The sequence below is a fragment of the Eschrichtius robustus genome, chromosome 1 (assembly GCF_028021215.1).
Source record: "Eschrichtius robustus isolate mEscRob2 chromosome 1, mEscRob2.pri, whole genome shotgun sequence".
NCBI classification, from domain to species: domain Eukaryota; kingdom Metazoa; phylum Chordata; class Mammalia; order Artiodactyla; family Eschrichtiidae; genus Eschrichtius; species Eschrichtius robustus.
In genome coordinates this window covers 114,817,982-114,890,070 of record NC_090824.1, presented here as the reverse complement: position 1 = coordinate 114,890,070, position 72,089 = coordinate 114,817,982, and the positions used below count along the sequence as shown (strand labels likewise).

The 72,089-nt window shown below is 45.5% G+C and overlaps 1 protein-coding gene across 1 annotated transcript; it reads left to right on the top strand.

Annotated features, from left to right (window-relative positions):
* Positions 1 to 32,833: 32,833 nt before the first annotated feature.
* On the top strand, positions 32,834 to 64,878 carry ONECUT1 (one cut homeobox 1). The gene is made up of 2 exons (XM_068536242.1): positions 32,834 to 33,938; positions 64,586 to 64,878. Exons 1-2 carry the CDS (start codon positions 32,834 to 32,836, stop codon positions 64,876 to 64,878), a joined length of 1,398 nt encoding a protein of 465 aa, XP_068392343.1.
* The last annotated feature ends 7,211 nt before the right edge of the window (positions 64,879 to 72,089 follow it).

The window sequence follows — 72,089 nt, the reverse complement described above, 5'->3', positions numbered from 1 at the left end:
GTAACTGTACATTTTACATTCCTTTTAATATTTATTTATTTATTTATTTATTGGCTGCATTGGGTCTTAGTGCCGCACACCGGATCTTTCATTGCAGTGGGCTCTTCGTTGCAGTGCGCAGGCTTCTCTCTAGCTGTGATGCATGGGCTCCAGAGCGCGTGAGCTCTATAGCTGAGGCTCACGGGCTCTCTTGTTGAGGCACACAGGCTCTCTTTTTGTGGTGCACGGGCCCAGTAGCCCCGTGGTGTGTGGGATCCTAGATCCCCGACCAGGGATCAAACCAGCATCCCCTGCGTTGCAAGATGGATTCTTAACCACTGGACAACCAGGGAAGTCCCTTGCGTTCCCTTTAGCAAGGAATGAGAGTTGTTGCTCCACACCGTCACCAGCATTTGGTTTTGTCAGTGTTCCAGACTATAACCATTCTAATAAGTGTGTAGTGGTATCTCTTTGTTTTAATTTGCATTTCCCTGATGACATATGATGTAGAATATATTTTCATATGCTTATTTGCCATCTATATACCTTCTTTGGCGAGGTGCCTGTTAAGATCTTTGGCCCATTTTTTAATCAAGTTGGGTTTTATTTATCCTTACTCTCTGTATATTTTGGATAACAGACCTTTATCAGATGTGCCTTTTGCAAATATATTCTCCCAGTGTGCATCTTATCTTTTCATTCTCTTGACACTGTCTTTTGCAAAGCAGTTTTTAATTTTAATCAAGTCCAGCTTACCAATTCTCTCTTTCATGGCTTGTGCCTCTTGTGCTGTATCTAAAAACACATCACCATACCCAAAGGCATTTAGGTTTTCTCCTATGTTGTCTTCTAGGAGTTCTACAGTTTTGTAGTTTATATTTAGGTCTGTGATCCATTTCAAGTTAATTTTTTGTGCTTGATGTAAGGTCTGTGTCTAGATTCATTTTTTTCATGCAGACATCCAGTTATTCCAGTACCATTTGGTGAAAAGACTATCTTTGCTCCATTGTATTATTTTGTTCCTTTACCAAACACCACTGACTGTTTTATGGGGGTATATTTCTGGACTCTCTATTCTGTTCCATTGATATATGTGTTATTTTTTCACCAATACCACACTGTCTTTATAAAAGTCTTGAAGTCAGGTAGTGTCAGTCTTCCAACTTTCTTCTTCTCCTTCAATATTGTGTTGGCTATTCTCAGTCTTTTACCTCTTCATATAAACTTTAGAATCATTTTGTCATTAACCACAAAATAACTTGCTGGAATTTTGAGTGGGATTGAATTGAATCTATAGACTAAGTTGAGAAGAACTGACATCTTGACAATATGGAGTCTTTCTATCCATGAACATCTTCATCCTTTTACTGTTAATTGTAGTTGTAATAGCTCTTATGAAATTTTTTATTGTTTTTTAACCTATGTACTGGCTTATTTAAGTGATCCTCAAACCTTTTACCTATTTACCTTTCCTAATGTGACTTTCCCTTTTCAATAGGTTCTTGCTTATTTTCTATTTAGAGAAGATGCTTCAATATTTCTTTTAGGGTTTAGTATACCTGACTTCTTTTAGTTTTTGCTTGTCTGAGAAATTCTTTATCTCTTTTTCTATTCTAAACAACAATCTTGCTGGGTAGAGTATCCTAGGTTGCAGGTTTTTCCCTTTTGGGACTTTGAATATATCATGCCACTCCTTCTTGGCCTGCAAAGTTTATGCAGAGAAATCAGCTGATAGCCTTATGGGGGTTCCCTTGTAACTGACTTTTGCTGCCTTTAGAATCCTCTCTATCTTTCACTTTTGCCGTTTTAACTATGATATGTTTTGGTGTGGATCTGTTTGGGTTCATCTTGTTCAGGACCCTCTGTGCTTCCTGTAACTGGATATGTTTCTTTCTTTAGGTTGGGGAAGTTTTCAGCCATAATTTCTTCAAATACATTTTCTATCCCCTTCCCTCTCTCTCCCTCCTCTGGAACCCCTGTTATGTGTAGGTTGGCACGCTTTATATCATCCCATAGATCTCGTATGCTGCTTTCATTATTTTTATTTGTCTTTCTGTCCACTGCTCTGATTAGGTGATTTCCATTATTCTATCTTCCTGGTCACTTATTCATTTTTCTGTGTCATTTAGTCTGCTATTCATTGCTTCTAGGTTGTTTTTATCTTGGCAAATGAATTGTCTAATTTTTGATTGGTTCATCTTTATAGTTTCTAGTTCCTTGTTACAGTGATCTGCATTTCTATCAATAATCTACCTTAATTCAGTTAGCATTTTTATTACTTCCTTTGTGAACACAAGTTCTAGTAGACTGGTGAGGTCTCTTTCATTATTTGTTCTTTCAGGGGATTTCTCTTTTTCTTTTGTTTTATTTTTTTAAATATTTATTTATATATTTATTTATTTACTTGGCTGCACCGGGTCTTAGTTGCGGCTTGCGGGATCTTCGTTGCGACATGCGGGCTCCGGGCCCCCTGCGTTGGGAGCATGGAGTCTTAACCACTGGACCACCAGGGAAGTCCCCCTCTCTTGTTCTTTTCATTGGGAGTAGTTCCTCTGCTTTTCCATTTTACTTAACGTTCTCTGTCTCTATGAATTTAGGAGAAAGTTATCTATTGTGATCTTGAAAGTATGTTTTTATATGGGAGAGTTCCTGTGTAGACTGTGTGTCCAGTATTTTTGGTGTGAGGGCTGGTTTTGGTATGGATGTCAGCCACGTCTTTCCTCAAAGTGTGCTGGCTGTTATCCCCTTGATAGGGGGTGTGATTGGAGTGTATAGAGCCTGTGCTGAATGTGAGGCTGTGCTCCCCCTTTTCTCTATGGCTATCACTGCCCTTTTGGGGTGGGGTTAGCTCCCCAGTCGTTGGAGTAGAAGCCCTGAGGGGTGGGTTAAATCAGGCTCCATTGCCCTTGAGTGTGTGCCCTGCCTCAAAGGAGGTAATTGCTGAAACAAGCGAGGCCCATGCAGTCACAGACATCCTATGCACTACCTGCGTAGGCATCCACAGTTCATCTCAGAAGCAGCCCAAGGTTGCATCCCTTTCTCTGTTCTGTTTGTCCCAGATCTAGTGCAAGGCTGTCGTGTGGATTAGGCTGTGGCTGGGGATCAGAGCATTGTGGCTGCAGGAATTGAGGTGGCTGTGCTACCACATGGAATCTGGGCTGCTTCTGTGGCAGACCTCTCCCAGGACCTGTCTGCCCCAGATCCGGCACTAAGCTGCAGTATAGAATGGGAGGGACCGGTGCACTCTCACTATGTACTGAGATTCAGCACTTAGTCGCCGTGCATTCATGTGGCATCGCCCACTGTGCATGCTGACCGTGTCTGCCCCGCTCAACCTGCCAACCCCGTGCATGTGCTGACAGTGGTCTCAGCAGTTCTGCCCAGATCACACCCCAGGCACCCGGGTCTGTCTCTGTGTAGCTAGACAAAATCTTTGCCCTGATCTTGACCCAGTTTTTTGGAAGAGTTTGAGAAGGACTGGGTTTCAAAAGTTCCATTTTTCTGTCTCTCCACAGCAGCCACCTTAGTCCAAACCATCATTTCTCACCTGAAACTGCAATAGCCCCCTAATCACCACATCCACTCTTGAGCCTCTACTATTCATTCCTCTTAGAGCAGCCAGAGGAATCTTTTAAAACACAGATTAGATCATGTCACTCTGTTAAAAATCCTTCAGTGGCTTCCCACTGCCTTTGGAATACAATGCAGATGTCTTTATCATGGCCCACAAGGCCCTGTGTGGTCCAGTCCCTACCCAAGTCTCCAACCTTATGCCACTGTAGCACTCAACTGCTATTCTTTATCAAATTAGTCTATCTTAACAGACACATTTATTGATTTGAGAAAATATATGTCAACTTTGTTGGAGTCAGCAGAAGGAAGGTGGCATACCACCTACATCACCAACCAAAATAAATGATTATCCTTTTTTTAAAATCTAACATTTGCATAGCTTTATTTGTGCTTCTTGAATAAAATTCAGAACAAGTAGGCAGACACCATTGCTCTCCTTTGACAATAGGAAAACTGAACCATGCAGAAAAAGTCATGATACATGAAATAGCCATATCTACCTCAACTTAAATGTAAATTAAATCTTAATGGAACTTCAGACTACAATTCAGCCTTCAGAGTAACATTAAGTCGGCATCAAATATTTGCCCTATATTGCAAAAAGTCTTAAGAACTGTAATGTTATATCGCTTACATTCATTTTTAAAGAACCATGTTTTAAACATCTGCATCATTCTCTCTCTGAAAATTGTGTTATTATTACAATTTGGATTATCTCCACAGAGCAAAATTGCATTTGTATTGTCATTATAGGAAAAGAAAGTCTCAAAACATATAAACTACCCATGTTAATAAGGGACTATCATTAATTTTCTAAAGTCAAAAATCTAGTTAAGGATCTTTGACATTTCAAAACACAGTAAAAACTCAGAAAAACAAGTGGGATATTTTTATCAATATAGGTTAAGATCTATTCTTATTTGAGTGCTAAAATTAATTTTAGAAGAGAATTTTTTATTGTATTTGTTCATTTGTTACTAACTACTAAGAATGAGAACTAAATTACCCAGAGGTGCTAAAAATACTGATTATGTATGCCTACTTGAGGTTAACAAAAACTACTAAACAATGCTTTCTCATTGCTTTTGGAGATAAATTCTTTACCCAAACTAATTCATACCCAAAATATTTTATAAAATGGAGCTACTCTAGTTTGAGTGGGGATAAAAACCCAGAGCTCCACCAATAGAGACACCCCCACACCCCGGTTTCCCTAAGAAGAACCTAGGGTTTGTTAGATTCCTGCTTTATAATCCACAGAAGTTGCTGAAATTTTACTTTTGGTACAAATGAAAATGATGGATTCTATAACACAAATTTAAGAAGCATCATAACTTAGTTTCCTTTTTTTACTTAAAGTATTATTTCTTTTCTAATCCTATTTCAAATTGCCTATTGCTCTCTTTTCTCTTATATGATTCACTCTATTTTTATTCTGTTTCCAGATACTACATTTTCAGTGACTATAAGCTTTGAATTTCTAAAACACCAAGAGGAAGAAACATACATTTTAAGGAATAGATTCAACATTTTCATGTATTAATATTTTGTTTTAGAAGCTTTAGATCCAGTGAGCCATAAGACACTGGCCATTGTAATGTGCAACTGGGCACCATGTTCAGAAATAACAACAAAAATCAGTAGTTTGAAGCCAAATACTCCAGCGCTGAAATAAAAACAATAACAGAAAAATGCATGTGAACACAGATCTCTATAGATTGGGGGAATTTGCTATTTGCATCAATAAATACAAATAGAACAGGGTATACCCGAAGAGAAAAAATAATAATAATAATGCTATAAGTTGCAAAGGAGGCAGGAATAGGTAAATCAAACTCAAACACAAGAGAAACCCTTAATTGCATGCCTTGTGGACAAAGTCATTTAGGGAAGCCCCTCACTAACCAATGTTTCATTCTTTTCAGTAGATGCATAATAGTCTCCATCACTTTAAGCACCATGTGGATGCAGGCCTGCCTCAGGGATAGCCCATGTCAACCAGGGTAAACAGGCATTTTGTGTAGCCTGGGTCTGGGTCTCCCTGTTGCTCAATCCAATCAGACCCAATACCCCCTTTATTAAGAAATATTTTGGTATGTCTCCTTTACTATCCTAAAGCAAAATTAATCAATAATATAACCTACTAATGCACATATTTCATAAGGCTCCAATAATGATGTAAAGAAGAAATAAAGCAACTTATCATTTAAGAGTAAATATTTCAAAATGTAAATGTTCAGACATCACTGAAGAACAAATAAAGTAATTGGAAGCTTACAGCTATCAATAATGAGTAAATTTGGTTTAAGAAATATAAGAAAATATTATAAAAATCTTAAACCCAAGTGATTTTATATGAGAAACAGAGATAAATAAAAGGGGGCATACGAAAGAAAGGACATAGAATAAAATCTAGTGTTAGGAGAATTAACAAGAAACCAAAATGTACAATACTGGTATGCAACAAGAGAAAGGAAATAACCAATATTTCATGATAAGTTACCGACTGTCGAAGTAAATTAGGAAATATGATATTCTTTTGATTGATTAATAATGTCAATATACCCCTGCCAGGACTGCCAGATTTTAGAATCTACTTTCAAAGTCTGTGAAGGTGGTATCACTTAGAAATACATTCAGCTGCTAGTAACACATCTGAAATAACCTTGACTTAAATATGATAAAGGTCTATTTCTCTCTTGTAAGAAAAATCCAGGGCTGGAATGATCATCAGAAACCAGGCTTCTGTATTTCTGCCACGCCACCTTTAACACATAGCTTTTATGCTCAAAATTGCCTCACAGTTACAAGATGATCACTGCAGAGCCAACCATCAAGTCTATGATCCAGGCATCAGGAAAAAGAAAAGGGCAAGGACCAAAGGTCACACATCCTGGCTGATTCAGCCTCCTTTAAAGTACTTTCCTGGAAGTTTCACCATAAGACAGCTGCTTACCTCTCATGGACCACTGTCCTTTACTGCAAGAGAGAATGGGAGATACAGTTGCACATATGGGCACATTGCTACACCCAACAATATAGGAATTTCATTACTTGGAAAAAGGGGAAAAATCTGGGGGGAAGAATAAAGACATATCTAAAGATGAACTTTAGGAAGTTTTGTGTGTGGAGAGCTACATACGAAAGGGAAATGCAGATTTTAAGACACTTACAAGAAGACAGATAGCGAAGACCCACTTTATTTTTCAAGGCTTTCTGGGTTGCTTTATGTTTCGTTTTAATATGACCACCTCACACTTCCACTGAAGACAAGCTTCCTGTCCAGGGGAAATGGCTGTCCACCCAAAACATACAAATCAAATTCAATCGAGAACAGTAAGATTCAAAGGCAAAAAAGCTATGGGGTACTTATTGTAAAAGAAGGGGAAATTAACCAAAAGTAATAGTAAATAGAAAAAAATTTCTCCTCAGATAAATTTGATACTGTGATTTCTCTGTGGTTAAATCAGAAAAAATGGAGATTCGGAAAATTATTTAATGAATTAGGGTTTTATATACACCAAGAGTATGGGTACCCGTTTTGGTTTAGTTTTCCGTTTTGTCATTTTCATACTGGCCTTCCTATCCCCAGTCTCCTCATTCTGCCACAAGTTAGTTTCCTAAACAATAAATCTGGTCATCTTACTTGCATGATTAAAAACTTCTGTTGGGAGCCACATCGAACATGGTGGAGTAGAAGGACGTGTGTTCACTCCCTCTTGCGAGAGCACTGGAACCACAACTAACTGCTGAACAATCATGGACAGGAAGACACTGGAACTCACCAAAAAAGATACCCCACATCCAAAGACAATGGAGAAGTCTCAATGAGATGGCAGGAGGGGTGCAATCACAATAAAATCAAATCCCATAATCCCATCCCACTGGGTTGGTGACTCACAAATTGGAGAAAAATTACATCACAGAACTCCACCCACTGGAGCAAAGAAAGGTTCTGAGTCCCATGTCAGGCTTCCCACCCTGGGGGTCCAGCAACGGGAGGAGGAATTCCCAGAGAATCAGGCTTTGAAGTTTAGCGAGGTTTGATTGCAGGACTTCAACAGGAGTGGGGGAAACAGAGACTCCACTCTTAAGGGTACACACAAAGTAGTGTGTGCATCAGGACCCAGCGGGAAGGAGCAGTGACCCCATAAGAGACTGAACCAGAACTACTGGCTAATGTTGGAGGGTCTCATGCAGAGGCAGGGGGCAGCTGTGGCTCACCACGGGGACAAGGACACTGGCAGCAGAAGTTCTGGGAAGTACTCCTTGGCGTGAGCCCTGTCAAAGTCCACCATTAGCTCCACCAAAGAACTGTAGGCTCCAATGCTGGGTCACCTCAGGCCAACCAACCAACAGGGAGGGAACTCAGCCCCACCCATCAGCAGACAAGTAGATTAAAGTTTTACTGAGCTCTGCGCACCAGAGCAACAGCCAGCTCTACCTACCACCAGTCCCTCCCATCAGGAAGCTTGCACAAGCCTCTTAGATAGCCTCATCCCCAGAGAGCAGACAGCAGAAGCAAAAAGAACTACAATCCTGCAGCCTGTGGGACAAAAACCACATTCACAGAAACATAGACAAAATGAAAAGGCAGAGGACTATGTTCCAGATGAAGGAACAAGATAAAACCCAAAAAACAACTAAATGAAGTGGGGATAGGCAAGCTTCCAGAAAAAGAATTCAGAATAATGATAGTGAAGATGATCCAGGACCTCAGAAAAAGAATGAAGGCAAAGATTGAGAAGATGCAAGAAATGTTTAACAAAGACCTGGAAGAATTAAAGAACAAACAGCTAGAAGAATTAAAGAACAAACAAACAGAGATGAACAATACAATAACTGAAATGAAAAACACACTAGAAGGAATCAATAGCAGAATAACTCAGGCAGAAGAACAGATAAGTGACCTAGAAGACAGAATGGTAGAATTCACTGCCACAGACAGAATAAAGAAAAAGGAATGAAAAGAAATGAAGACTGCCTAAGAGGCCTCTGGGACAACATTGAACACACCAGCATTTGCATTATAGGGGTCCCAGAAGGAGAAGAGAGAGAGAAAGGACCCAAGAAAATGTTTGAAGAGATTATAGTACAAGAATTCCCTAACATGGGAAAGGAAATAGCCACCCAAGACCACGAAGCACAGAGTCCCAGGCAGGAAAAATCCAAGGAGAAATACACCGAGACACATAGTAATCAAACTGACAAAAATTAAAGACAAAGAAAAATAATTAAAAGTAACAAGGGAAAAAAAGGCAAATAACATACAAGAGAACTCTCACAAGGTTAACAGCTGATTTCTCAGCAGAAACTCTACAAGCCAGAAGGCAGTGGCATGATATACTTAAAGTGATGAAAGGGAAGAACCTACAACCAAGATTACTCTACCCAGCAAAGATCTCATTCAGATTCGACGGAGAAATCAAAAGCTTTACAGACAAGCAAAAGCTAAGAGAATTCAGCACCACCAAACCAGCTCTACAACGAATGCTAAAAGAACTGCTTTAAGTGGGACAAACAAGAGAAGAGAAGGACCTACAAAAACTAACCCAAAACAATTAAGAAAATGGTAATAGGAACATACATATTGATAATTACCTTCAATGTGAATGGATTAAATGCTCCAACCAAAAGACCTAGGCTTGCTGAATGGATACAAAAACAAGACCCATCTATATGCTGTCTACAAGGTACCCACTTCAGACCTAGAGACACATGCAGACTGAAAGTGAGGGGATGGAAAAAGATATTCCATGCAAATGGAAATCAAAAGAAAGCTGGAGTAGCAATACTCATATCAGATAAAATAGACTTTAAAATAAAGAATGTTACAAGAGACAAGGAGGGACACAATATAATGATCAAGGGATCAATCCAAAAGAAGATATAACAATTATAAATATATATATATATTTATACTGAGGTGCTCCTCAATGTATATGTATTGAGGAGCACCTCAATATATAAGGCAAATGTTAAACAGCTATAAAAGAGGAAATCGACAGTAACACAATAATAGTGGGGACTTTAACACCTCACTTACACCAATGGACAGGTCATCCAGACAGAAAATTAATAAGGAAACACAAGATTTAAATGACAAAATAGACCAGATAGATTTAATTGATATAGGACATTCCATCCGAAAACAGCAGATTACACTTTTTTCTCAAGTGTACCTGGAACGTTCTCCAGGATAGATCTCATCTTGGGTCACAAATCAAGTCCCAGTAAATTTAAGAAAATTGAAATCATATCAAGCATCTTTTCCGACCACAATGCTATGAGATTAGAAGTCAATTACAGGGAAAAAAACAGGAAAAGCACAAACACATGGAGGCTAAATAATATGTAACTAAATAACCAAGAGATCACTGAAGAATTCAAAGAGGAAATCAAAAAATACCTAAAGACAAATGACAATGAAAACACGACGATCCAAAACATATGGGACGCAACAAAAGCAGCTCTAAGAGGGAAGTTTATAGCAATACAAGCCTACCTCAAGAAACAAGAAAATTCTCAAATAAACAATCTAACCTTACACCTAAAGGAACTAGAGAAAGAAGAACAGACAAAACCCAAAGTTAGTAGAAGGAAAGAAATCATAAAGATCAGAGCAGAAATAAATGAAACAGAAACAAAGAAAACAATAGCAAAGATCAATAAAACCAAAAGCTGGTTCTTTGAGCTTTAGCTCAATATTGATAAACCTTTAGCCAGACTCATCAAGAAAAAGAGGGAGAGGACTCAAATCAATAAAATTAGAAATGAAAAAGGAGAAGTTACAGCGGACACTGCAGAAATACGAAGCATCATAAGAGACTACTACAAGCAACTCTATGCCAATAAAATGGACAACCTGGAAGAAATGGACAAATTCTTAGAAAGGTATAACCTTCTAAGACTGAACCAGGAAGAAATAGAAAATATGAACAGACCAATCACAAGTAATGAAATTGAAACTGTGATTAAAAATCTTCCAACAAACAAAAGCCCAGGACCAGATGGCTTCACAGGTGAATTTTATCAAATATTTAGAGAAGGGCTAACACCCATCCTTCTCAAACTCTTCCAAAAAATTGCAGAGGAAGGAACACTCCCAAACTCATTCTATGAGGCCCCCATCACCCTGATACCAAAACCAAACAAAGATACTGCAAAAAAAAAGAAAATTACAGACCGATATCACTGATGAATATAGATGCAAAAATCCTCAACAAAATACTAGCAAACAGAATCCAACAACACATTAATAGGGTCATACACCATGATCAAGTGGGGTTTATCCAACGGATGCAAAGATTCTTCAATATATGCAAATCAATCAATGTGATACACCATATTCACAAATTAAAAAATAAAAACCATGTGATCATCTCAATAGATGCAGAAAAAGCTTTTGAAAAACTTCAACACCAATTTATGATAAAATCTCTCCAGAAAGTGGGCATAAAGGGAACCTACCTCAACATAATAAAGGCCATATATGACAAACCCACAGCAAACATCATTCTCAATGGTGAAAAACTGAAAGCATTTCCTCTAACATCAGGAACAAGACAAGGATGTCCACTCCCGCCACTATTATTCAACATAGTTTTGGAAATCCTAGCCATGGCAATCAGAGAAGAAAAAGAAATAAAAGGAATACAAATTGGAAAAGAAGAAGTAAAACTGTCAGTGTTTGCAGATGACATGATACTATATATAAAGAATCCTTAAAATGCCACCAGAAAAGTACTAGAGCTAATCAATGAATTTGGTAAAGTTGCAGGATACAAAATTAATGCACAGAAATCTCTTGCATTCCTATACACTAACAATGAAAGATCAGAAGGAGAAATTAAGGAAACAATCCCATTCACCATTGCAACAAAAAGAATAAAATACCTAGGAATAAAACTACCTAAGGAAGTAAAAGACCTGTACTCAGAAAACTACAAGACACTGATGAAAGAAATCAAAGATGCCACAGATGGAGAGAAATACCATGTTCTTGGATTGGAACAATCAATATTGTGGAAATGACTATACTACCCAAAGCAATCTACAGACTCAATGCAATCCCTATCAAATTACCAATGGCATTTTTTACAGAAGTAGAACAAAAAATCTTAAAATTTGTATGGAGACACAAAAGACAATAGCCAAAGCAATCTTGAGGGAAAAAAATGGAGCTGGAGGAATCAGACTCCCTAAATTCAGACTATACTACAAAGCTACAGTAACCAAGACAATATGTTACACTGGCACTAAAACAGAAATAAAGATCAATGGAACAGGATAGAAAGCCCAGAGATAACCCCATGCACCTATGGTCAACTAATCTATGAGGAAGGAGGCAAGGATAAACAAAGGAGAAAAGACAGCCTCTTCAATAAGTGGTGCTGGGAAAACTGGACAGCTACATGTAAAAGGATGAAATTAGAACACTCCCTAACACCATACACAAAAATAAACTCAAAATGGATCAAAAACCTAAATGTAAGACTGGACACTATAAAACTCTTAGAGGAAAACATAGGAAGAACACTCTGACATAAATCACAGCAAGATCTTTTTTGACCCACCTCCTAGAATAATGGAAATAAAAACAAAAATAAACAAATGGGACCTAATGAAACTTAAAAGCTTTTGCACAGCAAAGGAAACTATAAACAAGACGAAAAGACAACCCTCAGAATGGGAGAAAATAATTGAAAATGAATCAACAGACAAAGGATTAATCTCCAAATATATAAACAGCTCATGCAGCTCAATATTAAAAAAAACAAACAACCCAATCAAAAAATGGGCAGAAGGTACAGATGAACCGGTTTGCAAGGCAGAAATAGAGACACAGATGTAGAGAACAAACGTATGGACACCAAGGGGGCAAAGGGGGGGTGGGATGAATTGGTAGATTGGGATTGACATGTATATATAACATGTATACACTAATATGTATAAAATAGATAACTAATAAGAACCTTCTGTATAAAAAAAATAAAATTAAAAAAATTTTTTTAAATAAATTAAAAAACTTCTGTTGGTTCCCTGTTGATTAAATGATAAAACCCCAACCGAACTTGGCAACAGGGCCCTTCACATGTCCTAGCTGACTTTCTTCTTGAGTTGTACACTCTCACAATGGCTAGGTTGAACACTCAGACCTTAGTGCCCTTACACATATTATTCATTCTCTTTATCTCTATGTCCTTCCCCCATCCTCATCTTCACTTGCCCAACTCCATCTCTTCTCCTGAGTTTGAGGGGTTGCTTCCTTGAGAAAGCCATCAGTGATAAACTCCCTACCCAGACAGCTACCCATCCTCTCTACTCTTACAGCTTTCTTCAGATCTCTGAAGTAGCACCTAAATATCTGTCGGTTCCCTCGGATCAGGAACAAGGACCACTTCTGGCTTTCTCTTAACCCCTGTGCAACAGGCATTGGATGGCTAAGCAAACATGAAGTTTTCCATACTGCAAATCACTTTCCACTCTGTTCCTAAGAGCATCAGGGCAACTTCCCGTATTTTAACTACAAGAGGCCCATCGCCCTCAGGAGGCCCAAGAAGTAGGTAATGAGAGTTCTGTAAGCCCATTCCTATAGAATTCCTATAGGAATTTCTATAGAATGAATGGTGTCCTCAGAAAGTATACTCTGGGACACTCCTGGGAGCCACTTGTCAAAAACATTCCTCATGGGTATCTCAAAACAAAATGTTGGGGGGGAGGGGACAATAAAAAATATTCCCCTTTCTACTTAATGCAGTGATCCGTGACCTGTTAGGAACCAGGCCACACAGCAGGCGTTGAGTGGTGGGTGAGCAAGTGAAGCTTCATCTACCGCTCCCCATCGCTCCCATTACTGCTTGAATTACCGCCTGAACCATCCCCACCCCCCTTCCATGGAAGAATTGTCTTCCACGAAACTGGTCCCTGGTGCCAAAAAGGTTGGGGACTGCTGATTTAATGCATCATCACAGAGCATAACGAGAAAGTGAGAGAAAAAAGAGCAGGAGAGAGGAAGAGCAGTGCAAGGAAGAAAGAATGAGCTGTTCAATGTCAGACTCTGCTGTCTGTCTGCCTATACCTCCTACTACTGTCTTTTCCTTGAGAAATCATCCCAGCCAATGCCTTGCCCCTTTCCCATTGATCTTTCTATCTGGGTTTTTCCACTGCTGACCAAAAATAAAAAGGAAAATTTGTGTTGTACCAAAAATCCAAATTATGTGATTTTACTAGGATATTTACTCTATCTAGATAAATATCTATCTTATCAATATAAGTGCCTATATTACATTAAGTAGTATTTATTTTGTTCTGGCAAATAAGAATAATGCAGGGTTTCTCTTGTCTCTGTAACCAGCAACATCCAACAAGTCAGTTTGGTTTTTCCTCAGATTCTTTGAGAAATATTCTCACAATAAGATGGCTTATCTTTCTAATGTTTTAAATGTAGATTGTCTGAAGCTGCTTTTCCTTTCTTCAGCTGTTTACTCTAATGTTTGGCATCTGCGGATTTTAGTCCCGGAGTTAGATCAGCCTGGAGAGTTTCTAATTTCTTGATCTCTCAGTTTTGGCCTGATTCCTGCCCCCTGGGAAATATAATGCTGCTTCTGGAATCTTTCTAAACCACACAAGGACTGTTGTATAACGACATATCAGTGATCAGAGTTTATGACTCAGAGCTTTTGAAAGTCTAAATTCTAGTATCTGTTCTTACACTGTCTCCTGGTCAGGGTTTAGGCCTCCCAGTTTTTCCCCACTTCACATTATAGAAACTAGATCCAAGAATTGATGAGACAAACCACATTTGCAAAGATAATGTTAGATTATGATAAGGGAATAGTTTAGAGAAGACAAGAATAGACATAAGAGGAGAGAAAGGTTAATGAATATTTGGCAGTCATTTAGAAATTAACCCAATATTGAGTATCTACTATGTGGCAAGTAATTTCACATATATTCTCCCATTTAATCATTAAAGTAACCCTGTGGCATAGGCATTAGTTGTCTCATTAAAAGAGAAAACTGAAGCGCAGAGGGGTTAAATGCCTTGCCCAAGGGTCCCACTGCTAGTGAGTGTCACAGGATTCTGTACCAGGAGTCAAAGGAACTTAGGTCCTTTGACTCCTGGTACAGAATTATTTTCACTGCACCACTCTGTTGAAAAGACTAGTACATTTCACAGTTGGCAATTTGTCATCCTTTGCCTATGATTCACTTTTTAATGTAAGCTTTACTAAAATAAATTCATTTTTATTCTAGTACAACCTCAAAAGGTAACCTTGTCTAGAAAAGTGAAACTGAGAGGTTGTCCCTATTCTTAGAATAGTCTAAGCAAGAACTGGGAAAGGTGGAATTTGTAGAGAGTTGATACCATTCCCTGGATCCTTTACAAACAAGAATAAACCCCTGTCTAATGCAGACTACTCAGTGCTGCCTCCTTTTAGACTAAGTGGGGCTCTTTTACCGAGGAAGCTGCTAATATGGCATCAGGCTATTAATGGGAAAAGCATTTACTTTAGATTAAGAACAGTGTAAAGTAGAGCGGAGCCCTCTATGACTGGCTATTAGGGATGTTAATTAAATATTTATAATGTCTAAATTAGCATAGTGAAAGCTCAATTCATCAATTTGTTCTGGTCTGTTTGTAAGGGGGAAAAAAATAACTCCAAATGCCCCTGAAGAAAGATGCTATGTGAGTCAATAGGAAGATGACTGAACAATTTATTATGATTGTGGTAAACTTTTTACTTTGATTTTATTTAAAGGTACTTGTTGCAGCACCTTACCTTAAAGACCATTTACCACAGTCAATATACTGGAGGGCCATGTATTATTCATTGTTATCCAATGAAAAATTTGCTAAGGTGCTTCAATGCTGAATGTCTGATTGATTAATTGATTTCTTGATAGTTACTTCCAAAAAGTAAAGACTAGGTTTAATATTGAGAAGTGGGGCTGGAAGCCAGAAGCCCCAGTTCCTTCCTCTATTACTAACTAGCCTGCTGAAGGACCTAGTTTTCCAAGCCTTGAAATGATATCTTGCTAATAGAGTTGTTTTCAGGCTTCATGGTTAATAATTGAGAGGAATAGTTGGATCTTCTGCTGAAAACTGCTAAGTATGTGGCTGCTTCTCCTTCTGTCTAGTGTAGGGAAGCCAGGAGTATTAACACCTAAATGCCCGCAGCCTGTGAATGCTTAATGAATGCATTTTACGAATTCCTTTCATTAAAATTATTTTTAACCTCATTTTATTATCAGAAAGTCCCAACCGTCCAATGTATTTTCAACTGTAGATGAGGCTGGCTGCAGTGGAGACTTCGTCACCAATATTTTAAAGGAAGTTGTCTGTAGCTGGCTTAAGACTACAGGTTGTCTGTAGCGGCTCATCACCACTCACACACGTTTGGGTAAATACACTTAATTATGGGTGGAGTTCGGAATTTTTTACAAATCCATTCTCCCCACACTGGCCCAGTAGTTCCCTGATCATATTTAATGAATGTACTTCTCCCCCAAAGCTAAAAATTAAAAAATAAAACTATTAAGATCTTATAGTTTGTTTTGGCTATAATGAACTGTTTTCCTTCTACCTTGTAGGTTTTCTTCTCCAATGAAGAAGTGACCCGAAATACAATTTGACCCCTCTTTATATGGGTGCATCTAAGCGCCCTCTTTCTTTCCTCCATCAGACAAGCTGGCCTTCCCTAGAGGGCGGGCTGCCGTGAAAGGGTTAAAGGTTCTCTGGTCAAAATGACCCAACAGAAGGAGCCCGGCCCAGAGCTGAAATCTAAGTGCTAATGACCGCTGCCCTTCACCCCGCTGCTGTCCACCGGCCGAACCTGAGGCCGGGTGGGGGCCGGGACTGGGAGAGGGCACAATGTTCTGCATTTAACATTTGAACTTCTCCTATCCGAGGCAGCAGGCCGTTTTGTCCTGAGGTCGCTGACCCTGGCTCCCCCATCAGCTGCCCTGAAACCTTAATTGAATGACAGATGGTCATCTTCTGGGGCGCCAGAAGCTGCGGGCTGCCAGCCGCGCGGGGGCTGCGGCCCCAGGCCCCAGCGGTCCCGCCCCGGCCCTGCCAGCAAGGGGCGGGCCGGCAGAGGCAGCAGGCGGCCCGCCAGCGCGGCGGGGACGGTGGGCTTAGGCCAAACGCGCGGCCCCGCGCCCCCTAGTAAACAAGTGCCTAAGTGGCCGCGCAGGCGAAAAATCGCTGGATCCTATAGGCCCTTTCCCGCCCTCCCAGGCAAAGCGCCCGACACAGGGCAGGGCCAAGCTAGGCCTCGGGCCCTGGAAGGCGGCCGAAAAGGGACAAAACTTCTCGCCGTCTGTGCCGGAAGGCCCGTATTTCAGCAACCGGGGGCCCCGAGCGTCGAGGTCTGGGATCCGTGCGGCCTGAGGCCAACAGGCCAGCGTCCAAGCCCAAGATGCCCACCCACAGGCTTGCCCACCCGCCTGGGCCGGCGATCAGGCCCGGAAAAGGCCGGATTCCACGCCGTGCGCCCTGCCATACGCGTCCTGCCCTGAGCCACCACGAGCGCCTTCGGGCGAGCGCCATTCCCTGCCGGAGGCCACGCGAGCCACGCTGATGTCCGCACGCTGGGGTCCCGAAACCACCCCATTGCGAGGAGCTTTCAGGGCTCTAGGGTAAAAGATGGGCGCCCGGAGGCACCAAGGTCCAGCAGCGCTATCTCAGCCGCCCGCCCGCGCCCTAGTGTCCTATTTCTTTAAAATAAAAGCTGCGAGCCCTACAATTACTGGGATTACAGTGAGCGGGTATTGATCCGCAGCCGGCATTGTAGGATCAAGCAGGCGGGCGGAGGCAGACGTCGCCGCCCCCACCCCTCGCCGCCGCCTAGTCCTGCAAAGCGCTAGAAAACCGTTTTCAAATGTTTGATTTCAAACGCACCATCAACACCTGCTGCAAAAGAACGACCACCCCCCTCCTCCTCTCTTGCCCGCACCTCCTCCCCTCCGCCCGTGGGCCTCCCGGGCCCGAGTCAGCTACACAGCCACCTTAAGCCCTTTCTTCCCTTTCTTTCCTTCCTTCTATTCTTTCTTTCTTTCTTTCTTTCTTTCTTTCTTTCTTTCTTTCTTTCTTTCTTTCTTTCTTTTCTTTCTTTCTTTCTTTCTTTCTTTCTTTCTTTCTTTCCTCTCTCTTTCTCTCTCCTTTCTTTCTTTCTTTTTTTAAATTACTGAGGGAAATACACACGCAAAAAAAAAAAAAAAATGCCTCCCCGGCAGGCGCGAGCGGGGGTGTTGAGGAGGCTGGCGAAGGCGGTAATGCAATCCTAATGCATAGATAGCTGACATCAACTTCCGTCAGGCAGCTCCTGGAGATCGAACCTTTCGATTGTAACTGGGACAATTTGCATAGTGATTCCCTTTCAGTGCTTTCCCGGGTCCATAACAAGCCCAGGCAGCTATTCAAATGCAAGTTGCAACCCCAAATGCAAGACTGGCCCGACCAAAAAGAGCCATCCGCCGCCCGGGAGAAGCGAGACCCTTGCTCTGGATCTCATCCTTCTCTCTTCTTCTTTCTTCTCTCTTTCTCTTCTCGGGTTCTTGATTTAGCTGGGAGCTGTTTATTTATGGCTGCAAATGTGTGCGTGCGAGAGAAAGGGAGAATTGATCTTTGCCTGGACTTAAAGATGGAGCCGAAGACGCTGGAGGGAATTTGGGTTTGTGCGCCTAGCTCAGACCCCGGGCGCCGAAGGGGGCCGTTTGGCACGAAGCCCGAGGTCTCTCTTTTCCGCACCCCTCACCTTGCGACCTTGCAGCAATCTGCGGGCCCTGGAGCTGCCTGGTTGACCCACCTGCCCGGGGCCGAGCTGCCGAGAAAGGCTTCATGGAGGGAGCCATCCCGTCCCTGTCTTTAAAATGAGAGCAATAAAAGGTATCACCGGCGACGTGTGCGGATCACTTTTTCTTACTGTGCGTTGGCTGAGGGGGGCGGGGAGGGGGGTGGTTTATAGGATCCGTGGGAGGAGGAAATTAGGGGACTAGAAATTGGGCTCCCCCGCTTCGTTTCCCGGTTTCTTTCTCATTTGAAATTACGCAGATTGACTCTCTCTTCCCTCCCTCCTAGGGGTCAAATCCTTAAACGCGAACCTGATCACTTGTCACAGAAGCAACTTGCCATGAAATCCGCTAATGCGCCGCGACTCGCCCACAAGGGTAAGCCAGTCTCACAGGCGCGTGCGGGGGTGGGGATGGGGGGTAGGCCGGGGCAGGGGCTCCAGGGGCCCGGCGTCGCTGGTCCTGCTGAGCCTGTAGCCACGCAAACAGGGTGGGAGCCGAGGGAGGAGGGCAGAAGCCGCGTCACGGCCAGCGAGCCGAACGAGGGCGCCCCCCTCCCAGCCTGCCCTCACGGCCTCGGCCGCTAACAGGTCCTCCTGGCAAATTTAAAGTAGCAAATGAGGGCGGGGAGGAGGCCTCCCAAACAGGGTGTAAATAATCCGGGCGTGCCCAGCGTGGTGGCGGGTATGCGAGCGCGCGTCTGCGGTTTGTGCGCGGTTCTCCCGCGAAGCCGCATGAGGCGGCAGAACCGCACCTGCTGTCGTGCGCGTCGTAGAAGTGCAGCTAGCCAGATTAACTGACCCAAGGAAATCCCCAAATTAGAACTTGTCTACACTTCCCTAGGCTGGTTGCCGCTTTCTAAATCTCCCAGGTTGTTTGGCTGTCTCTCCAAATCCAGACCAAACCTGCTAAGGATGATCACAGGCCACTGTCCTTGCAGCACTGACCGTTATCCCGATGGCAGAACCAGCTCCTCTGGTCAGACAGCTTAAAGCAGCAACTAAATTCGTGTCCTTTTTTTTTTTTTTTTTTTCCTTTAATGGCGAAAAGAAGCACAGATTTCCCAATGTTCTTTGTTTATATCGGTTCGGGTGCTGGAAGCTGTCTGACCATGAGCTTTTTCGTTGCGCCTGTTTCATGCAGAGCACTCGGGATGTTTTTTAGTCTTGTATCTTAAAAATATATATATAGAGAGAGAATGCTTTCCCGATCGTCTTGCAATAGGTTTCTTAAGAACCAGATGTGTAGGGAAGCTTTGGGGATTGGATGGTGAGAAAAGCAGACTGGAATGTACAAATAAACCCAATGCAAACTGAAAACAAATTGAACAGAGGAAATGATTATGAAAGAAGATGAGGGAATTAACTGGTCTGGAAAGAGCAATTTTAAGGTCTGAATTTTTCAGATTTAATGGCCACACATAACAAATTGAAAGGAATTAAATCTATTCTTTTACCTATGTTTTTTTTTATTCACAACCAAAGAACACAGGCCCTCCTGGGTTTGTCGGTCAAGTGCACATTCTGAGGCATTTCAAAGGACAAGTCAGCTTTGGGGTGCTTTCCTACTTTTTCCATAAACTACAACCAGTTTAATTCTGATGGAAAACAATTTAAAATTTACTTCTGGTTGTAGAAAAAAAGAAAAATTTTAAAATCCTGACAGTTAAACTATTACCAGATTCTAAGGGGTTAATTTGATGTAAATAACCTACTTGCCTGTGAGCACAGAATCTGGAAGTTAGAGGTCCTGGTGGCAAAAAGACTCTGTCTGGTGGTGACAGAGCTTTGTGGGTCTGAGGGGGTCTGGAGAGGCTCTGAGCCTAGCTTTGGGTTTGTTGCATCCCTCTCACTCTCTTAAAACAGTAACTCAAGATGTAAGTAAAAGTGTTTTCATTTTTTATTGATCCCACTAACATCTTTCATTATCCAGCATGTAGCCACAGCAAATTATTGCTCATTTGATACCGAGAATTCTATTGACCATCGCTTTCGTTGGAGAGAGAATTCTAACTACTCGGCTTCTCTGTAGTCAGAGCTGAGGCTGAGGACATTCCTCGGCTAAAACCCAAGTAAATTGAGCCCTCCGCCTCCAGGAATTGATGGAGATGTGTTCATTACATTGAGCCACATGAACATGCACAGAGACCTGCTTTTTACTCTGCCTGCCTTGCCCCCACTCATGCAAAATGTCGGCCCTTTGGAACAGATCTGCCTTCTTAGAAGGCTGGGCATTCAGTTTCCCTCTCCTGGATCCCTTCTGGCAACTTCTTTCTAGCTCTGGCCAGGGTTAAGGCAAGGGAAATGACACAATGAAAGCCTGCTGTTGTGATCAGTCCTGTGCTCAAAACCACCCCAATGTGGACACCTATGGAAATTATTACCCCCGCCAAAAAAAAAAAACTCCTAAAATATCCAGATGAGTGACTTTATGGTCTCGATATAATTTTCTAAATTAAACTGCCATCCCCTTCAAGACCCCGTGTCATCAAAGAGGGCTAAGTACGGGAGGAGGGAGCTCTGAGTTCAGCGTCTGTTCTCTCTTTAGTTGGCAATGGGCGTCCAGCCCCGAATGATAGCCAGGGCGACTCCCGTACTTGGCCAGTGCCTGAACGAGGAGGTCCCCCCTCCCACCCCGGCCCGGTGAAGGCCTGACCTTTGACCCTAGGGCTAGCAGCTCCAGGGCACTCAAGGCTGAAGAGGGACGAAGGTAGGAAAAAGAGGCTGGAGAAATGGTCTGGGAGAGGAAAGGAGAGGCCAGGTTTGTTCCCCAAGAAGCTAGTGGCTGAATCTGGCTTCACGCCGAAAGGAACCGAAGCTGCCCTACAGCAGGGGCCACCCGACGTCTCAACCCTCGGGCTGCCTTCCGCCTCCCCAGGGTGGCTTCCTCGGACCTGCGTGTCTGGACCCATGCGCCCTCGCGGCCTCCCTTTGGGCGTCTCCATGAAAAGTGCCCCGACTCGAGGGTGCGCTGACCTGACACTACCGGGGCGAAGAGGGAGACGTCGAGCCTGGCAGCAGGTGGGGCTCAACCACTGCTAGCCCGCCGTCGGCGCCCAGCCGGGCCTGTCACATTTCCCAATAATACGTAATCCACGGCTGCTACCCCATAAGCCCTCGCCCCCAAGAGAAGGCAAGGACGACCTTGGAGAAGCCATGCCCGTGGGGACTCAGTGGAGGAGATGGTTTGGTTGGGTTTCATTTCCACAACCACCAGGAGATAAGTGCCCTCGGTTCCAGAACAAAAGGAGAACCAATTAACGACTTTAACAAATGAGTCGGCGCGTGCAGCCCGCCAAACAGCTCCAACTCCAAAGGTGAAGGCACAGCTGGGGCTCTAAGGGATCCGCCTTGGCAGTTATTTTCCTAACGGTGCTAAGTGTGCGTGAAACTGTTCGCACTCTCTCGAGGGCCGCGCTCCATGAACCCTCACGCGTTTGGGAGCTACTTTGTTCTAGAACAAGGTGGTAACGGGGTGGCAGCATGCTCTGTGCACGCTGGACTCTCACCCAAGAGCAGCGGCCTAGAGATGAGAGTAGATTCTAACTCGGCTTTTGGGGATGGGGGGATAGGGGAGGGGTATTTACGCTGAGATTCACACAGTGGATTTTTAGTTGCTGTTGTTTTTCTTTTTGTTTTTAACGTAGATAGATAACCCCGGCGTTGGTGTAACCAGCGCGCACGCCCAATGCAGTCGTGTTCCTTGAATGCGCGCCCCACCGGCCACACTTGGAGAATCCAGCCCACAGTGGTTTCGGAAACCCCATTTTCCTGATTGCAGCCCAGGCTCTGGAACCCCGCGAGGCTTCCAGGGGAGGGAGCCCCATCCGGGCCAAGTAGTGGGTCAGACACACACACACACACACACACACACACACACACACAGACGGAGGCAGTGCTTCGTAGGATCGAAGATCCAGGGTGGCTGGATGGGGATCTGGGAGGCTACGGCTGAGGGAGGCCCTGGCACTGCCGGAGTTGTGCAACCACTAAAGCAGCGCAATCCTGATAATTATTTTGGGAAAAAAGACCTGGGACCTAGGTTTGAGCTAAAGAGGGTAGGGGCAAGTGACAGATGACTGAACATTTCTTTGGAATGAGGGAGAACTGAGAACTACCCAGCTGGCCCGGCGTTGCCGCAATCTGGACATTAGGAAATATATTCTCCTCGCACACACAGCAGCACACATCTCCTCCGATGGCAAGCTCACCCCTGCCCAGGGAGCCTCTGGCTCGGCCACTGCACCTCCCAACTGCTTTTTCAGCCTCCTTCAGGTTTTAGCAGGCAAATGAAACAAGAAGAACTCGATAGTAAATTATTTTATTCTGACTTCTGTCTTTTTATGAAAATAAAAGGCAACACTTTGTCATTTTTAATCATATAAGCAGACAATAAACCTAATTTCGATATTGATTTTTTCCAGAATCAAGTGATTTTGTGCACTGTCTGTTGTATTTCCTTTCTGAGGAAGGGCCATTTGCTGGTAGATTGTGTGGCTCTAAGACTTCACTACATGTAGCTGATTGTGGACTTTGAAGCCAGGTAGCTGAGAGGGGGCTCTTCCTGGGTGGCAGGAAGTTTGGTTTTTGTCTAATTATCTAGATAATGGTTTCAACTTGGCCTCGCCTGGTGCCCTAGGACAGATTTAAGGCTCAACTGGTGCTTTTAGGAGTTATGGCCTCAGAAATTCACTTTAATTTTTTTCAAAATCAAAATCAAATAAACAAAAATAAAAACAACAACCCCAAAAATCTTGATGATGTCAGGGGCTTAGACAACACCATGAGGAGCATTAGCAAGGGGAGTGCGCTCTCCCAGCAGCCCCAAGTTCAGGAAGGGGCATGACCCTGAGCTGGCCAATCTTGGACTGCTGCAAAGGCCCAGCGGAGAAGTGTCAGGGGATGCCAGTTACTGCCAAAGGGTTCAGAGGCATGGATGATTTCTCTGAATTATGGTGCTCTCTTTCTTTTTTCAAAAACAAGACTATATTTGATGTTGATGCCAAATGGAGTTGGCACCTCTCTTGTGAAAGTCTCGAGGTGCAGAGAGATGGGCCAGGCCTCCACCTAGCTGTAGAAGGAAGAGAAGGAGGGAGGGAATGAGGGGGGAAAGCTGCAGAGAAGAAAAGAGTGAGGTGGAGAGAGGAAGGAAAGAAGAAAGATGAAATCAAGAAAAGGAAGAGGAGGTGGAGAGGAAAGAAAAACGGAAGGAAGAGGGGGAAGATAGAAATAAAAGGGAAAAGGAGAAGTGAAAAGGACGGTGAAGGAGAGGAAGAAAGGAAAAGAAAAAGGAAAAATAGATTTAAAAAGACTAATAAAAAATAAAATTACCCCATCCTTAAGAGGGAAACTGTTTGCTCTGTGGACTACCTGGGACTTTTCCCGCAGCTCCGGGTGGTTTCTCCTCCCTCCTGGAACACAGAACAAATGACAGTCCCGAGCATAAATTCAAAGACCCTCAACTCCTACTCCAATCCAAAAGGCTGGACTCCGGGCACACGGACCGCTGAGACCCACCTACTAACCCAGCGTCCGCCGACGCCCCCCACACCCCCGGCGGTGAATGGCAAAGGTCACCCTCTCCCCCCTACCCACCCCCCGCCCCCCGCCGCTGCTTCCAAGGGCCTAGGACCCTGGCTGGGGGGGGGGGGGGAGGGGACCTGGCGGTTCTATGCCCGGCAGAGGGGGATGGAACCTCGGGCCTTCGAGTGACCCTAGGGCTCTGACCTTTTCCGCCGTCCTCCAGGGTCAGTAGTTAATCTTTCGCTCCCCGCCCCCGCCACTCAGTGGTCCTCGGCTAGGGAGAGTGGGTCAATATCTGGGACCAGCATAGGAGGGGGCGGAGCCCAGGCCGAATTGCAAGAGGATGGGGCCCAAACCACCGCGCTCATTCTGCTCCCCACGCCCAGAAAACCCAGCCTCAAGGATCCCTCGCTTGCCTGGCGCTGGATGCCAAGGCCCAGTTAAACCCCGTACCTGGTAAAGAACCCGCTGAGGCACGTAGGAAGAGAGTGGACTTCTTTCCCATTTTTCCTGCCCTGTTTAGAGCAGTTTCTCTTCTTTCAAAGTGTCACCCACCCCTCAGACACCAGCCACCCGTTTGCATTTTGGGGATCTGAAGAGCTTCGGTCAGGTGGGAGGCAGTGCAGAGTCAGACTTGTGCCCCCCTCAAGCCCGAAGCATTTAACTCCTCTGTGGGAATAGGTGCCAAGAGAACCAGTGAAGAAATCGAACCAAAGTCCGTGCTGCAGGGCCCAGCTGATTGCCTCACTATCCCTGCCGGGACAGCAGGAACCAGCCTAGCGCCTGCCCCGTTCCACTAACTTCCGAAAGCGCCTGCGACCGGCGCCCCAGAGGGCTCTCCCGGCGGGGACCGGGGGAAGGTGGGCGGCAAACCGGAGGCTGCAGAGGCTGGCGGAGCACCCCCCGCCCCCAGCTCCCCGCGGCTTGGGGTTTTCGCGGTCTCCCCAGCTGGAGCCGGGGCCGCCAGGAGCCGAGAGAGTTAGGTTCAAATGCATCAAGGCTCTGAAGTCATTCATCCGGTTTCATAAATAATTTTCTTATTACACTTAAGCCCGATTCCTGCCCCCTTCCCGTTTTTATTGCGGGGTTTCAGCGGCTAAAAAGTTTCTAAGTCGGGTGGGCCGTTGTTTTCCTTTTTCCATCATTAACATCTTTAATATAAGCTATCAATAACCCTGTCGTTCGGAGCCGAGTTTCACGGTATTGATCCACGCGGCTATTCATCTCTGCCATGCAAGACACGGAATAATTTTCGCATTACAGTAGCTTGGATTTGCTTTTAATTCATATTTAAAGCTGCAACCGGCTCGGTGGAGCGCTCTGCGAAAGACTAGAGGCGCCTAATTAATAATAAGTTAGAAACGAAGGAAGGCACCGGCGAATAAATAATTAATACAGACATCTATGTCTCTTTGAATATTGCTCCTTTAAAAATTTAGACTTACCAGGACCATACTGTAAGTCTGCAATTTATATTGCAGGGATGATTTAAGAAAGCTATTTTTTTCCCTTGAAATACAACACTAAATTATTTACAGTGTTTTTGCAAACCTAAGTTCCTTCATTAGCCAGCCCCTCCGGTTTGTTCCTTCCAGGTGGAAAACACTAATTTTAAAAAATAATCCTAATAAGAATCATAATAAACTCCCAGGAACCACTGTCTGCAATTAGCTAAAGGTGGCAAGGGTGGGGGCTGATTGGCTGGAAGAGAGGAGTATGGGGTCTTCAGCCCTCCGAGGGGCTGAGAGCCGCCCCGTGGTGGTGGGCGGGGGCGGGGGGTTGTTTGGAAGAGAAAACAACAAAATCCAAAATCATTGGGCAGTGACTTTGGGCATTCGATGGTTGCGGAAGAAACAAAGTTTTAGGTAAACTCAGAGTCCTCAAGGGGACTCCAAGAGGGAGGAGGCTATGATTGGGAGGGTCCCAAGTCCTTCCCCCTACTCCCCATGGGGGGAAAAACAGAGAATTTTTAGAGAAAAGCTATTGAAAGCCAGGTCTGGATTCCACGCTATCCAGGAGCTGCCAGTGGGCCAGAAGAGATAACAAAATTCAAGTGGGTCAGAGTGACTGAAGATGGACGAGGTTTTGTGTGAGAGAGACTCGGATTTGTTTGCCATATTGTTAGCAATATTGATTTTTTTTGTTACTTGGATTAATGTATGTTAAACAGGGAAATGCAGGCATTAGTCAAGTACATTATAATCATCTATTGTTGAGACCGACCTTTCTCAGGTGAGTGCTGGAGGCTCAGGACTATGAGGCACTTCCAGGGGCTCAAGACCATCCAGGCCCAGGTAAGGGCATCCGAGATCCCCCAGGGTCTGGCAGTGTAGGGAGAAGACAACCTCAACTCCAGCTCGCTCTCCCTCCCCCCTCCTTTTAGAATTCCAGGCTTATTTAACCAACCCACTACCCCGGTATGTCTGGCTCAATCTGTTGCTGGTTTAAATGATGATTAGAGAACTTGAGAGGTGGAGGCATTCTTGACACCCAAAATTCCTCACTGCCCCCCCACGCAACTTCCCCACAGCCTTCTAGCCCCGCCTCCAGGTCTATTGGCCCTGGTGACCATCCCATCTACCCTCTTGGGTCTCGACCAAGAGTCCCCAAGGCTGGGGACTCGCACATGCCAGTCGGTGGCCTGAGGCCTGGAGGGGAGCACAGCCCCTGCGCCTACACAAGTTCATGCATAACATGCATCTACACCGTTAGGCCTGAAAAAAAGATACGAGGTGGGGAGGGAGACGCCTGGAGACCCTCCCGGCCCCGACTCAGGACCTTGGATGCTGGCCCGGTCCTGAGAAGCGTGCCTCAGAGACAACGCCCCTCCCCCCCATATCGGTCCCCAGGGTCGTCTTCCCCTCACCCAATCCCAGCCCCCGCCCCCCACCCCCGCAGGCCTTGTCGCCTCACCCTGCCATTAGGGGAAAGGGGTTCTAAGGTCACACACTCTGCTTTTCTTCCCAACCCCCCTCCCGCGCCCTGGGTCACCGCATTTGTGGGGCAAGATACCTTCACGCACGAAGGTCCCGCCGCATGAAGGTGAAGGTCTTTTCCGAGCTCCACCGACGCTGAAGGGCTTGCACAGAATCCCTTGGGCTTTGGACGGTTCAGAAGGGGGCAAGAGGGTGAACTTCAGGGTTAAAGGGCGGGGATGGGGGTGGGGGAGAGACTTCTGGGCGCCTGACGACTCCATAATCCTTCGCCGGAATGGCGCTCGGGCAGGCGCTCGCCCAGAGCCGGAGGGTCCCACAGCCAGAGGCTGCATCTCGTGCCAGCCACGAGGGTGAAGGGATGAGGAGGCCGAGACATGCAAGGCGGGCAGGGCCGGATGGGCAAGAAAAGAAGGAAACGTGTGGAAAGTGTGAAGGGGAAAGGAGAGACGAAGGTTGGGAGGGAAAAAGGAGGCTCGGCCTGGAGAAAACACAAGGCCCGGCGCAGCCCGGGAGGGAGGCACGAGCAAGGGATGGGGAGCCCAGAACACCGGCGTTTCATTTTTAAATCTTCTAGGTGTCTGCGGGTCAAATAAAGACAAGGGCCGTAACGATTATTCTGTTAAATCTATGGTACTTGACTTCGCAAACACTAATTGATTAGACACCAAAATGATTTGTTTAAAGAGTTTTCCTTCCCAGGGGCAGCTGCTCTCGGGCCCGGGTCGGCGTTATCCTGCGAGGCTGCGGAAAAGATCGTCCAACGCGCCGCGCGCCAGGCCGCAGAGGCCGCAATCGGCCCGGGGCTATCGGCGCGGGTCCACGCCCCTTCCGCCTCAGGCTCCCGGCTGGCCAGCACCCCACTACCTCCGCCCTTCCTGTCCTCCGGGTCCGGAGCTTGCTGCACCTGGGGACCTTCGTGAGCCGACTGTGCCTTCTGCCCGCCCCTTTTGCTCTGAGTTGTCCACACTTTTGGTCGCTTTGATCTGCTCCAGAGAAAGGACCCCCCTCTCCCTTGCCTCTGGCCTCCCCAGCCTCCAGCCCTGGCATTCTCTACCTCGGCGGCGCGCGGCTAACCCAGAGTAGAGCCCCAGAAGGGAGGCACTGCAAGAGCATTAACCGCCGCCCCAAATCTGGTAAATTCTTTGCCCCTACCCCACCCCGCAGCCCGGCTAGGTCTCCTTTGTAATATACTTCAACAGTACAAAGATAAGACCAAGAAAGAAAATCCACTGAAGGGTTGGCCAGAGAAGGTCACCTGCCCCGGCATCTAGCTGGCTGCGTCCGCAGCGGGGCCCTGAAGCCAGCGTGTCCCACCTGGGAGCCTTGGACCCCACCCGAAGCCCCACGGCATCAGGACACCCCTTATCCCTTCAAGCGCTCTCAGCTGGAGACCTTGAAAAGCCCTCGCCGAAGTGGGCGACCGTTGGAATGAATCTAAGCGCAAGAGAAGCCGCCTCTAGCTTATCGGATGCCCCAAGAATGGAAGTAACCGGAGATGCTCCCAGAGGGGTCTGAGGTCCTAGAAGCGCTGCCCCGACCGCTCTGTGCACCTCCTAGAACCTGGAGTCCGCTGGGGTTGGCACCAGCTGTCAAAGAGCTCTTCACCAGAGCGTCTTCTCTGGGGTGTGGAGGGTGTGGTTAGGAGATGGAACAAAGGAGAGTGCAAAACACAGAATAAAAAAATATATTGTTATGAGCAAACACCGTAATTTACATTAAAAAGGGAAAAAGGAAACCGAACAGATGAATAAAAAGTCTATGAAGGTCAAAGGTTGATGAAGAGGGCTAGAATAATTGATTACCGCTTCCTTGGCCCCCATAAAGTGGAGAGAAGCCATTGACTGATTTTTTTTAACGGTTGTCAATAATGAATCATCAGGCCACCCTCCTGTGAATTTTTTGGCGTTCCATTGTAAGCCAATAGCAATTTTCTGGGGGGAAAAAAAAAATCTGCAGAGGTGGGAAGAAGACAGGAGAACCTGGCCAGAAGCACCCAGGACCAAATCCTTCACCCACAGTTATCAAGTGCCCTACTGTGCCAGACACCAAAGAAATGGTTCCTCACCAAGAGTTTAATTCTAGACTTGCTACAGGATTCAGAAATGCTGGTGAGTTACATTCTGAGGCCCTGGCCAAGGAGTCAGACTCTCCGTGGAGCCCTGGGTGAGGGAATCTTCCCTGACACCCAGATTTGCTGTTTGTGCGGTCAACAAATGGGAAGTTAACATTTAATGGCTCAGAGAGGCTAGAAACAGTATTTTGGAACGGTCCTGAAAACTGGGACTGGGCCATATGTTACATCTCTGTTACTCACAAAGAGCACTAAAGCAGTAACTCTGAAACTGACGGAAGGTTCTCAAAGAACCTTGTGTGGCCAGCATTTGGAGGAAAGACCTTATTCTCATTCTCTTTTCTAAGCCTAGTGGGGTCACCTGGCAAGCTCTAGCCCACCCAGCATAGGAAGGATTGCACCTGCCTGACCACCACCAGCAGCACCCCAACATCTACAAAATAAGCAGTCTAAAATCTTTGTTTCCACACTGAAAACACTGCCAACCACAAGCATCCAGTCCATAGTCTTATTTCCCTTTTTCTTAAATATATACATGTATGAAATGGGGTGGTGACTGACCTTAGTTTTTTCTTTAAGTTCCCTGCAGCTACTCAAAATCTAACCAGCTGACAATGAGCCCTCCCCTCAAGCTTCTTGGCTGTGATAAAGAACTGTACAGTATCCTGTAATCACATACACTAGACCCACTGAGTAATTTCAAGAGACCCCTCCTTGGCCTCTTTAATCCTCCGTAGTGCACCTGACGTTATGCTGGGCAGTGGAAGGGGGAAGGGAAGAGAGGGACAAAATGTCAAAAAGCTACCCCAGCCCTCCTGTCCTTCCCCCCCCCACACACACACACACACACACGCATACATGTGCATTCACCCTAACTAGGCCTAAGAGCATCCATCCCACCCATCATACATTCTTAGTAATAGGAAAGTTTTCCAAGACATTGAGTAAGAATAAAATGTTTCTGAGAAATTACTGCAATTCAGTCAACTACAAGAAAACAAAGGTTAAATAAAAGGAATGAACAGCCAAGAAAGATTAGGGAGATTTGCAAACTCCCCAAGCAAGTTCTGCACTCACATTAGTCCACCATATACAATACTTATCCAGATTTTTACTTTGGCTCCTCCTTTAGGGACCAGCACTGAACCAGGCCCCCTTTTCATGGGGGGTGGGGCCGGGGGGGCAGAGGGAGTTAAGCTCACCTGATCCCAGCCCTCTTCAGGTAGACTCCAGGGGCTCAGCCGAGAGCCTCACATGAAGGAGCGTTTCCAGGATCAAGTCCCTAATTAGTTACACAAAGAGAAAACCATGAACATTTTGTGCATTTGGTGGTATTTACTTCTTTCTTTTAACAAACTGCCTTTGGGAAAGAGAGTTGTCATAAGGGCAAATCGATCACTTCAGGGGGATTAAAATATGGGGGAGGGGGGGCAAACGGTTTAGCTCAAAGTCTGCCTTCTACGTTAACCCATTGTTTGGTCTCATATAAGAGCTACATGCTCTATGTTGTAAGAAATGAGAACAGAAACAATAAGGAGCCAAGAATTCAGCTTCCCACCAACATATTGTGATCCACTAGGCAGAAAATATGTTTTAAGCTTGCATATATGTATGTATGACTAGAGAGATGTAGATACAAGAGTAACTTTAAATAGAGTCATTTTGTTTTCTGAGTTCCTTTTTGTCACTGTATTTTTCCCAAAAACCTTTTACTCTCTGGAGGTTTTAAATTCCTAAATATTCATTGTGCAAGCTGATGCTAAGTCCACTGAGATGGACCCCCATCTCCAGGACCTCCATAGGCATTGTTTGGACAAAACAGGGGTGTCCGTGGTGATGAAACCAACCAGGTTAACCGATCTCAGGACATGACCACTTTCAAGGAAGGCAGGTAGAGTAACCCACTGGCCTTGACCTACCTTGATCTTGATGTTACCCAGGCGGTGGTAGGGACCTGGGCAGAGATTGGCCTGCTCATGCCTTAGCTGGTGAGAAGTTTCGCCCTAGGATAGACTGGTCCAAGCTTTTGCCTAAGGGACTCAGCCACCACTACTACTACCATTCCACCACCCTGACCTCTCCTAGGGTCTGGGAACATTCCCAGCAGAGACACCGGTGGTGGGCTCCGACCTGGTGCCCCAGGAAAGGAACATACAGTCTGAGTTTGGCCACACACACTTTGTTCCATATCCGAACCCATATACCCAGGTTCTGAGAAGCTGTCCCCCATTGTGACCACCACTCGCCCGGGGCTGAGGCTCGGCGCTGACCGGGTCATAACTGCCAAGGGCTGGACAATGGGCACATCTGTCCTTTCTCTGAGGGATGAAAGCACCTAAGCGGACACGCTCTGCCTTTTGTTACGGTTTTTTTTTCCCCCTTTCTTTTGTAAATGAAAGAAAGCCGCGGCATGTGGCGGCCGGGTATACGTCCCACACTGGGGGCCTCCCCACGCGTCCCCACCAGGCCCAAGGACCAGGTTCGATTCCGGATTGGACCGTGATTGTGGGAAGCGAACAATTACGCCCGAAGCTGAATTGATTTTCAAATCTGGAGGCTTCTCGCAGGGACGCCGGGAAGAGGGCGTCCCTACGGGCTAAGAAGAGACCGGCGCGCCTGGTCCACCCTGCCGGCGTCAGTCCTTCCCGCAAGCAGCGGCCTCTTGGTGTTTTACCAGGAGGGCCATGAAGAAACCGCAGGAACAGCCCGAGCCTCGGCGGCCCCACCAGAACCCACGAGTTAACATAGGAACCCACCAGGGCACTCACAAAACACACACACACACACACACACACACACACACACGCCGAGTCATTCACGAAGCGGCGCGCCGCCTTAATTATCAGCTGAGCCGGAGAAGGACCCAGGCGGAGGAGGACAGCGAGGTATGGCCGGGGCTGGGACTCTTGGCACTACGCTCACCTCTTCGCAGAGCATGGAAGAGTCTGGGTGGGCAGAGAATTATCAGGGAGGACAGTGGTTGTCGGGTCAACAGCCTCCAGGTTGACCAAGGCCTTTAAAATATTTGCTCCCCTCCCCCTCAAAAGGCCAAGCACCTGAAGATGGGGAGAGCGTGGACTCCCAGAGGCCCTCCCGGGAAACAAGCCAGGGTGGAAGGAGTGATGACACCAGCTGAGGCTCCCCGGGAAACCTGCACCGGGAGGCAGCAACTGGAGAGAGGGGCGATGGCTCTCTAGGCATACTGCGCCACCCGGGAGGCGAGCCCAGCAAGTGCGGCCGGGGGCTGGGAAGAGAGCCCACCCGAGCCAGGGAGCCGAGAGGGGCCCACGTTTCCCAGGGTTGCGGTAGCAGCCCCAGATCGCACTCTACGTTAGACACTCGCACATGCGTACCACTCCCCCGCCGCCCAGCGCCTTACGAGCGGCGCTGGGACCCCCACCTTCATTTGTACGGGGACGTCACGGGTCGCGCGCGCGGGGACTGAGGGGGCGGGGCTGATCCGCGCGCCTGCGCGCTGCGCCCGGCGGGCGTGAGGGCGGGCCGCGGCGGCGGCGGCGGAACAGCGGCCACAGAGTCTGCAACAGTAACCGAGCCATGGCTGGAGCTGGCCAGCGGCGCGGACAGGCAGCAGCCGCGGAAGGCGCAAGGGGTGCGTCAGGGGAGCCGGGGGCCTCACAATTCTAAGAAGGAGAGGGACGTGAGGGGACCGGGGGCGGGCGGGCTGGGGGCACAGCGCTCGCCCAACGGCGCGGATCCTTTTTGGAAATTAATATTAAAAAAAAAAAAAAAAGCAGAGGACGCAGAGGGGAAGGTGGGGGCAAGAGGGAAGGCGAGACACACTGAGAGGGAGACAGAGCCCCACAGTGAGAGGAAGGAAGGAAGGAAAGCAGCAGTCGCCAGCAGCCGATGTGAAGACCGGACTGCATGCGCCCTTCGCCGCCTCTGCCCGGCCTCATCGATGTTGTGTCCGCCGCCCGCTCGCCCAGATCACCATGAACGCGCAGCTGACCATGGAGGCGATCGGGGAGCTGCACGGGGTGAGCCATGAGCCGGTGCCTGCCCCTGCCGATTTGCTGGGCGGTAGCCCCCACGCGCGAAGCTCCGTGGCGCACCGCGGCAGCCACCTGCCCCCCGCGCACCCGCGCCCGATGGGCATGGCGTCCTTGCTGGACGGCGGCAGCGGCAGCGGCGATTACCACCACCACCACCGGGCCCCCGAGCACAGCCTGGCCGGCCCCCTGCACCCCACCATGACCATGGCCTGCGAGACTCCCCCAGGTATGAGCATGCCCACCACCTACACCACCTTAACCCCTCTGCAGCCGCTGCCGCCCATCTCCACCGTCTCGGACAAGTTCCCCCACCATCACCACCACCACCACCACCACCACCACCCGCACCACCACCAGCGCCTGGCAGGCAACGTGAGCGGTAGCTTCACGCTCATGCGGGACGAGCGCGGGCTGGCCTCCATGAATAACCTCTATACCCCCTATCACAAGGACGTGGCCGGCATGGGTCAGAGCCTCTCTCCCCTCTCCGGCTCCGGTCTGGGCGGCATCCACAACTCCCAGCAAGGGCTCCCCCACTATGCCCACCCGGGCGCCGCCATGCCCGCCGACAAGATGCTCACCCCCAATGGCTTCGAAGCCCACCACCCGGCCATGCTCGGCCGTCACGGGGAGCAGCACCTCACGCCCACCTCGGCCGGCATGGTTCCCATCAACGGCCTTCCTCCACACCACCCACACGCCCACCTGAACGCCCAGGGCCACGGGCAACTCCTGGGCACGGCCCGGGAGCCCAACCCTTCGGTAACCGGTGCGCAGGTCAGCAATGGAAGTAATTCAGGGCAGATGGAAGAGATCAATACCAAAGAGGTGGCGCAGCGTATCACCACCGAGCTTAAGCGCTACAGCATACCACAGGCCATCTTCGCGCAGAGGGTGCTCTGTCGCTCCCAAGGGACCCTCTCGGACCTGCTGCGCAACCCCAAACCCTGGAGCAAACTCAAATCCGGCCGGGAGACCTTCCGGAGAATGTGGAAGTGGCTGCAGGAGCCGGAGTTCCAGCGCATGTCTGCGCTCCGCTTAGCAGGTGAGCGGGCCAAGGAGCTGGGCGCGCGGGGAGATAAGGTATTGGGGAAGCTGAAGGGACCCAAGGAGGCCGGGAAGGAGAGAGATCTGTGCACGCTCCATCCCGTCCTCCTTTCACCGAGAGGGGGGTCCCTAGGCCTGGAAGAGCCAGAGCGTGGCTCCCGGGAGCAGACAGCCTCTTGCAGGACTCAGTGCACTGGGCCATGTGGAAGGCTCCGGAAACTGAGCAGCGCGGCCTGGGTGATTGCAGAGGAGCATTTGTGCTGGGAGACAGCGCAGGAAGCTCGCACGACCGTAGGAGGAAAGAAATCCCAGCACCTGGCTGGATACGGTCTGTGCGTCGCTTCTGGGTTTGGCACTCCAGGTTTGGGGGGCGAGAGAGGCTACGCGTGCGTGGAACTGCGCGCAGGTGCTGCCAACCAGTATCCCTGGCACATACCCGGGCGCTGTGCTGGAGCGTGCGGGAGCTGCCCGCCAATGTTTGGCTGAACTCGCTGCGGTGACCCCCCTCCCGCGCTCACTTCAGTGGCGCGGGGCGGGGTGGGGGGCTGGAGGGTGGGGAACGCACTCTGGGAGTTCCAGCAAAGGTTCCGAAGCCGCGCGGCGGTGGGTGTGTGGCGCAGACGCTCCGTAAGGTTTAGCACGCACTCTGCGCTTGTGATCGGCTGTAGAGAGGGAGGCAGATCGTGCCAAGGTCCAGGTGAGGGCGGCCGAGCAACAAGGGAGCTTCTAGCTTAGCCCAGAGACCGATTTCGCTGCCGACTCGCTTAGGACTTCGCATTTTGTTTTATTCCTCTGCATGAATTTTCGTCTGAATCCCCATGCAGTGGGTGGGAGTGTGAGGGAAAAAACCAAGTCTTCGAGCAGAGGTCTCCGGGCCCAAAACCCCGAGGGCCTGGTGTTTGCGAGTTGAGCGGGAAGGTCTTGGCGGCGCTGCATAGACACAGCGCCCAGTTCCCCCAGCCTCTCCAAGCCAAGGTAAGGGGAAGGCTCTGGCCGGCCGACCGGCGGAGGGGACAACTGACCCCAGCCTGAATCACACGGGGGATTTCAAGCAGATTCAGCGACCCCCTAGGGCGGAGGACAAGCGGAGAGGTAGAGCTAAGGGCAGCTGAGGTTGGACTCGGTTTGATGAGACCCGGGCTGTGTTGATTGACTCCTGGGGTACATGCTGCCACTCCCCCACCCAATCTCAGCCCGGCGCCTTAGCCTGAGTCCTGGCGAAGAAAAAGGTAAAAGCCGGAATGAGGGTTTGTTAATTAACTGATCGTTCTCCATTAATTCGTCCCTGGAGAACGAGAGACAGTCAATCCGCGCAGAGCCGGGGGCACTGAGCCGTTTCACAGTCTAAAATCAAAGCAAGAGGCCAGGGCCCCCTCCCCCACATCGTGCGGGCCAATGAGAAGCTAGAGGGAAGCGGGTGCCGGCGTCCCCGCGAGCCTGCGACTCCAGCCGGATGCGACCCAAAGCAGTCCTGGGGTCTGGGTTCTTGTGGCCTCCCTGCTGGAGCTCCGCACCGTCTGAGCCTCTGCCCCGCCAGGTTTTTCAGTCCAACCCCGCGCTCGTTGGCTCCAAAGTCCCCACGAGGACTCTTGCAGCCTGAGCCCAGAAGCCAGGAGAGGCTGGGGTAAGGGGACGGGAGGGGGGAGGTTGACCGGGTACCCTCTGGGGCCCCCGCAATTCCACTCTCTAGCTTGTGTGCAGCCACCAGATCGCCCCCATCCCATGGGTAGACCGAGACCCGAGGGCAGCCGAAGTTCTGGAAGGGACGGCCGAAAAGGCTATTCCTCTCCCTGACTGATACGCCTATGCCGGCGTCCAAGGTAGTCAGTGCCTTTTCACACGCACACGCCAGCCTCGAGCCCGGCTTCAGGACTTTTTACCGAGGCAGTGCACACACAAGCAGGTTAGTGGGGCTGGGGGGAATGGAGGGAGGGGATGCAAATGGAGAGCCGTTCCCCGCCCCCGTCCCCAGGGAAGCTCGTTCCAAACCCCCCACCTCCTGAAGGCGCTTGCTCAGGACTTAAATGACTCTCCTCCCCCACTGCCTCCTATCGTTCCCTCGAAAGACACTGATAAATTAGGTTCAGGGACGACCCCGGAGCCCTGGAAACCCGCCTTAGCGCCCTGCCCTGTACGAGCGCCCTCTCACCTCCTCGCATGGGCAGCCCTAGTACTGCTACCTGCACACGGGAAGTGCGGTGGGCGTACCCGCCCGGGCTCACGGGACCCAGGAGGTTATCGAAGGGGCCGCTGCCTGGCACCCAGCAGCGCGTAGAGAGTTATGCCCAGCCTTTGGACAGAGGCGCGTGGCCTTTTCCTCGAAAAAAAAAAAGAGGAAAATCGGTGACTCTGGCGGGACGTGAGCTTGGCGCCAAACCCCCAGCGAATTCTTTATCCTAAGACCCGGATGCGGAGTCGTCTCTCCCATTTTCCTTTAACTTCATTAAAGGGGTGGGGCGGGCTGGGATGTGCGCGCGTGCGGAGCCAGACGGGATCAATCCCACTACGCAGCAAGAGCCAAGACTTGTTATTAAGTCGCCGAAGAACAACGAGACGTCCCGTTAACATTTTAATTTGGGGGAGGGGGGGGAAGCGAGGCCGTTTCCTGAACCATTCAAATGACCTCTGGTAGGCCCTGACTGCAGGTGACTAAAAACGGATTGCAGGGCATGTTGAACGCAGCTGTGAGACATTGCTCCCTCCTCTCCACTGCCAGCTCCCGTGCACGGAGGGAGGTGCCACTTGCAGCTCTTGCTCGCCGTTGAACTCAAAGACCCCTCAAACTCGTTTCTACCCGATGCGAAGCAAGGCCCATCGCGGTCGGCTCCTTCGCTGGGTAGCGGGAGGGTGGCTTCATTCATGCCCCTCCTGGTACCCCAGGTTCCGTACAGCCTGGTGTGGAGGGTCAAAACCCTCCGCCCGCCCGCGGCAGCCTGTTTGGAGAGGCGCTTACTCTCCACGAAATTACATCGGCTGGCGGACGACGGGAGACAGGCGGAAATTCTCACCAAATTAACTACCTTTAAAAAATCAATATATGTTCCCTCAATGTAACACTTGCTGCTTCCCCATTAAAGTGCAGCGCAACCAGGCTCACGCTGCGTCTCATCCCAGGTGGGGAGGGTGGGCTGGGCGGGTGGGTGGGTGCCCCGCCTCTGACGTGGGCGCCTATTAAGACGCTGGGAGATTAGCTTCCAATTAAAGATTCCAGAAGGCTCCGGCCTCAGTAGGGGAGCTGCCAGCGCAGGAAGAGGCTGCCACTGCACACCCACCAGCGGGTGCTGCAAAGACCCAGCAGGCGAGGCCCGGGATCGGGCAGGGGTGGGTGCTGCGCCGCTTCGACCCTGCGGTACCTGGAGGCGAAGAAACCTCCCAACGGCGGCGCCAGGGAGCCAGACGCGTCTCCAGCACCCGGGACTGCGCCTGTTTCCGGGACGGGATTTGCCCCAGGACCACCCGGGGATCGGGGAGCGAGGGGAGGAGGGGCAGTCTGACCAGGAGGTGGCCATGAGAAAGTCTCGCCCGGACCAACATGGGCCATGTTTGCCATAAGTGGCCTTGCTGCCTGGTTGATTGATAACTAACTGGCTCCCGCGCAAGTCCATTTGCTTTTTGTTAATATTTATACCAACGGGTGACATTTCAACTGTCCCCTCACTTCTCTGGGCCATGGGAGCCAAGCAGAAGGAGTTCGATGCTGGGCACTGGGAACTCCGCTTATCCAATCCTCGAAGACTCTGGGCCGGGAGAAAAGCCACAACTGGGCGTGTGGGATGCAGGAACTGGAAGGGTTCCTGGGCCCAGGAGTCGGAGGAGAAGGTGCCAAGTGGACTGGTTCCCCGCCACGCCCGGCGTCTCTGCGGGGCGGTTCTCGGGCAGTGCAGCTGCTCTCAGCCGGCTGCGGCCCGAACAAAGGGCCCGCGGGGCGCTGCCGACAGCGTCCGCCTAGCAGCCTGGGGGCGATGGGGGCTGGCTGCCCCGGAGGAGAGCCACCTCCGAAGCTTTATGGTAGAGTCCTCCCAGCGTGGCCTGGGGGCCAGCCAGTCGTCAGGCGGAGGCCGAGGAGTTCCAGAGTCCCTTCACCAACTCAGGCCTAAGGGTCAACCGTGCTCCCGGAGAGTTGGCTAGGGACCCCCGCCCACACACACACACACACACACACACACACACACACACGCCAGCCGAACAGGTCGGGCTCTTGGGGACAATCCCCAGAAGGCTCTGCGTGAGCCTTTCTCACAGCCCATGTCTGACCCCTGGAGGGTGTGTAGCAATAGTTCTCTCTTGCGGTCCCCATTGGGGAGCACAAACCCCAGGGAGGAGAGGAAGGGGCACATGAAGTTAAGAAGTGTGCATGTGGTGAAGGTTGGAGCGGAGAGTTTGACTAGAGTGGAGGAGACCTGCTGCTGTGGCTTGAGGAGGCCTGATGGTTATTTTGTGGTGACCTGGTGTCAGAACATCGAGCACGGCTGCCTGAGACAATAAACCCTGCGGCCTGTCCCGAGGGTGGTTGGCTCTCCCGCCAGCGGGTGCAGCCCCAGGCCCTTTGGAAGCACCCAGAGGGCGATCGGGGTCAGTAGAGACCCAGTCCTGCCGTCGCTGTTTTGCAGCTGGCACTTGGGACGGTCTGTGCCAACAACAGCATGGTTGTGTTGTAGCAGCAAAGCGACTCAAAGCCCAGGCTGCATCTTTCTTTATCTTCAAGCGCTCAGAGCACCACGGGAAGCTAAACTCTTGCCCTCACTGATGCCCTCCTTGTGGACTCATCTTCCCCAGTAGCTGTGCATGCCCCCTGCAGGCCGCAAGGCCAGGAACCCAGCAAGCCTCCGCGGTTCAACCCGCTGCGGAGAGGAGAGGCTTTGTTTTTAGAACATTGATGTCTTAGTGATTTTCAAAATGAAAACTATTTTGACAGGTAGAGAGTGTAGTGGAGGGAGAGAAGGATACCTAGTGGATCTGTCTTGCTCCTAAACAATTCCTGGGTATTACCCCACTGATGAGACAAAATTGCCATCCCCCCAAATTATACCCCAACTCTAACCTCTCCAGATGCATGTTTGGAAATTATATCCAAATTATCCTTTTGCTGGCATGTTTTTGTTTGAGACTATCAGGGTCACAGTAGAGAAGGTGACCCTGGCAGTCTGAAATGGGAGGTTGGGGCTCGGGGTGTAGTGAAGGCAGGGTGGATTAGCGTTCCCTTTGTTGTTTCCCCTTCCAGCTAACTGATGGGAGTTAGAAGGCTGCCCTGAGGCTCTGAGCTTGAAGGTCTTTGTTTGCTGTCTGGTGGGGTGGGTGAAAGGGCTCTGGGAGGCCTAGCAGCCTGGAGCCCTGGTGCAGCGTCAGGACCCTGGACAGGGCCTAGCCAGGCCTGTTGCCTAGGTTTCTCTTGCCCCTGGAGGGTGGCTAGGATGGCTTTGAACAGTTGTGATGAGGAAACAAAAACTAACAGCTAATATTTCGAAGTTTATGAGAAATCGTGAGGCCCCACCAGTAGTATACACGGGCACAGTCAAGTAATGGAAAAGATCAAACCTATCCTCGTCGATCAGGTGGTTGATCTTTTTCCTCCCTCCCCAGCAGCTTTCTGTGTGCGTCTGGGTCCACGGGCACACCTGCTTATACAATCGGAATTCGAGTCCCTATGGGTGTGACAGGGGTTGGATCATTAAGCTAAAACGTTCAATTCAGTCCCTTTGATCCGTGCTGGGGAAAATCTATAGTCATCTCTAATCTACAAGGTCTTTAAGGAGGTTGTTACATGAGCTGTTTTGATGTCATCATTTCCACATTCGTGGCAAATTCAGCTAATCAAACAGACGCTGCTACCCAAAGTTCTCAGAAGAAATAGTTCTTACAGAGTATATCGGTAAAATTTATTCTTGATTTCCTTGTAAGAAAGAAAATCCTCAAGTCTAATGGAGGTGAGTAATTAAAAAGGAGGTTCTCAGGTGTCTTGTTCCTCAAAATCCATAGTTAGAAGCCTTGCCCTTCAAGTAAGAGTGCTCAGTGCTCTTTGTAAATTCCACATATTGGAATAGTTAAACACCAATTTAATATTTTAATTCAACCAAGGAGCCTTGACGGATTGGATGAGAAGTGACTAGTCTCATTTCAGTCCCCTTGAAAACAGCAGTTTCCACACTCTTGGCAAGATTGAATGGTCCCCAACCTAGGGTAGCAACAGAAGGAGGGTCTTATTGAAGTCATGGTAGTTAGAGGATAGACTTCCTATAATCTTGGATAAAGGATTCAACAAGTATTCATTAAATACTATTTTCATTTTGTGTGTACTTAAATAAGATGGGTAAGCACGTTTGGGAGAAGAAAGCCACATTATTTTTATGTGAAAAGTGTCAGCCTCACAGAGTTTAGTAAAAAGGAAAACACTGATTTCTAATGTGAATGAATTTATTGCATAATCATAAATTCCTGTCTTCTATCAACAGATTTGCACAGACTTTTATTTTAATACAAGTATGTTAATACTAATGAAGCTTAATTTTCTTCTGAAATTGGCTTAGATGACCAGACCAATCACAGGGCAATCTTATTATTTTGATACAAACATATAAATTTATGTCTTATCACAGGGTCTTGCTATAGAACCATCCACATTATGTTCCTCCCAAAAGATGTTACATTATCATAAAGTTGGAACAAATTAGCTTCTAGAAATTTTCTTCTCCTTTAGGTGAGACAATCTGATAAGATAACAGCTGAACAGAACCAGACCTTGAAGTACAACCCTCACATTTGTCTTGGCAAGTGATAAGTCAATTGATAAGGAAGGAGTTTGTGTCCATTGTGTATATTTTATTAGTCAGGTACTGTGCTAGGCACACAGATGTCCTCATTTAATACTCACTGTCTGTGCCAGTGGCTCCCAAATCTTGCTATGCATTGGAATCATTTAAGGATCTTTTTGAAAAAATGATTCCTGGCTAAAACCTCAAATATTCTGGCATTAGTAGTATAGGGCATGACCTGGGCACTAGGATATTTCAGAGCTCTGAGGTGATTTTAATGTGCAGCACAGTTTGGGAGCTGCTAGTTTACAGGGCAATTACCATTATTTTTCCTGTTTCTCTGTTCAATGAGGTTGAATAACTTACCTGTGGTAACACAGCTGGAAATCACTGAGACCCTGAACTCAGCTTTCCCAGCTCAAAGCCCAGAACACCCTTACCCTCCATCCTGTGCCTCGATTATGGGTGCAACTCCACTAGGTCAGTGGACCCAGAATGTGGAAATGTCTGATCCACTGTCATAAACACCAATCTGGAAAGTCTCTGCATAGTAAGGTCTCGAAATCAGAGAATGTGTGTCTTCCCTCTGGGACTCTCAAAGAGAGTTACTTGTGGAAACTTATTTCTTTTTTACTCAAGACTTATAAGAGAGACTTTTTATTGCTCTCTTTTGAGGAAGCAGCCAGAGGGAATGTGAGGCAGTCACAGAGCTAGACCTGGAACCCAAGTCTCTCTATCCATTTGTTCACTTAAACAATTATTCACAGGCAAGACCCATCTCATTAGATGTGTTCTGTGGGTAGGACTGATCCATTGGGAGCCAGCCTCGAGGAGGGCCCAAAGGCCCAAACCTCCCATTCTTTCAGGCATTGGTGTTCTGATCTGCACTTGCACAGCAATTATATTTCTTGGCTTCACATCAGTGCCTGTCTTGCTATTCCAAGCTTGCCTGTTACTCATGTTTTAGGACTCTGCACTAAAAAGTAATAAATTGACTTAAACTCTGTATATATGTTGGCAATCATCCAGAGGGCAACTTACAATTTCCCTCAAGCACCGCGAGTTTCCAGTTACCCATGCGTTTCTCATCTCTCTTTGCATATGCCATAGGGTACGCAGAATCGACAGTTTCTGAAATCGCTGCTTTCATTTTGCATCTGGTGATGACCTCGTAGTCCCAAAGAGAGGTTATCAAAGGAACATAATAAACTCCATGCTTTTCTCTTTCTTTCCTGATGTCTTCTAAAACAGATCAATGGGGGAAATTAAATAAATAAATGAGCGAAGCGCGCCACCTAGTGACCCGTGTGCTCACTGCAGGTGAAGTGCGTGAGAGGAGTGGCTAACGCGATTCAAATATTGATGGAGTCACAAAAATCGTTCATTCAGGCAATTTAATCTTTACTATTAAATGTCCTTTCAATTCATTTAGGGTAATTAAGATGCAGTTAAAGTGATTAAATTCTAATTACTTATGCTAGACAAAGACATATTTGTCACACTAATGCGGTTAACTAAGGACTCAGAAAGTTAACATTTACTTCAAATGATGCAACTGGAAAAATCAGTTCCTCTTTTCATCATTAATCCAGTGAGCTGGGTGATTATGTAATGGCACTACAAGCTCATTAAATAGGGGAAGTGCTGATTAAAATGACTGCTGGGAGGAAAACCTGAACCAGGAGTACCTCAGTACCGTTTGGTCAGCATTCCTAGCAAAATTACTTGGTGTCCTTTCCCTCCAAGCCCGCCCGCCGCCCCAAAGCAATAAGCAGCTCCTGAGTCTTATCCTGACATTAAAAGAGGGATGCCTCTTGGAAAGCTTTTATTGCCAGCCTGCCGACATTGTTAAACCAAAGATATTTTCAAATGGTAAATGGATTCTTGGGGTAGAGAGGAGCAAGGCATTTGGGCAAGGGAGGTGGAGGGAGGGGTCCCTGTAGGAAACAGCTCCAGGATGAAGATTTCCACTGCAGGCTTTCGAAGCCACTCTCCTTCACACAGACACCCTTCCTATTAGGCAGTCTTCCTCCCCTCCCCAGTTGCATTTTTACTGCTTCATATATGGGGACAGATTCCTTTGTACACATCATGCCTCTTATGCACACTCTGAAGAACACTAAGTACCTCAGCTGCAAACTGGTCTCTTTTCAGAGTTTTCCGACATTCACAAGTAAAGGCATCTAAGATTATATACCATCGGGTTACTGAGGCTCTTTTGCCATAATATCCACAAACAGTTCCCAGCCTCCTGCGATAGGTTAATTTTGAGTACTCAGAAGAGGAGGATGAATTGAAATTTCACTGCATTTGAAGTTTGCCTTCCTCATAAAATGGCTTCTTAAGCCCACGCCTATCATTTGCCTGGGGGGGGTGATCCAAGGATGAGGATGATCCATCAAAAAATTAGGAATTAATTTCCCCAGGAGATCAGTGTCTTTTAATACTGTTAAATTTGCCTGTTGAAAACCATTACTATGGAGATTGCATCTTTCCCATGTTTATCCCATTGAAATTCAGTATTACTGTTTACTTCACAAGAAGCTGAAGTTATCAAATTCATCAGTCACGGAAGTCAAACAACTACCTCTTAAAGATAAATTGGCAGTTATTTGAATATTTACGGAGTCATTTTTAATTTACTAGATTGTGTTATCTTAAATTACTAAACCAAATAAACACATTTAAAAAAAAAAAAAACCCCTAGACTAAGAAATGAGAGCCCCAGAGACAGGTTCTTGTACTAATTAGCTCTGTGAACTTGTCATTTAACCTTCCTGGGTCTCAGTCTCCTTAAACGTAGAATGAAGGATTTGGCCTTAGAGTCCTTCCAGATCCCACATTCTATGAATGATTGCCTTCTGTGATGACTGTGTATCCATGACAGTCTCTTTTCTCAATTTAATGCTCTGTCCCAAAGTCAGGGTTCAACAAGGGGTAAGTCCCTGGGGCCCATCTCTTGGGCAGAGTCTCAGATGAGGCTCTCCTATCAGATGGCCAGAAGGAAACAGCCTTTCCAGTCAGGAGCACTGCCTTCTGGCACAAAAATATTGCAGCTTGAGGTTACAATACCTGTGTTGGTGAGGATATGGGTCATCAGGAATTCATGCACTGCTGGTGGGGATGTAAATTGCCACCGTTGCTTCAAAAGATAATTTGGCTTATAAACCTGAACCCACAGCTGAACGAAGTCTACCCCTTGGTATATACCCTAGATAAGCTCACAGGCGCTCCTGAAGATGAGTACAAGGGTGGTCTGTAACAGCGTTGCTCCTAAGAACAAACCACCAGAAACATCCCAAATGTCCACTGACGAGGAATGCAGGAATAAAAACTGTGATGTATTCATATAATGCAGGAGTATATTGGAGTGATGAAAATGAATGAGCCACAGCTATACACAACAGCATAGTTGAGTCTTAGGAACAGTGTTGAATTTCTTTTTTAAAAAAACAAAAACAAAAAAAAAACAAGCTATAGGAAATCACACCAGAACAATACCATTTTTACAAGGCTTAAAAGCAAGAAATGCTAAACGACTTGTTGTTTAGAGATACATAAGTATGTGGAAAAAACAAACTAATAATAAACTCAAGTTCCTAAGAGTGGTACCTCCAGTAGGGAAAGGCTAGAGATAAAAGGAGAGAACACCCTTGTAGCTTCGCAGACAGCAGATGTTCTAGTTCTTTTGTCAGGTGCTGCCTTCACCAGTGTTCATTTTGTTCCTGTGCTTCCTATCTTAAATATACATGTTTTGTAAGAGGTAAATATTATTTAATTTTAACTTTGGGGAGGAAAAAGATTGTTTCTGTCTGATTCCCCAACCCGAACAACTTGGACCAAATAAACCCCAGGACATTTGAGTTGTCATTTACACAGTTGTTAGCCCTGTACTAAATGTCAGCTCTCTTAGGAATTATATCTGGCCAACTGTGGACAGGGCATAAGATGTGAAAGAGGAAATTTCATTAGATATGGAAAGAGTGGTTTTTTTCTTTATTCATTTGAGTATAGCTATGACAGTGCTGTGCTCAGTACTGGGGATGTACTGAGCACAGACAAGTCTTTTGGAGCTCATAGTCTAGTGGGGAAGAGAGACAAATAGCTTGGTTGCTTTTTTTGTGCCAAGAAGGAACAGTTTAGGGTGTGATGAAGGAATAGTTTTGAAGATCTGGAAAAAAAAAAAAACAGGACTTGGTCAGAATTGGGGAAAGAGGTTTTCAGGCAGAGGGAACAATAGCATGTGTGGATACCGTGGCTAAAACCCCTCTGCAGAAGATTTCTTGGATCCGAATTATTGTATAGCTGGAAGCTTGTTTCTTCCCCAGCACAGCTGAGTGAAACGATGCCTTCCCATCAGTAACAAAAGCGTTCTCCAAGGCTGTAGTTTTTTGTAGTGGGGAGGGGTGGGCGGAGAGTTTCATATTCCTCAAATCAGATTGGTGGCAGAGAGGTGGCAAGAAAATATATGCTGATTAAAAAGCCTCCCAGGTGATTCTACGATAACTCCAAGTTGATAATTAGAGTATTGATATTGAGCACTACTATGTATAAAATAGGTAAACAACAAGGACCTACTGTATAGCCCAGGGAACTATATTCAATAGATTGTAATAACCTGTAATGGAAAAGAATCTGAAAAACTATATATATATATATATATATATATAATTGAATCACTTTGCTGTACACCAGGAACTAACACAACATTGTAAATCAATTATACTTCTATTAAAAAAAGAATATTGATATTGAGAATTTAAGAGCAAATGACTTATATTTTTGCCCCTTTGTTATTTATTTTACCCTTTTTCTGGAATAACCTATAGTTCCATAGCTTTATGTATATTTTTTAATGATACACAATATATATAAATATTATATCATTTTATAATATTTTACTTCTTTTATCTCTTTTGAGGTTAAAAGTTCACTCAAAAATTCAATATTCCTAATTACTCAGCCATAAAAAGAAACGAAATTGAGTTATTTGTAGTGAGGTGGATGGACCTAGAGACTGTCATACAGAGTGAAGTAAGTCAGAAAGAGAAAAACAAATATCGTATGCTAACACATATATATGGAATCTAAAAATAAAAAATGGTTCTGAAGAACCTAGGGACAGGACAGGAAGAAAGACACAGACGTAGAGAATGGACTTGAGGACACATGGAGGAGGAAGGGTAAGCTGGGACAAAGTGAGAGAGTGGCATGGACATATATAAACTACCAAATGTAAAATAGATAGCTAGTGGGAAGCAGCCACATAGCACAGGGAGAGCAGCTCAGTGCTTTGTGACCACCTAGATGGGTGGGATAGGGAGGGTGGGAGGGAGGGAGATGCAAGAGGGAAGAGATATGGGGATATATGTATATGTATAACTGATTCACTTTGTTATAAAGCAGAAACTAACACACCATTGTGAAGGAATTATACTCCAATAAAGATGTTAAAAAAAAATTCAATATTCCTATAAGAATGATTGTGTCCATACTTTCCTCCATCTGAAAAACTCTTACTGTTCTCTGGGTCCTTACTACTCAGTGTGGTCCCCAGACCAGCAGCAGAACATGTAAGAAATGCAGACTCTCAGGTTCCACCCCAAACCTACTGAATCTGAACCTGCACCTTGACAAGATCCCTAGGAGATTCATGTGCACATTCAAGTCACTGAGGGTCATATTACATCATTCAGAAGGTCCATTTTCCTTCATTTGCCCTCAGGCTGATGGAGTACCTCCTATGTGAAGGGCGCTGGGCTAAGTACTGGGGCTCAAAAGAGGCACAACGTGCCGTATCCTGGAGGAGCTCACGGGAGGATGTGTGCGGGGAAAAAAATACTTACAATGTCCTTGATGAGTGCTGGGATAGGCAGGAAAACAGTTATGTGGGAGCAGGGAGGAAACTGGAAAGAAGACTGAAAAGAGAGTACATAGGATCTTGTATGCCTGTGCCATCCAAGGGACTTGGGTCTGTGACAGCAGGAGCTGAAGGAAGTTGTGGCCTCTAGTAGAGTGAAGTTGTCAGGCTTGTGCTTTTGAAAGGCAGCATAGTGTGAGCCAATAGGAGACGTAGCAGCAGCAGGGGACTAGCTAGGAGGGTGGCAATAGATGATGAGGGTCGGGTTGCATGCCATTGTCAGCAGAGATGGAGAAAATATATATTCTTTTTCAGATTCTTTTCCATTATAGGTTACTACAAGACACTGAATATAGATCCCCATGCCATACAACAGTTCCTTGCTGTTCATCTATTTTATATTTTGTAGTGTGTATCTGTTAATCCCAAACTCCTAATTTATCTCCCCTTCCCACCCCATTATCCCCTTTGGTAGTCATAAATTTGTTTGCCATGTCTGTGAGTCTATTTCTGTTTTGTAAAGAACTTTATTTGTATCATTTTTTAGATTCCACATATAAGCGATATCATGATATTGTCTTTCCCTGTCTGACTTACTTCACTTAATATGATAATCTCTAGGTCCATCCATGTCGCTGCAAATGACATTATTTCATTCTTCTTCATGGCTGAGTAATATTCCATTGTATATCTACACCACATTTTCTTTATCCATTCATCTGTCAGTGGACATTTAGGTTGCTTCCATGTCTTGGCTATTGTAAATAGTGCTGCAATTAACATAGGGGGTGCATGTATCTTTTCAAATTAGAGTTTTCTCCAGATATATGCCTAGGAGTGGATTGCAGGATTATATGATAACTGTATTTTTAGTTTTTTAAGGAACCTCCATCTGTTCTCCATAGTGGCTGCACCAATTGACATTCCCACAAGCAGTGCAAGAGGGTTCCTTTTTCTCCACACTCTCTCCAGCATTTATTATTTGTAGACTTTTTAATGATGGTCCAGTGCCTTTTAAAAATAACTTCTTTGTAAAATTATTACTACTAATCAAGAAAAAAGGTGACAAGAATCACCCATAATACCCCCAAACAGAGATAACCCCCCTTTTGTGAATATTTTCCAATCTCTTCTCAATGGGATGATCCATCCATACTATATTATAACTTTTTAAATTAAAAATCCCATGTTATTAAATTTATGATAGAATATTTGAAAATACATAAAAGAAAAATGGAGACAACAAAACCCCCTGGTAATTCCACCATTTCTGCCCCCTCCCAAATGCCTCACGAGTAGCACTTATTCATTTAGCAGATATGTATAGACAGGGTGTTTACAGTTTGCAAGACAGCAAAGAGGTCAAAGCCCTCCCTCTGCTCCTGGAGCGCTCTGGATTAAAAAGCTTTCTGCACATTTTATGTTTTACAGCTATGCTATAATTTAACCAATCCCCTATTTTTGGATGCTTAGTTGGTCCATAAATTGATTGGGCAAACATAAATTTTATGACTATATAATATTTTAGAAGCATCATAATTTACATAACCTCTCCAACAACCTTTCATTGGACATTTCAATGATTTCAAGTTTTTTGTTTTGTTTTGTTTTTGCTATTATCAGTCAATGGCACAGCAGTCAGCAACATACACAGAACTTTTCTGAATATTTGTTTTCCTCTTTCAAACATAATTTTTCTCTCATAACTTTGGAAAATATGAAACACTATAAACAATATGACAGGATCAAATCATCCATAATCCCATAACCCAGAGATGATACCTGTTTATGTGTCAGTTTGTTTCCTTCTAGCTTTTTTAAAGTACGTAAATAAGATACATTTTTAATTTTTATTTTTCACAAAATTGAGCTCATAAAGAATTTACAGTCAAACTTGTCTCAGTGTCATTAAATATTATTCAAAAGCATGATTTAAGAAAATTTTATTTGGAAGTTTTTTTCAAATTTTTCAAAAGGTGCAAAAATAAAATAAGAACATAAACCATTTACCCACCAGTTGACCAGTTGTTAACATTTTGCCCCATTTGCTTTATCATTTGTGCACACACGCGTGCTCTCTCTCTTTCTCTGTCTCAATCTCTTTCTCTCTCGCTCTCAAATGCACAGAATTTTTTTTCATGAACCGTTTCAGAGTACGTTACATACATCACGACCCCTCACCCCTACATACTTTAGAATGTATTTCCACGAGTATGAACCTTCCCTTCTGTAGCCACAGCTCACTTTTGTCCATTGACCCAGTAATGTCCTTCACAGCATTGTTCTTCAGGAGAGGATCCAGTCTGGGATTAAGTTTCATATCTCTTCTTTTCTTTAATCCTAAACAGTTCCACAGCCTTTTTTAACCTTTTATAACATCGAAATGTTTGAAGAATATAGTCCCCACTTTAAAAAAAAAAAAAAGATATTTCTCATTTTATGTTTATCTGATGTTTCCTCGTGATTAGATTGAGGTGGTGCTTTCTTGCCCAGAAAGCTGCATGGGTGAGGTGTGTCCTTCTCAGGGGATCACATCTGGAGGTCCATGAAGTCCGTCTGTCTCCCACTTAACTGGAGAGTTAATTTTGATCACTTGGTCAAGGTGTTGCCTAATTTCTCCACTGTATAATCACATTTTTTCTCTCTCTTACAACTAATAAGCAGTCTGTGGGGAGATACTTTAAGATTATGCAAATATCCTACTCCTCATCAAAATTCCCCACAGATTTAACATCTATTGATTCTTGCCTGACCTGTTTATCATGACGGCTTCAAAATGATTTTCCATCTCCGGCACTCCTGCCTTGTTTGACAGTCAGCTCTCAGCTTTCTTCTGTGAGCAAGAGCCCCTTCTCTCTCGTTTACTTATCCATTTGTTATTGGATAAGATTCACACATTCCTTTTTTCCCAATGGTTTCTAATTCAATTCTGTACTTACCTATTTTGGTGCTCAAACTGTCTCAGATTTGACAGTGGGAGCCCCTTTAATCTGGCTCCTGTGTTCTTGTGACTTGTTTCCATCTTTCTTTTCCTTCTCCTTCTTCTTCTCCTCTTCCCCCTCCTCCTCCTCCTCCTTCTCCTCCATTTTTTTTCTTTTACTTTCTGGCATCATAATAAGATGTTCCAAGCTCACCTGTTACCTACCCTGTCCCAGCCCTAGAATCTGCCCTTTCCTTGATGAGCCCTGGTTTATTCTGGTGGGGAATGGTATTAGAGACCAAGAAGGCCTGGTCACTAGGTGTGCTCATGGCTAGTAGCGTGACTTTGTTTTTTGGCCCCCTCAGAAAAATCCAGGAAAAATATGCATGTATATTTACACACACACACCCCACAAATATACATATGCACTCATACATATATAATATACACATGCACATAAACATGCCTACATACATATTTTTAAAATCATGAGTTCGCACAAGTACCTCCACATCTAATTGCAATATATCCCCGTAGGATTTCTTCTTGCCTACCCTCATTCCATAATTGTGTGTCCTTTCCTCTACAGTGAGAACCCTGGCACTCAATAACATATCCACCCCCCAGCACACATGCACACTTACTCATTTGCTCAATCCTAAAATAATTTCAAAATTGCTTCACCCATACCCGTAAAGTAAACAAACCTGCTAAAAAATTTTTCTGTAACATTCATTTTCAATTCTTCCTCCATACATATGCCCCAACATCACTTGGGAACTTGCTAGAAATACTGCTGATTCAGAAACTCAGGGGAAGAGCCCAGTAATCTGTCTTCTTACAGGCTCTCTAAATGATTCTAAAGCATACTAAAGTTTGAGAAGCACAGCCTGAAATATGCAGAACAGGTTTGTGATATGTTTGTGTGTGTGTGTGTGTGTGTGTGTGCCTTTGTGCCAACATGTTATTATGTAAAATAATACTTTAAAAGATCCTAAATGTAACAACCATAAAACAGGTGCAGTGCAAACTAATCACAGCCTTTAGTCAGCATGTTTGTGGAGGTGTGACGTAAGAGAAGATTAGCCCCCAGTTATTTGTTTCTGTTCCGTTGCCAGCCTGGTGGATAATCAGGAGGAAGAGGGAGGCATGGGTGTGAAGTACCCTCATTTTCCAGAGGGGGTGCTCTCCAGCTCCACAGCAACTGCCCCTCTGCCCCTTGGCATTAGGAAGTTCTATCAGTTAATGACAGAATGTCCTCCAACTTTATTCTCAATTACCTGGGAAACTTGTTTAAAATGTGTGTTTCTGAATCCCATTCTCTCAGAGAATCTAATTCAGTAGGGATAGGATAGGGTTCCGGAATATACATTTTGAACAAGCCTCCCCTTCATGCTCCCAGGTGATGTTGATGTATTTGAGCCACGCCTTACAATTTCTGCTCTGGACTCTAGACCCTGTTTGCTCAGAGTGCCATCCTGGACCAGCAACTGAGCAGTGAGCAACTGGGAGCTTGTTAAATGTGCAGAATCTCAGGCTCTGCCCAGACCTGCTGGATCAGAATCTTCATCTTAACAAAATGTCCAAATGACTCAAGTTTGTACACTCAAGTTTGAGAAGTACTAATTTAGAATAGTGGTTCTCAGCCTAGCCTATGGGTTCCTAGTGAGAGAGATGGGTAGGTAATAACTAATTATCTGGGGAGCTCTACGGGCACAGGGGACCACAATTCACCCCAGATGAGAGAGGGGATGGAGAAGACTTAATAGAAAATGAAATGCTTGAGCTGGGCCTTGATTACATAGGGGCAAGAAAGAGAAGGAAGGACATTCTGGGTGAGGGAACAGCTTGAGCAAAGGAATAGAGGTGTGAACATTCATAATGTATTTAGGACTGACTTCTGAGCAGTGTGGCTCAGTGTGGATGGTGGCTGGGCAGTTGTGGGAAGTGAAATGGAAAAGGTAATTGGGGTCAGAGGGTCAAGGTCCTTGAATATCTTGATGGAGCAGCCAAGAAGGGCTTTCCCCTCAAGCTTACTGGAGACCCTTGTGAAGCCAGTTGTATAATACATGTGTCATTGGGAGAACAGCATTTACAATTGACTCTACAGATGACTTTCCAGAAATGCAACCAAGGAAAACCACTAATTTGAAATTAACTGTGAAAAACGTCTGATGACTTGGCGAAAAGTCAGAATTGTAGGTTATTTTTTAAGGAGTTCCATTTTATAACTTCCAATTGCTGTGAATATTATAAAGCGTTATATATGGCTATTAATTAAAGAAATGGGATCAATAAGCTAAGACTTACAATTCACAATAGGCCTGCATGAGATAATAATGCATAATAAGCATGTAATTCATCAGGTCTACCATTTGTTTTGACTGTTTTGCAGAATCAACATCATAACTAGGGCATCGATATCACATATTTCCAGTTATTATTATTATAGCCCAAACTATTGAGGGGCTCTTTAAGATGAGGGAGACTGATGTAATAAAACCCCAATGGATCAGGCATTAGCAGAAGTTTAGGAATTTAAAAATCAGAATTCCTGAGCCAACCTTTCATTAAAGAGCCACATTACCTTTTGTTACTGACTGAAGGAGCAGGTGCGAGGCAGCAGCTTTTCTTCCCACCGGTTCTTTTGAAGCTGCAATGCAGGGAAAGAGCTTCGAGGAGGGAAGGGTCAGGTGGTCGTGTCTCTTCTGGTGAGTCTCAGAAAGCTTGGGCCTGTGCTCAGGAAAATGTGTGCATGTGACAGTGAATGGCCAGCAAGAGGATGGATGCAAGTATCACAGGCGTATGAAAATGCATTCATTCAACAGGATTCTCAGTTCACCTTTCTGTCTCACGTTCAGCCTGTACCAGAGGGAACACAGAAAAAATGAGAGAAGACAAAGCTTACGAGGAGAAGAACTAAGATAGTCTAGAATAACACAAAAAGGGCTGTTTCGGGTGCCATGGAAAGTGAAAGCTGGTGTGATTCTCTGATGTCCTCCCAGTCTGTGCCTGAGGAATACCCGAGCCCCAGCTCCTCCACACCATCACCTCCTCCGCACCATCACCTCCTCCACACCATCAATTCCTCCACACCATCACCTCCTCCACACCATCACCTCCACACCATCAACTCGTCCACACCATCACCTCCTCCACACCATCACCTCCTCCACACCATCACCTCCACACCATCAACTCGTCCACACCATCACCTCCTCCACACCATCACCTCCTCCACACCATCGTCTCCTCCGCACCATCGCCTCCTCCACACCATCAATTCCTCCACATCATCACCTCCTCCACACCATCACCTCCACACCATCAACTCGTCCACACCATCACCTCCTCCACATCATCACCTCCTCCACACCATCACCTCCTCCACACTATCACCTCCACACCATCACCTCCGCCACACCGTCAATTCCTCCACACCATCACCTCCACACCATCAATTCCTCCACACCATCACCTCCACACCATCAACTCGTCCACACCATCACCTCCACACCATCAGCTCCTCCACACCATCACCTCCACACCGTCACTGGACCCTGCCCTGGCTCTGATCCCAGATCCACCATTTACTATCAGGGTGACCTTGGGCCAATCCCTTAACCTCTGAGCCTCAGGCTGTGCATTTGTAAACAAACATAAACTTTTTTTTTTTTTAACCACCACCACAATTTTATTCATAAATAAATGCTCAGTCTAAAGCCAGGTTAGGCAGACAGGTGGTGGAGATCAGAAGAAGTGCAGATCATGGGCACCTGTGAGCAGTGGGGCTGCCCAGGGAAGCAACCTACAGCTGTGATAGCACCTGCTTCCCACAGTTGTTGAGTGACATCATAAGGTGATACATGCGTGCGGCTTAGCACAGAGGAAGCAGCTGTACATTTCAGCTGATCCTCTTCCATCCCTCCCAGGCCCAGGCAGCCTCTGCCCTCCTTTGATCATAAAGTCCAATAGCCCTACCTCTTGGGCTACAGCTGTGGAGCTGTCCCTAGAGAAGAGAGATTGATGGAAATATGTTATATGCTGTCTCCAGAAGGACTCCAGGCAGCAGATGGGTAGGAAGGCAGGTCTCTGTCCTGGACAGCTCAGTTGTAGAAGCAAACAGAGTGGGGTTGTGAGAGGTTCGGGCGACTTTTCCAACCTGAGTTTGATGCAGCAGGCCTCTCTTGGCTTTAGCTGCTCCCCATCTTTCCTTCTCCTTTGGGTCAGCTCAGTTTTCTTTTGCTTCCTCTCAGAGCCGCTATCCACACGGAGACAGTGTCTAGTGTTCCTCTGTCCCGCTACTGAAACTAGACTCACTCTGGCCCCTCTCCCAGGCCAGCGTGGGTCTTCCGTGCCCTTCACTGCCTGAGCTCCCTCATCTCAACTTCCATGCAGCCCGATTTCCTGGATGGGCCAACTGCAATCCTTTCAGCCAGAGCCAGACCCGTCTGGCTGACAACGGGCCTGCCGCCTGGCGGCCAGCTGCTCCTACTCCACACACCATGGCTCTGGCTTCCCAGGCTCCCCTCACCAGCTGCTCCTGCCCATGTAACCATCCTGGGGAAAGTTTTCATGATGTGTCCACCATGCTGGCATCTGCCTCCAGGGCACAGTGGAGTTGGAGGTCACCCAATGAACCAGCTGCGTGCCCATAGGCGAGTCTCCTCACCTCTTTGCCATTGTTTCTTCACCTACAGAAAAAGACATAATACCCATTTCTTCCTCACCTGAGTTTTGTGGGGATCACATGGAAAGGTTGAATGGAGGTGATTTAAGTACCATAAAGCAAGGTACAGGGGTGAGTTATAGTGATCATTCTTGACTAAGAACGTCTGCTCTTTGCATGTTTTTATTAGGTCTTTCACACTCATGCCCAGAAGAGTTTCCATAGGTGCTTGAGCTACCCACAAAGTCACAGACACCAGAAAAGCTAGCTTGTGTCCAGCAGGTTGTATCGGCCCCACCTCCCTCCCCTGGGCATCACTGTTTCCAGATAGTCTGTGCAGGAGTTCCCTTCCCGTGTAAAGGCTGCCCGTGGCCATATCTGTTAGAACTCACTGGAGTAGCTTTTCAAATTGTACTTTATACTGTGTTCTCCAAATTTGCTGCTTAAGAGCTGACAAAACAACTGGGGGCCTGGCTTATGAAAATATGCACAGGACAGCACAATAACTCAAGGCAAAGCAGATAACACTATGACCCAGCACTCCTGGAGTCTGAGCTCTAATCCTGAAGCTGGGGCAGCCCACCCACTGGCTCTTTGATCTCCACAGGATGGATGCTGGCCTGTAAAATGGGCTTGGGAACCTGCCACGTTCACTTCCATGGTTCCTCCTTTCTTGTTTTACTGAAATCTGTTTTATTTGCTTGCTTGTTCCTCCACGAACATGTATTGTCTTGTAGAGTTTACTTTGAAAAGCAGTTTCAGCTGTCAAGAGACAGTGTTTGGGGGCTCAGTACACATGAACAGCAGCCCCCCTTGTCCCTGCCGCAGTCCAGAAGAGGTTTCCTCTCGGTGGCAAGTGGGGAGTGAGAGCCGAGAGCTCACCCTGTATGCATGCCCAGCTACTTCTTTCTTAAATAGTTGTACTAAGAAGTAATTTACGTACCATACAATTTACCCATTTAAAGAGTATAAGTCAGTGGTTTTTAATATACTCACAGAGCTGTGCAACCGTCACCACAATCAATTTTAGAACCTTTTTATCACCTCCCCAAAAAGAAACCCCATACCCATTAGCAGTCCCACCCATTTCCCCCCACTACGCACTCAGCCATGGGCGACCACCAACTTCTTTCTGTCCCTATGGATTTGCCTATTCTGGCCCCGCTGCTTTTTTATCCTTTTTCTCTGTCCCCGAAGCCCCAAGCTCCCCTGAGCAGGGTGTGCAGGAATGTCACTACCAAGTCGGTCAGGAATCTGGGTAGAATTTCAGAGTGTGCTTTTTGCCTTCCCAGTGCACCCTACCTTCCCCGGAGGCACTGGAGCAGCAAAGGAGATGAGGGCCCTAGCAGCTGCCTGGACCCGCCTCCTCCAAATCCAGGCCGGACCTCCCCTGAGTGACTTGGGACATCGCAGGCTTACCTTGTTCAAGAGCCCTTGGCCGTGCAGGTTGCAGTTTTCAGCACTGGCACCGGCCTTCAGGGGGAAGACACTGCGTCTCTAGCAGGCCCCTTGTGACGACAGGGCAGTTTCACCGTGCCCTGGAATCCCAGCCCTTTCCCTTACTGTTCCCTGGCCCACCTCGCCTCAATCACATTAGGACAGCAGACCCTGGAGCAGTTGTATGGAGGAAGTACACGGCCATAGTGCAAGGACTCTCAGGGTAAAAGCCACATGTGATTGGGGAAGCTGCAGGCATACAGTCTCCTTCCTCAGTCCCTTAGAGTCAGACCACCAAATAAATGTGATTTGAATCACCCAAGCCTGGCTCTTTCTCAGCCCCGCCCGCGCAGGCCTTTCATCCTGCCTCTCTAGGATTCACCATCCAGACCTTGAGGCCAAAACTGTCCTCTCCTCAGGTTAAAGTCCCAAATTTCCTATTAAATTCTATACCTCACAGAGCTGTTGCTAAAATTAAATAATGTCTCTAAAGTGACAGACCCATGGCTTACCATTCATCTGGCTGCATCCCCATCTTATCCTAGCAGATACTGTGGCTCCCCGGTCACTTGTCTGTGCGTCCACCACACACACACATTTCTCCATATTCCTCTTCAGTATAACTAAGATCAGTGAAAATTTTCTAAAGGTCCTTTACAAATTGCGATTACACTTTATGAAGTTCAATTTTCTGGTCTTACCTGGTAATATGGTTTACTAAGCACACAGGTCCTGTTCCCTTTCCTACCTCATCTGCAAGTGCTCCGCCCCAAAAGTCTTCTCTCCCCACTGCCTGCCAGGAGGGAGAAGGAGGTGGTGGCACAGGGATAACCTTACAAAAGAGGGGAGGTGGCCGGGGAGGGGGCCAGCTAGAGTGAACTGTTCAACCCTCACACTTCTCCGAGTGCCCATTTATGATGTAGAAATCTGAACTGTACATCTTCCCTCTGGAGTGATGTTGACTTTACACACGTCAACTCATAGAGCTGCACCTAGAAGGGGTTGTAAGTTATTTAGTCAAGTCCCTTCATTATACAGTTAAGGAAGCTGGACCCAGCCTGGTTAAGGGGTTTAACCCAGCCATCTAACTAATTAATGACAGAGCCAGAACCAGAACCCAAAACTTTTGACAACTAGAGCAGTGCTTTTACAGAACCTTCCTCCCTCATAGACTGGGAATATAACGTACACCCTCATTCTACCTGGACCCTTGGCATTCCTTCCATAAGGTCACATTGAAACATACACTACTGCCCCCAAGAAGACAGCCTCTTCTAATTCACAATTCCATCCTATGTGAAGCAGCCAACTCTGGGACAAATATACCAAGAACCTCAGGAAGCAAGTTAAGCAAATTTTCCTACGTTTTTAATGAAAAAGTAGAAACTAGTAAAAATATAGAATACCTATTGTTTAATGGCTCAGAGTCCTAGGAGGGCAAATGCATAACTGTTCGCAGGGTCTGTGGTAGTTGCTGTTGTTATTGTTTTAATCTCTAAAGCTTATGAGGTCGAAGCAACTGTGAAGAATGTGAGTTTGTGTTTGATCGCCTTCATTCAGGTGAACGTGGATCTGGATTATTTGCAGTACTGGCTGGTGTCCCTGCAGAGCCATTACCTGCTCTTTTTGAGAAGCCATAAGGATGGAGAAGGTGAAATGGAATAGTCAACATAGTGGCTATATATTCTAAAAGACAGAGTAAGGTTACCTTGGAAAATTTTTAACTGAGATAATATTAGACTTTGGAAACCAGGAAAGACACTGCAGGGGTGTATTTCTTGACTCACAGGGCTTTCAAGCCTGCAGGGGCCTTAGAATACTGCCTGCTCATTGAAAGGATGCAGAAAAAGAGATCAAGTCATGCGTCCAGGTTTATACCACAGGCCAGAGACAGAGCAAAGATCTGAGCCTGCTGTGTAAATTTAATGTTTATACTTGCATCTTGATCAAAGAAAAAAGGAAGGATCTGAAAATTAATTTGCAAACATCTAGAACACTTCTTAAGCGTTTATAGTTTAACAATCACTTCAGCATAGCTTATCTTATTTAATACTTATTATAATCCTGTGAGGAAAGAAGGCCATTGTCCTCTATTTTGCAGCTGGGTAAACTAAGGCTCCAGAACGCAAGGGACTTGCCCAAGAGCACACATCTATCAGTAGCCACAGAGCTGGGCCTTGAGCTTGTGTCCTGTGAGCCCAGGTTCATCTAAGAAGTTGTATTGTAAGTCCATCTGGCTTTATAAATGTCTCCCAGGCCCACATGTCTGTGCCTACTTATTTTTTTTTAATTTGGTACAACAGATCTTTTTTTTGTAATTGTTATTGAACTATAGTTGATGTACAACGTTGTGTTATTTTCAGGAGTACAGCAATGTGCCTGCTTATTCCCAGACAAATTCTTGGCAGACTTTTGCATAGTTCAATCAGCAGTTTAGATGTTGTAATGTCCTTTGTGACGTTAAATCAGGAAAATGGATATAAGTTGATATACAAATGCTTGGCTGACAGCCGATTCTAGGATGTTACTGTATATCATGTTTTATAAAGTGTATTCTAAGACAGGGCTTCTTAAACAGTGAAGGACTAGCTGTTTGTTTCTAATTTCCATCTGTTCTGGACCAATAGTTTTGATAATATGATAAAAAATGTATTACTAGAACAATAATCACAGAATGTTGGAGCAATGTCAAACGGCCACAAAACTTTCTAATTGCTTATTCTCAATTTTCTGATCTTGCTGCAGGTCAGTAACAGTTTACAGACCAGCATAGGTCTGGCATCCACATTTTGAGAGACACTGTTCTAAGCAACACCATTCCTGAGAGAAATTCCCTGAATAAAGAGTTGCTTAATCAAATAAGTTTGGGAGACCCCATAAGCTAGAAAGTATCAGTGCACATTAGCATATTAAAGGCTCTGAGAAGTCCTGCATTAAAGAAGCTTGCTTAATCATTAATTAACTCAGCATTTCCCAAACTGCCTGACCTCGAAACTCAATATTCATGGAACGCCTTTCAACATCCTGCAGAATTCATATTTCTTGAAATACCTTTGGCTCTGTCCTGCCAACTATGGGCAAAGCATAGGCCCCAGTCATGCCTGAGATGAAAGCTTGTCCTTTGCGCGCAGCCTCATGCATTGCTTTTTAAAAAAAAAAAAAAAAATTATTTATAATCTTTTATTCTTGTGGTGCACAAAATCATTCTCTGCCTTTTACCGTCTTCCACGTCTGCTTCTGTCTCCCATATAGTACTGACTGTAGGTGACCTCATTCCCAGAGAAGATCAAAGTCACCTGAGACAGCCCCACTACACTTTGCCACTGCATCCTGCAAACATATCTGCTTGCCCACCTTCATGGAGGTGACTCATGACGGGTCTTCTTCCTCTTCAGTACTACCTTACACATGCAATAGGAATCTTCTTCCCTTTAATCCAGTTCTGTAATAACTATTCTATCTTTAATGAAAACTGTACACCCACACAAAAAGGTATAACTTTCCCATAAAACACATGCAATGCTGTTCCCTAAGCAGCAGTTCCTGTTGTCAGACTTTGCTCCCACTCTCTCTCTCTCTCTCTCTCCACTGCACACTTGTGTGGACCAGTTGCTGATTTCCTACCTTATAATGGGTAATCTCTACCTTGAAATGAATTCCATGGGAATGCGAAAGCATTGCTCTCATTTATATTCTCTTAACAGGTCTCACAACTATAATTCCGTACAAGCTTCTAGAAGCATGATTTTATTTCTGTGGGTTGCTTCTCCTGGGCACCTGGTTGAGGTTACCCACTGACTGTCAGCAAGCTTTGGTCCACTGTGCATTCTACAGATATCTCTGCTTTCTTATTCAGCCACTCCAACTTCTGCACAAAGTTCTTTCCAGGTAAAAGCACACACATTTAGTCACAGACACCCCATCCAGTACCCATATGGGCACTGAGCTCCCCTTATAGCCAGGCACTATGCCAGCCTGCCCTGGAGAGACATAATGAGTCTGCCAGGCTCCCTTGCTCCAGGAGAATCCCACTTCCCAGGTTCTAACATTGAGAGCTCGGGTCAGGAGCTTCCAAACTGCATTTCCCCAACATTAGTATTGCACGAGACGCTGATAGACAGTCTCTACCAAACAAGGTTCTGGAATTAAATAAACTTGGAAAACATAATTATATTTGCTAAACGCGTATTACGCATTTTGTTATGCATTTTGAGGAAGAGGCTATATAGTGGGTTTTTCTAAATGTACTTGGCCTGCAAAGCATCTTTTCAAGTAACTCCTGTTTGAGGCAATATCGTGCCTCTGATGCCATTTGGGAAAGGGTGGCTCTGGAGTAGCTTCAGCCCACTCAGTCCTGCCAAATGCTAAGGACCACACTGAAGTCATTCAGATGCACTAGTTATGTAGAAAACAGATATCTCTTTGTGATTTCCCTTAGTTCTGCCTTTGTTTAAAGATTTGTTTTGATGTGCACCATTTTTAAAGCCTTTGTCGAATTTGTTACAATGTTGCTTCTGTTTTATGTTTTGGTGTTTTGGCTGCGAGGCGTGTGGGATCTTAGCCCCCCCCCCCCCCCCCCCCCGACCAGGGATCGAACCCTCACCCCTTGTATTGGAAAGCAAAGTCTTAACCGCTGGACCACCAGGGAAGTCCCTGTTCTGCTTTTTTTTTTTTTTTTTTTTTTTTTTTAAAACATCTTTATTGAAGTATAATTGCCTCACAATGGTGTGTTAGCTTCTGCTTTATAACAAAGTGAATCAGTTATACATATACAATATGTTCCCATTTCTCTTCCCTCTTGCATCTCCCTCTCTCCCACCCTCCCCATCCCACCCCTCTAGGTGGTCAAAAAGCACCGAGCTGATCTCCCTGTGCTATGCGGCTGCTTCCCACTAGTTATCTATTTTACATTTGGTAGTGTATATATGTCCATGACACTCTCTTACCCTGTCACATCTCACCCCACCCCCTCCCCATATCCTCAAAAAGGCAAGAAACTCCCCCCGTACTTGGGTAGGGCAAAAGAGAAAAAAGAAATAACAGAGACAAAAGAATAGGGACGGCACCTGCGCCAGTGGGAGGGAGCTGTGAAGGAGGAAAGATTTCCACGCACTAGGAAGCCCCTTCGCGGGCAGAGACTGCGGGTGGCAGAAGGGGGAAGCTTCGGAGCCACGGAGAGCGCAGCCACAGGGGTGCGGAGGGCAAAGCGGAGAGGCTCCCGCACGGAGGAGCGGTGCCGACCAGCACTCACCAGCCCGAGAGGCTTGTCTGCTCCCCCGCCGGGGCGGGCGGGGGGGCTGGGAGCTGAGGCTCGGGCTTCAGTCTGCCTTTTGAATGATAAATAAGTTGAGTCTGCACCCGATGCTCAGTTATTTATTTTTCCATAAGTATGCGTTCTGTGCAATTCACCATCTAGGTCCCTAATGACTTCCCAGTCTGTATTCCTAACCCAGATCTCTTCCCTGAGCTCCAGGCCCCGTATATCCTGCCGTATGCTGGACAACCACCTGTTGGAGATCTTTAACAGGATGTCCAACACGCATTTCAAATGGATTTGTCCCACATAGAAGTGATTACTGCTCTCATAAAACTCATTTCTCCATCTGCATTCCCTAATGGCCTTATTACTACCATCCAATCAGAAAACTGGGAGATGTTCCGAACTCCAGCCTCCCAGCCAGGTTGTTATTACTAATTCCTCTTGATTCTACCTTCCAAGAAGCTCTTAAATTTGCTTCCTATTTTCCATCTTCAACTGCCGTTGTCTATCTTGGGGTCCTCATTACACTGATTTTCTAATTGGCTTCTGTCTTAGGTCAGGTTTTCTGAGAAACAGACTCTGAGACTTGCATGCAGGAAGGTAGTCAAAGAGGGCTATGGAGATTAACCCCTGTCGGGGGAGTGGAGGAAGTAAGACCAGGCAGATGGAGTTGAACTTTGATGTAGCTGCAAAAATAGCCTCAACCAATCCTACAGGGTGCTCTGGAACTAGATAACCCTTCAGAGTTGTCCCTACTTGATGCAAGGGTTTGGGGTGGGGGAGCCTTAAACCAATACATTCCTACTCTCTTCAACCTCCACCATCCATATTCCCATCCCCTACTCCCCCTGTCCCCCACTGGATGTGGCTAGTCCCCCAACTGCACCCCAGGGTGGCATAACCTTTGGCCAAGGGCAGTTCCCAGTATGGACCTCAGCTGAGAGCCACCAGCCTCCTCCAGCAGGTGCAAGAATGAGTGAGTGCCTTAGTCCTGAAGGGGGTCAGAGTGGCATACACAGCATACTGGTCCTGAATCTTGATGCTTTCTAATTCATCCCCCACACCACCACCAGAGGGGTTTTTCTAACCCCAAACTTAATCACACGACACTCTTACTCAAAACCTTAGCTACAAGATAGTTCAAATTTGATCTCTGTCTACCTGTGGAGTATGTATGTACTTGCATGTACTCTTGCCCCACTACCAACCTACTACTACTTATCAGTCCTTCACGAATGCTGTTCCCCCTGCTGGGAATGAGTTTTTCCCACTTTTCTCACTAGCAAACTCCTATTCATCCTTTAGGGCCTAGCGTAAGCACCCCTCTTGTGTGACGCCTTCCTTAATATCCTCAAGCAGAGATAATATCCTGTATACTCTTTTCATGCTCTTGCAGTTATTTGCTTACATAACCACCAAACTGACGTCCTTAAGAGAAAGGCTTGTGTTATATTCATCTTTGAATGTAAGTGAATGAATCGACCAGCCATGTGTATCAGTATTATATAAAGCTGTGCCTACATGGGCTGACTCAAACTAACTAGGCTTGACTTCAGCCTAGTCAGCTTTTTTTTTCAGGGACTTAATCTAGTTGCCCAGTGAAGGCTGTGGGTTTCTGGAGGGAGGGACTGTATTTGGGGACTCTCACCTAGTTTAGTATATATAGCTCAATGCTCTGAGGGAGCTGGGCATTTAATAAATCTTTCCCATTATGTTGATGCTTTCTGTCATGGTGGGTAAAGGGCATAGCCAGTGATCTATGGAATGTGTTATAAAAGGTACCAGAAGACCTGACTAGCCTAAAAATCTCTCTTTTATGACTGAGGTCTCCCCTCATGTCCATTCTGAAATTCTTATTCTTATATTTCCTAATATATTGGACCTGTGGTCCCTGGAGTGAGGCAAATGCACTCTGGGGCCTGGGCAAGCTGATGCACCTGTAGAAGATAATTTCTATGTCTATTTATGTTATTTTAAAATTTTCTATATTTTGTCTATGCTTTTTAATTATACTACTGTATAATAATACAGTAGTATAGTAACACATGCATATCATTTATAAAGAAATAACGTAAGGGAATGTAATACTCAAAACATTTTTTACTAAATAGCACATGATTAAAAAAACTTGGAGACTCCTAGATTAGACTCCAAAGACTGGCGGCTTCTTCAACCTTTACCCATTAGCTTTTTAGCTGCTCCGATTGCCTAGCTAATTTGTGCTAACGGGCACCTAAGGCCTTAGGGGAATCCACGATGTGGAGCAGCTGGGAATGAAAGGTAGGGGCAGGCTGAAGAGCAGGGCAACCTGGGGAGAGTACAGAGGCTGCATCTAGCCAGAGCTGGTGAACCATCTAAGAAGGAATTGAGAACCTGGAATACAAAAGGACGAGGGGTGGGGGGAGCAGGAGAGAGCAGTAGGCAGGGCAGTCAGCTGGAGGCGACATGAAAGAGCGACAGTCCCTACCTCCACCAGGAAGACGCCCTGCCCTGTCTGCCTTTCGCTGTGGTTGGAGCGCACATCAGAGTGTAGCCAGCCAGGTGTGAAGATAGCCGTGGCTGCTCCAGAACCCCTACACAGGGGAGCTGAGGGACAGGAGTTAGGGCATAGGAGCTCACCAGAGCACTGTTTTTACTTGAGTTGCGTGGTTATTTGGGGATGGCTTGCAGGGATTCATTGAGGGTGGAGTCTGGGGGCGGGGAGGGGGAGGCAGTCATTAGCAATTCAGTGCCCCTTTGGCAGGTGGAAGCTAGTGAGCTACGTTAGGCGAGAAAGAGGAGTACAGCATCTGAGGTGAGGACACCCTGATCCAGCACCAAACCCTGCGGACCTGAGGACCACATTGGGGTGATGCACCAGAATAGCTCTAGCAGCCTGGAGGCAGCTTCATGATACAGGACCAAAAGGCATGCGCAGGGAATGGGCCTTCTCAGTGGAGATGAGGTAAGGGAAGAGGGAGACTCCAAGAGTAAGACTCTCGTGAAGAACAAAAGAGAGGCACAGGGAGACCCCAAAGGTGAACATGGCTAATGTCACAGGTTTAGCCCCAGTGTTGAGGAAGTGGGTTTCACCACAGCTCCCCAAGTCCTGGTTCCACTGACGAATCAGTGGAAAACTCTTTGATGGGCATGGTAGGACACTCTATACAGAGTTTTCTTACATACAGTTTCCTAGGAAACAAAGAAGATCAGAAGCAAATGCAATTCCTTTTTATTTGGTTCTTAGACCCTCACAGAGGCTCTTAGTATTCCACTAGCAGCAGACTGTAAATCCTTTGAGGGCTACAACCACTTCTAGGTGATAAAACTTTGCATTTGTAAAGCACTCTAGTTAACATTATCTTTTACATATTATTTCATATATGCTTACCACACCCAGCAAGGTAGATGTTCTTATATCCACTTTACAGATAGTGATATAAAAATTCGAACAATAGGTTCATTTGTCTAAAACCCAACATTCTGCAGATGAGAAATCGAGGCCCAGGTGTCGGTTAATTGATTTACCACCAACAAAATACAGATACTCATCAAAGCCAGGACCCATGCTCAAGACTCACAGAACTCCACCTCCTCCTCATTCTCCATGCTTTTGTTACACTTCCCTCGCAGCCCACGATGGTGCTAAAATCAGAGGTCAGCAGGCAGAACATGGCCATGAGGAATGCCTAACAGATTATATGGGCTGTGCCTTTCTACTCTCGATTCTCCCAGGCAGTCTCTTCTAACACCCTCTGTGCTTCTTTGCAGCCTGCAAAAGGAAAGAGCAAGAACACGGGAAAGATAAAGGCAACACACCCAAAAAGCCCAGGTTGGTCTTCACAGATGTCCAGCGTCGAACTCTACACGCGATATTCAAGGAAAATAAGCGTCCTTCCAAAGAATTGCAAATCACCATTTCCCAGCAGCTGGGGTTGGAGCTCAGCACCGTCAGCAACTTCTTCATGAACGCGAGGAGGAGGAGTCTGGACAAGTGGCAGGACGAGGGCAGCTCCAATTCGGGCAACTCATCTTCTTCATCAAGCACTTGTACCAAAGCATGAAGGAATAACCACGAACTGAAACCTCGGTGGAAAAGCTTTAAATGAAAAAAAAAAAAAAAAAAAAAAAATTTTTTTTAAAGACCAGGACCTCAAGATAGCAGGTTTATACTTAGAAATATTTGAAGAAAAAAAAAAAAGTGTTATTTATAGTCCAAAGAAACCAAAGACTTAGCTCACCTGCATTCGGACTTTCTTCGGAGACACACACTTCAGCCAGGTGATGACTTGGCAAGAAAAATTACTAGCGGGAAGACACCACTGGATCTTACAGCTTCAGTCCATGATCATCCTCGCTGTGCTTGGCTGTTTCGTGGTTTGGAGCGTAGTGATTTTGAGCCATTGAGTGGACATCTTTAAGATCTGACTTTCTCATCCACTCCACTGCGCCACGAAGGTGTATGGTGTCTCAGTACTGTGTGTGGGTATGTGCATGCATATACACACATACACACACACACACACCACCACCTCCACCACCACCACCATCACCACCACCACCTCCACCACCACCAGTGGTTAGGGACTTAGGCAGGGCTGGTCTTCAGGAAGGGTTGTGCTGTAGGAGTGCAACCAACATAGTGTGGGGTTGTCTGAGTTCATTGGCTTAGGAGTGTGATTTTGCTCGTCTAGCCTAGCGTTTGAACCTGCAGGCCCGCGACCTAAATGCAGATTCAAACCCAGCAAAGAAATTTGAATGACACCTAAACCAGTGCATTCTCTTTGTTTGTTAAGGACTGTTCAGATATTTTTTAAGAAATGAAACAAGAGTCCATCCATTAAAAAAGAAAATCACCTAGGTACCAAAGAACACAATATTATAGTGCAGGTATTTTATTGCAATGATTTTAATAACCAAAGCTATTTTTACACAAGATACTATGTAAAGTTATACGTATGAACTGATCTAGCTGTAATACACACACCACGTAGAATCATGACTATTATTTATGACTCTTGAAGCATTTGAAATATTAGTTTTCAGAACTGGCAAGAAAGAATGTAGCTTCAGGGAAGCAATATCATAACAGAGAGGTCGATGCAGTATACATGTACATCCAGATGGCACCCTCCCTTTCGGGATCCATAAATGTCACTTAAGTATACATATAGACATGATTCCATGATCTGTTCATAGCTGAGAAAACCTGGGGATTCTTCTGAAGTAGGACCAATTTGTAAACTTAGAAAACTAAGTTTAACAGGACAGGTAACTAAATTAGAAAATTTGTTCAAAGTAATGCTTTTTAGTAAAAGGCCACTGAATAAAGGACCCCATACTTAGGTTAATTCGACTTAAATTTGCTTTATGCATTTGACACCAAATACCTATTTAAAATACGTTACAAACACACAAAATAGGCAGACCAACATTACTATTAAAATGAACTATGCAGTTCATTATATCCTGAAAATATAATCAACTGATTTTATTGCCAACCCCAGACATTTTGTGACTTGGACACCAATAAAAATAGCAAGTGCAACGGAGAAATGGTGGAACTGCATAGAAAAAGCAAGAGTTCTAGTGGAAGACAAGACCTTGGGTTCCATAGGTATTAAGCTACTTATTTCACTAAGCATAGCCTCTAAAGAATACTACATTCTTTCTTGCTACTGCATTAAGCTGGAAATTTTATAACATAGATTCCACTGTCTAACAGGGACAGATTAAAAACTAGACCTGAACTTACAAATACAAAATTTTAAATTTCTATTTTTCCAAATCACTTAACCAGGGCTATAGAAATCAAGGCAAAATAATAATAATAATAAAAATAGTAGTACAGTTGTTCTGGTAGTACCCAAGTGAATTGCTTGATTCCCAGGAAAATTCTCTCTGGATTCAGTTGAACTGTAACTCACGTTAAGTAGATGCCTTTTGTACTAGTAGGTAAAGAATTGGGTACTCTTAATCACCACACCTAACTAGAAATATAAAATTAAATATTATCTCAACAATAAGCTGTTTATTGAGATTTGTTAAAATGCTAAAGAAAAAATTAAACTATTTTGACACAAAACCTAACTCCTTAGGATCAAATCTCAGCATCTTGTCCAGGTCTAAAAGCAGCAGGCACCTGGAGAGATGAGGCTAAACCCAGAAGCCATCTGTGTCTCCTTCATGTCTGCTGTGGGATGAGAAAAGGAAACCAAGACATACTTCTCCTTTGATGAAATAGTGCATTTGCCTTGACACATTTTGTCTCAGTATTTTTTTTAATCTCGCTCCAAAATCCATCTTTAAATTTTCCCTTCTAAATATGGCACAATTATAGTTCAGCTATTAAAAGAGATCATTTAAATGGCCACCCTTCGAGATTTGCTAAAAATGTAATCTTGTCAATGACATAAACGAAAAAGAAAAAAACTGATGAACTTTTTCTCTCTCCAGGAAAGGAAGGGGCCAGGGTACAGCTGTATAATGTATTTATCATTTAGGAGGGAGGAAAGCCTTATTTATTTAAAACATGGGCATTTTAAATGCAGGGAAATTCAAGTTGTGTCTACACACAATCTTACCAAATTCAATATCCCAGGAAAAACAAAAGTTGAATTCAGACAACCATGTCTTTTGCTCTGTTTTTCCTATATAACCCCCTCAGATTAATCTGACTGTGATTTACATTTTCAACCAATTATTTTGGTACTGTGTAGACACAGTCTCAAAGAATATTGCTACATTTTTAATATTCCCACCATAATGTGTTTTTTTTTTTTTTTTTGGCTGCACCTCCCAGCATTCGGGATCTTAGTTCCCCAACCAGGGATCAAACCCGTGCCCCCTGCAGTGGAAGCATGGAGTCCTAACCACTGGACCACCAGGGAAGTCCCCATAATGGTTTTTTTTTTCTTTTTGAAAAATAACCAGTGATCCTATTTGCTAACACCAAAGATAATTTTCATACCAGCATCGAATTTGCACCCATTATGCAATTTCAGGGCCTAGAGATATATTTTCTCATAAACAGATGCACAAATCAGAGCCTGAAAAGCAGTTTTTTTTACTTGACTGTTTAAGCATACCCACAACCTTTGCTTTTTAGAAATCCTAGTGGACAAACTCAGCTTCTCACAAGAAATACATGTATTACATCATGTATGACTGATTCTTTATTGCTTCTGACTTGGCACGTAGAAAATGCTTCTATTCTTGTTTAGTCTAACGTTAATTTATGACTCAGGTTTCTTCACCTACCACACTCTACAGAGCAGATCCCGTGCCATTTGTTCACACATCATTTCTCAATCCTTTAGCAAAATTCACGTAAAAAGATATCTCACTCTTTTCTTTGTATGCCTGTTTATTCCAAAACTGCACTCCAGATAACACATTTTGGGTTTTTTTGGTAGAATGGAAGTTAGACTGGTTTGGGCCATAAATCATTCAGGTCCTCTCATGACCGGAAGCTTCCCGGAAAGGGGGCCAAGAGAAAGAGTGGGAGGTGTGATGTCTGGACACCCCAAAAGCCCAGACATCAGTAAATGTTCAGGTAAAAGAATTCTGCATGTCAGACACTGAGTATTCCAGTTCCTGTGTGCAGCTGGAACAGGCCCCCAAAACCAAAGAAAATGTGTGGGGAAATTTAGAAGTTCTAACTGAACATGTCACTCACTCTGCCCCTCGAAAGCATAATTTTCCAGGAAAAAAAGTAAAAGCTCTGTGCTGTTTTTGGATTCACGCCACTCCCATTGCTACCCCAGGTGAACAACCGGTCTTTGCAGGTTAAATGCAAACTTTGCTATACCAAAGAGTCCTAGGACATTTTCACATGAGCTATAAAGGCATTTTCCCTAAGAAAGGTCCTCCCTTCTTTGTACATAAAGGATGAAAACTATGCATTTAGCAAACAAAGAGAAAGCACTTCTCCCTTTCCTATCTAGTTGTTTAGGGTGCGTTCAAACACCAGAGGCCGTTTTGAGATGCGATTGGCCTTCTGGATTATTCTTGTGGTGTGGTTAGCTTTACAGTACATTTGGTAACTATTTCCTAAATAGTAAGGACAAAGAAGCAGAAGGTAAGAAATAGCTACTTCCACGTGTATTAAAAAAAAAAAAAAAAAGTGTAAAGATCTACTATTTATAGTGTGAACCAAAGACGCTACCTCACTCGATTTCCATTGGTGATTTTAATCACATTGATGATACCAAAGAATACCAAAGATATTTTCATGCACGGCCTTGGTCTGCAGAGGGAACTCCGCCCCTTCCCCACCCCGCCTCTTCTCCCCACCTCACTCTTCACTCAGTGTGTAATCTTGTCTTCATTCTTAATAATAATAATACGATAATGATAACAACGTTAGGAAATACTACTCTTATTACTGGTAGCTCTACTTGTAAATCTCTAGGCAAACATGTTGCAACCTTTGTAAACTCCTAGGACGAGTGCCTTGCTTGAACCAAAGTGTTAAACCGCTGTTGACCTCTCTCACCTTATACTCTTTGAATACCTCAGCCTCTTAGAAAGGCCACTAATGAAAAAAAAAAAAAAAAAGGAATAATTATTCACCGTGGTGCTTTTTCCGTGCAACCATGCAATGAAACTTTCTTTGATACCAAAGGATGACTTTTTTTCCCCCCAATTTCTTGCTTATAAACCAAAGCTCCTCCTCCTCGCTCCCTCTCAAAGTTCCCCCCACTTTACCGAGTCCCTTCACCAGGCAGGCCGTGCATCACTTTTACCAATTCCTCCAAATACCTCATAGTAAGAAAGTTTTAGGGTTATGTTGTATAGAGAGTCTATGTGATAAGGCAGAATTTACTAGTTTGATAACTGTTAAGGTTACTTTTTAAAAAACTTTATAATTCTTATTTATTTTGTAGTTTGTATGTTGGGGATGTCCCCCGCCCCCCCACTTCGGTTTGGGGTTTATTTTCTCAGAAGAACTGCTCTGTTGCTCAAGGAAGACTTAATTTCTGGAAATGTTCCCCAGGTGGGTTAAGGGTTGTGTAAAAATGCAAGAATGGAACAAGAAATTGATTTTCATTTTGATGGTTACTTATGAAGTTTTTGTGTTTCGTAGTAAATTTGTTTCCACAGGGTAAAAAAAAGTATGTATAATCTCTTTTTTGTGAAACTGGTTCCTATTTTTCTCTATAATGTGCTGTGATTTTTTTTTAATTTAAATTACACTTTATATGAGCTTATTTAATCACTGCATTAATTTATGACTGTGTTGTTTTTAAAATGTATATAGTAGAATGGAAATGGCCAAAGCTTTACGTTACAATCTTTTTGTTCTCGATGCTAAGATAAGCTGGAGGCAAGAGCTTCTCTTAACTGCAGGGTGTATCTTTAGCTTTTCTTAGCAGGCACTTCAATGTGTGTTGTGAACACCTCCAGGCTCCCCCCTCAAAAGATCTGTACATGCCAAAATGGGTGTTTCGAAGTAGTCTTTTTTTTTTTTTGTCACTTAGAGAGAAGAAAGGCATTATTCTTGTTCTTCCTTTAATTTATTAAGTTTTTTTTTTTTAAGAAAAGATTACTTTGCAGGTTAGACCTGAAATTCCAAAGAATTTAAGACTTGTTTAATGTTTCAAAGCACCGGCATTTGTGAGAAACTTCGCTACTTTTTTTTTTTTTAACCATTCCCCCGGGTGTGAGAAGTAAAAAGTGTAAAAACCCAAAGAGACAAGCTAACTTGAATTTGGAAATCCTCTTAAGTTTCACCAAGTTTCTGAACTGCTTCAAGGCAGGGGACAGGGCATGGAGACACAGTTCCCTTTCACAGAGCTAAGAGAGTATCACGGTTCCATACCGTACAGAGAAAGTCAAGGGTAAGGGGCAGCTCACCTGGCCCCTGCCGGTCTAGCCAACCCACGGAAGAAGCAAAACACAATTGCTGAGCCCCAATTAGCAATCAAATTTAAGAAAGACGTTTCAAAGCTATGTATTCCTCCCCACGTTTTTTTCTTGGAATCTACTACCCACAATTACTCCCTTCTCCCCCCAAACCACCTCCCCCCAACCAGCACTAGAAGAATTCTCAAATGTCAGAGTCCCAGGGGTGAATGAACTTCAGACTTATTTCAGTTTATGTCTTCTCACTCTTCCTCTTCCCACTAGTTTTTTTGTCCACACTAAAGATGGTCCCTGCCCCGGGCCCCCTTAATTGAGGCTGTTCAGGTACTTGGCCCTGCTTCAGATCAGCACACACGAAGAATTCTCAGCTGACTAGGGCATCCTCAGAACACCCGGTGCCCACTGTTTTGTTTTATTTTGCTAAAATAAGTTCTTCAACTACATGGCATAAATCCATAGATGTAAATACTTTTTCTCCCAATACAAGAATTTTACCTTATTTTCTTTTGCAGGGGTGTTTGGGGTGGGGAAGGAAAGGGAGGGTTTAGACTTTGGGTCAAATGTTACATTTTCTTAGAAACATTTTTATACTTGTTATGTATTTTAATAGGGCAATAAATCTGCTCTGAGTTGCAGGATCATTCAGTGCTCTGTTGGTAAGCATTGATCAATTACTTGTTATTAATACAAATGCTGTGCAGTGAATTATAGAAAGCCCAGGAAAATGGTTGAGGGAGTAGACTTTTACCATCAGCAATGAAACGCTGAACAGTTATATTCACAAGGTCGTATTTTCTGTCTCTGTGTGAGTCTCAATTTTTTTTGTGGTATGTTCTGCATTTATTACATAATCATTGTGGGTTCATTTTACATTTGCCGTCTGAACCAAGTGACAAGTATTTTTTAACAAAATAAACTTTAAAACATTGTCTTCCACTTGCTTCGGTAGTTGTCTTCATATCTCCCTGTTTCCTGTCCCTTCTGAAGTCAGCCCATCTGTCACTCACTTAGACCTGTCCTTTCCCCCTCTTCTATTTTCAGTACCTTTGACCTTAGCTATTGTTTGAGTGTGACTCAGTTTCCCTGTTCAAGTTAGCTTGATGGTTTATTATGTAAGGAGGGTGCCTAAGACAATCATCAGGTAAAAAAAAAAAAAAAAAAAAATTAAAAAAAAGATCAGTAGAGTAGAAAATCTTCCAAGAGCAGAGGGAGTTCTTCCTTAGCAATGAAAAAAAGAAAAAAAAAAGGTAAATACATAATTAAATAATAATTTTAAAACCTAACCATGAGGGGCTTAGAAGATTTTTGATAAAAGACAAATGTTGCTGTCATTTTCTTTGTCAATTAGAAAGCAGTGGTAGTTTCTACGTTGCATCTACATTTCAGACTAAATGATTATTGTACCCAG

Coding starts and splice junctions, on each gene's coding strand:
- ONECUT1 (XM_068536242.1), top strand. CDS start 32,834: ATGAACGCGCAGCTGACCATGGAGGCGATCGGGGAGCTGCACGGGGTG. Junction 33,939..64,585: donor GTCTGCGCTCCGCTTAGCAG/GTGAGCGGGCCA, acceptor GCTTCTTTGCAG/CCTGCAAAAGGAAAGAGCAA.